General features: G+C 38.8%; 5 protein-coding genes across 14 annotated transcripts in view; 4 read left to right on the top strand and 1 right to left on the bottom strand.

The window, feature by feature from the left end:
• LOC122533151 (homeobox protein homothorax-like) overlaps positions 1-8,605 on the top strand; it is a 90,802-nt gene extending 82,197 nt beyond the window's left edge. The window contains exon 3 of the mRNA XM_043662584.1: positions 8,197-8,605. Within this exon, the coding sequence (XP_043518519.1) occupies positions 8,197-8,422 (226 nt within the window). The 3' untranslated portion in view covers positions 8,423-8,605. The remainder of the gene's footprint in view (positions 1-8,196) is intronic.
• Positions 8,606-19,693: 11,088 nt separating this feature from the next.
• Positions 19,694-37,217, top strand: LOC122533146 (circadian locomoter output cycles protein kaput). 5 transcript variants are annotated; one of them, XM_043662572.1, is made up of 14 exons: positions 19,694-19,705; positions 27,934-27,942; positions 30,859-30,938; positions 32,216-32,260; positions 32,342-32,490; positions 32,602-32,693; positions 32,977-33,181; positions 33,271-33,366; positions 33,441-33,516; positions 33,657-33,895; positions 33,976-34,217; positions 34,296-34,703; positions 35,225-35,398; positions 35,469-37,217. In XM_043662572.1, exons 3-14 carry the CDS (start codon positions 30,898-30,900, stop codon positions 35,880-35,882), a joined length of 2,181 nt encoding a protein of 726 aa, XP_043518507.1. In that variant the 5' UTR covers positions 19,694-19,705; positions 27,934-27,942; positions 30,859-30,897; the 3' UTR covers positions 35,883-37,217. The 5 variants fall into 5 exon arrangements, with proteins under 5 accessions (XP_043518507.1, XP_043518505.1, XP_043518509.1 ...); XM_043662570.1 differs by lacking the exons at positions 19,694-19,705; positions 27,934-27,942 and having other exon boundaries at positions 30,538-30,938; positions 32,204-32,260; XM_043662574.1 differs by lacking the exons at positions 19,694-19,705; positions 27,934-27,942 and having other exon boundaries at positions 30,540-30,938; positions 32,204-32,260; positions 34,545-34,703.
• LOC122533148 (protein henna) lies at positions 35,702-42,323 on the bottom strand. Of its 4 annotated transcripts, none has more exons than XM_043662579.1 (9): positions 42,151-42,323; positions 39,323-39,451; positions 39,088-39,242; positions 38,802-38,984; positions 38,510-38,706; positions 37,983-38,245; positions 37,669-37,898; positions 37,333-37,539; positions 35,702-35,717 (listed from the first exon to the last, which is right to left on the bottom strand). In XM_043662579.1, the coding sequence occupies exons 1-8, from the start codon at positions 42,223-42,225 to the stop codon at positions 37,377-37,379; spliced, it is 1,395 nt and encodes a 464-aa protein (XP_043518514.1). In that variant the 5' UTR covers positions 42,226-42,323; the 3' UTR covers positions 35,702-35,717; positions 37,333-37,376. The 4 variants fall into 4 exon arrangements, with proteins under 4 accessions (XP_043518514.1, XP_043518513.1, XP_043518512.1 ...); XM_043662578.1 differs by lacking the exon at positions 35,702-35,717 and adding an exon at positions 36,563-37,110; XM_043662577.1 differs by lacking the exon at positions 35,702-35,717 and having other exon boundaries at positions 37,241-37,539.
• Positions 42,324-42,937: 614 nt separating this feature from the next.
• Positions 42,938-47,102, top strand: LOC122533150 (mitochondrial basic amino acids transporter-like). 2 transcript variants are annotated; one of them, XM_043662582.1, is made up of 4 exons: positions 42,938-43,468; positions 44,183-44,359; positions 44,946-45,073; positions 45,953-47,102. In XM_043662582.1, exons 3-4 carry the CDS (start codon positions 44,960-44,962, stop codon positions 46,955-46,957), a joined length of 1,119 nt encoding a protein of 372 aa, XP_043518517.1. In that variant the 5' UTR covers positions 42,938-43,468; positions 44,183-44,359; positions 44,946-44,959; the 3' UTR covers positions 46,958-47,102. The 2 variants fall into 2 exon arrangements, with proteins under 2 accessions (XP_043518517.1, XP_043518516.1); XM_043662581.1 differs by having other exon boundaries at positions 42,941-43,468; positions 44,183-44,416.
• Positions 47,103-47,189: 87 nt separating this feature from the next.
• On the top strand, positions 47,190-54,806 carry LOC122533147 (kelch-like protein 10). 2 transcript variants are annotated; one of them, XM_043662575.1, is made up of 9 exons: positions 47,190-47,870; positions 48,266-48,609; positions 49,579-49,894; positions 50,499-50,951; positions 51,811-51,980; positions 52,284-52,453; positions 53,202-53,360; positions 53,450-53,654; positions 53,798-54,806. In XM_043662575.1, the coding sequence occupies exons 2-9, from the start codon at positions 48,383-48,385 to the stop codon at positions 54,066-54,068; spliced, it is 1,971 nt and encodes a 656-aa protein (XP_043518510.1). In that variant the 5' UTR covers positions 47,190-47,870; positions 48,266-48,382; the 3' UTR covers positions 54,069-54,806. The 2 variants fall into 2 exon arrangements, with proteins under 2 accessions (XP_043518510.1, XP_043518511.1); XM_043662576.1 differs by lacking the exon at positions 47,190-47,870 and having other exon boundaries at positions 48,239-48,609.
• Positions 54,807-55,183: the final 377 nt, after the last annotated feature.

Here is a 55,183-nt window from a genome sequence, read left to right as displayed (position 1 = left end):
TGGCGTTCCAGCGGGGATTAGCTTTTTTTTTTTTTATCAAGTTCCCCGTGGTGAAATGTTGGATTAATAAGCAGACCAGGAAAAATTGTTGCAAGTTGTAGATTCGGAAATAAATCTAATAAGTCTTTTGACATCTTTTTACTTAAAAAAAAATATGTACCTTCTTCACTTCGTGATTTGACGAATCACGTACGCAAAACTTGCTGCTGATCTAGCAATCTTGTCAAAGCGACTCCTTCATTTTCCTTTCATGTTCGTACGATACGAATTTCGTGTGGATAAAACATACGAAAACAGCGGGGAACCGCGGTCGAAAAGCGTCACGCGTCATCGTCGATGGTACACACCGATGGAATCCGTTGTCCGCGGATTCGGCGATTAAACAGCGGCCGAGCGAGGCCGTGAAAAGCAGCGTGGACGGATCGATTCCGTTTAGCCGGCCAGAATGGTGGCGGCGAGTTTTTTCAATATCCGTGGGCGTGAGTATCGGCCGCTAAACAGATCATAAAGTATTGATAAAATCGGGGATGGCAGCGGCGGCGGTGGCCGCTCGGATACAAATTTTCGGTGTGGCCGCGCCAGCCAACCTCTAAATTCGACGGCAATCGGGGGAGGAGGAGGAGGACGAGTAGGAGGGGGCGGTACGGCCGCGATTTTGGCCGCAACGCCGCCAGGAAACCCGATTACACGCTGGAAGGATGCTCACGGTCTACAATGCTCATTGAATTTGTCGAACGGGGAATTATGTATCGCGCGGGCGCTGCCCGAAGGGGGAACGGACGAAAGGCGAGAGAACGAAGAGCGAAGAAAGATTCGGGGGTCCCGGGCGCAGCGGCGCGAACCGATCGCTCGAATGCATCACAATGAAATCGCGGTGGCGATCGGAAAAAAGGCGATCGAGAGCGGAGCAGAGAGGAAAGAGCGCGGTGAGAGCGAGTGGAGAGGAAGAAGGTTGGAAGAGGAGGCAGAGAGGCTGGGGTGGAATGGCGCGCGAATCGAGCGTGCATTATATTCGGATAAAATGATTTTATCGATCGTAAATGCAGCGCCGGCTTATGAGCGTTTGGATTTACAACCATGCGGCTCTCGCTCCGTGGTGCGTCCTCCGCGCGCTAGGCTCGCACGCTCTCCTCCAGCTCTCGTCTGGACAAAATTGTCCAGAGAGGCGTGCGTTTCTAATGGCCGCATAAAAATTCGACGCGAAATCGAGCCTGCTTTATGACACTATCGTTCGCAGCGTCTGGTTATTTGCGACTCCGCGATTTTTTCGTCGCCAGCCACGTTTTCTCTTTCCCGAGCCTCGAGACGTGTCCAAATTTCATCGAATTTCACCAACTTCTCGTTGACCTGGCGTTGCAACTTGTACTCTACATTGCATTCGATTTGTCAAGGGAATGCTTCGTTGAACAACTGTTTACTGGATATAGGGCGGTGGAACTCGAGCAGCATATTGAACTTCTTGGAAAATCTTGCATCAAATATAAGTGCTACAGAAATCATACTGATAAATTCTATCGAGGTTGACCGTTTCTTTTTTCTATGGACTAAATGCTATAATTTGTCTCGCCAATTTATTTAATAATAATTTGTACAGAAGAATATTCGACTTTGCGTTTCCACACACAAAAATGTTCAACAATTTCTTTCTAAGTATAATTACGAAAAATTAAAATTCCACACAGCCTATTGCGAAAATATGATAAACTCGCGCGATAATAATTGTACGGAACGAAAGAATTTATTTACTCGACTCGTTCGCCAACAACCAAAAACAGAAGTCCAACAATTTCGTTCGAAGTAGGAAAAAATTGAAATCACCGCAGCCTTCTCTACTCTGCGATCTGTGCAACGTTCGCGAGAAACAACGAGAGAGAAACAAATACGAGGATTTTTATCGAGCGTGACACTCGAAGAAACGATCCTTCGGGATATCAACGGGGGGAGCATTCGCGGAGCTCTGATAGGCGATTCGATTCATTCTCTAATGGGCAATGATCACGGGGACGGCTGTTCGAAGCTCGCTAATGCGAAAGCTCGCCGTTCGCGTCGCATTAGTCCGCGGTTCTCTGTACACCGGCGAAATTGATTACCAATACTAGCGCGCTGGCTTGGCTTGGCTTGGCTGGCCTGACTATCGCGCGCGTTCTCTCGTGTCCGTGCAGTAATGATGTTTTGATGCGAGGACCCCGGTGCACCACCGCGTATCGACTGCAGTTAACTAATGGAAGCTCTCCGATAATTGCGACCGCCGCCGGAGAGTAAATGTTGCCAGCGCGACAGTAATCATCGTTACCACCGCTGTTCTACCACACCGCGAAACGAATTCGAAACGCCGTTGAGAAACTCTCGATAGCACCGGCCGGATTCGTTTGACGAGTCGAAAGCCGAGGGATTTTTCAATCGGACACTATCGATGCCATCATCGACGAGTCTAAAAACGCAAAGTTCCTTTCATTTCCAACGAAGCTTCAACTTGTCAATTACTCTAATAAATTATAGATACGCTTTAACGCTCCATTCAGTTTTTGGGATATTTTTGGCTAAATGTTCTATGCGTGTGCCGACTCGTGTATATATATATGATATTTGTCGAATACGTGAAACTGAAATTAAATTGAACGTTCTTTCTCTTTGACAATTTGAATGTTACTCACGTGAAGAATGTTGCTGTCAAAAAGTTCGCAGAATTGTAAATCCGTGGAATATTTCTACGGGAAATTGCAAACCGATCGTTTCGAATATCGACACAAGAGTTTTACCTCGCGTTTCTAGGAATTTGAATGACTTCCTAATAAAGTAGAATATTCCACGCCGTGGAAAATAAAGTCTATCAAATGTTCCACACTTCGGTTGCAAACGTTTTTCCGCATTCTGATCGTCCGCTGCTAGAAAGTTATTCATCCGAAGGAGAAGGGAAGTTACTTCATTTCCGCAATTCGTTTCGATGACGGTGCTGTTTCTTGCCGAAAGTCGTCGCGCAAATGGTCGACGATTCCGCTCGATACTCGACGACGACGACGACGACGACGCACGACGTTGGATATCCGTGAAACCGTACGAATCGAAAGCACGCCACGCTTATAAGCAAATTCGAGCATTATTCATGTATGCGCTTGGTGCCCACTAAATTTCGTCACGGTGTGCGGAAGGTCATGCGGGAGACACCCTCTCGTAACTTTGGCTTTTATGCGTTTTTCCATCGTAGAACCGTCGTCATATGTTCTTGCCTCTCTTTCTCTCTCTCTCTCTCTCTCTCTCTTTCTCTCTCCCTTATCACGCATAAAAAAGTAACGACGAACTTAAGCTGTTCGGCCATAGTCGAGCATAGACGATTTGTCAATTGGCTTGGAACGATTTGCGGTTATGTACTCGTGACAGCTTGATTAATCTGCATATTATTACACATTGCGTTAGTGATTCATTCGATTTTTTTTTTTTTTTTTTTACGAACATGAAATGAAATACTGTCGGACGAGGACGTACTTTTACAAATGTAATTAAAAAAAATTAATTTTGGACGTTTCAATGTGATCGACACTTTGATGTAAATTCTGCAAAGTTTTGTACCCTCAAACTTTCTCACTGTATAAATATCGCAGTCTACTTGCAAGTGAAACATTTACGTATTCGTTTATTCTTCGATCGAGCATTGGTTAAAAATTTTCTTGTTTACTCTGTTGTTTCGATCCCCCGGAATCTTCCAGATGGATAAATTCTTTCATTCTTTCATTCTTGTCGTTCAATAATTCCGATCTATTTGTGAATTTGAATACTTATCCTAATTTTACATTCACAAAGATTCAATTCTCCTATCAATTTGAATTTCCGCAGAAACTAAAATCATCCCTTAGATAAACTCGATCAAGGAAGGTTCGTTAAACGCATTTATTAAGGCGTCTTTGATGCGTAGAGAGCGAGAGAGAGAGAGAGAGAGAGAGAGAGTGAGAGAGAGAAGACAGTGTGTTCCATGAAAAATTCAAATTCGTATCCGGAAGGATGACGAGGCGGCGAGAGCCCGGCCCGCTTTTCATCCCCTCGCGTGACGGGGTTTGTTTCACGCGGCGAAACCGAGATGCCCCCCTCCGGCTTCATAATCAAAACTGCATTAAAATCCTGAAAGCGGCGACGAGGGCGCGGTGAAAAGTGTTTTGTCATCCCACGGGGGTTGGCGCGACGCAATATGCCTCTCCCTTTTTCGCGTCGCGAGCTCAACGCCGAGCTGTGGATCCGTCGCGTCGTAAACCGATAATTTTACCGGGCCATTACGATCCGTCCGCGATAACGAACCCGTAAAAAGCGCATCTCCTCTCGCGACGCTTTTCCGCGAAAATACTAGCGAAACCGTTTTAATCGCGCTTCCTCTCTCTCTATCTCTCTCTCTCTCTCTCTCTCTCTCTCTCTCTCTCTCTCTCTCTTCGGTGTTATTGTCCTCGCTCGCGATGATAAAAATTTACCATCGATGACGCTCCTCGATGCATCTGCAAGTGATGAAATTCCGACTGTATTTATGTTTCATCGAGGAATTTCTATTCGTCTCTAAAAGTAGATGCTTTCGACTTTTTTTAAATAAAAATTATATCCAGGGATATCCAGTTCTGGAAAGGACGACTCAATTTCAACTCATTTTTTGGCAGGTGGAAGATTGAAGGAGATTCGGATTTATATTCGAGGAATCTGTAAAAGAATCTAAGAGATTAAACAGTTGCAGATAATGACGAAACGACACTGTCAGTGTCGTGTATCTCTCTCGTGAATTGAAAATATTAGAGCCTCCCTCAACTGAAACTTCATCCCATCGGGACTAACAAAACTACCAGAACTGACTAACGAAGAATTAACGGGGAATTCGCGAAACCACCCTCGCGACGAGACGCGGATTGGAGGGACCAGGGATGACAGAGAACCGTTTGCCAGCCGCTACTTCGACTGTAAAATTTCATCCTGTCCGTTCTATGTGCGGCGGGCTTAAGTTTTCCGATGGCGAAGATATTTTTGTCGGTTTCCAACCCCCTTCGCCCATCGACGTACGAAAGAAGGAAAGAGAGAGAGCGAGAGAGAGAGAAGAAAGGTTGGGCAGTTGCCACTGCTTCTCTTCCCTTTCTAACTCTCTCTCTCTCTCTCTCTCTCTCTCTCTCTCGCTTCGTCTCTGTTCTTCCTCCGGTTAGGGGCTGTACGCCATTGTTCGGGCGATATTTCAGCCACGGGGATGGTTGCCAGGAGGGTGACGCGGGGGTTGGCGGCAGCAGTCAGCTGGCTGTGACACGCTGCCTACGCCGCCAAAGGGGAACCAGAGGCGTTTAGGAGTATTTGGGGGCTGGAAAGGGGCCCTCGGTTTATACAAGCAGGGATACTCTTTCATCCAACGATAGCCAAGGCCTTGACTTTGAGGGGAGCCGGTGTTACGATCCTCCCGCGCGTTTACACACCCGCTGGCTCTCCGTTCCAAGTACCACGTATACCATCCTCTATCCACGATCTGTGTCTCGTGTCCACTTGTCGTTTGTTTTAACAGCGTGCCAACCTCCTGATTCTTTTCTCCTTGTCGTTTGAAAGAGTTCAGAAAGAGTTCTGAGTTCGGGATGAAATTATCTTATCTACATTCGCATTCATCGTTTTTTTTTTTTTTTTTTTATTCTAGAATCTTCATTGCATTCTGTTGTCACTCAGTCTAAAATATCGAACTTTGAGTTTCCCAATGATGAATTCCTCGCCAGTTCTGTGGCAAATTGTTACCAGACTTTGTACGAAATTAACCAAATTTATGTTAAAAATGTATCCTTGCTTTCGCCAATTTCGTACATTTCAACGTTCGAATGAACAACTTCGCGTATTTACCATCGACACTCGTCCAACCAGCGACGGTTCTCCGGTTGCTTCTAATCGAACTGGAAGTCTCCGATGGCGCTTCCGCTCGAGTTTTGGACCGGCCACTCGCGACTGGCTCTCGCGCCGCGACGAGCTGGAGTTTAGTAATTATTATTCATAAGATTCCCGAAGCGGGAGAGCCCGGCCAGGCGTGAGACCGAACAAGAAAGATGCGACGCGAAACAAGAGGGGCTGCAGCTGCCACCGCGCGTTCCTCTCCCTCTCTGGCTCATTCCCTGTGTTCACCCATCGAAACCACGGTTTTCCACGACGAGAGAGAGAGAGAGAGAGAGAGAGAGAGGAGGAGGAGGAAGAGGAGGAGAAGGAGGTGGAGAGGGTGGGGTGTGCTCTCGAGTCAGTCGAGCAGAAACCCAATCACTTCCGGCGTCTGCGCCCATTAGGGCGCCGCGACGCTGACGTCGGCTGACGTACGCCCTTTCGCCTGTCTTCCTTTCTCCGCCGCGTCTCCCACTCTCTCCTTCGTTTCCCTCTTCGTGGCCTGCACAACCACCCCTCAGGTTGGACCTCTACCAAACTCGAAATAGACCGCAGATCTATTGTTTGGAAAGCGCTCGCACGGAAGCTCCTTCACCGTGGCTAATGACGTATCGAGGATCCTTGCTCTCTCTCTCTCTTTCTCTCTCTCTCTCTCTTTTCCTTTTTACCACCTCCCTTCGCTTGGCGGTTCCGTCTTCCGCCGACAACACGCCACCCTCTTTTTCTTCGTTGTTAGCCAGAGATAATAGGCGTCGCGAAGCGATGGAGAGGAATGTGCTCCCTTAGGATGTTTCCCGAAAAATTTAAAATGAGGTTGCAAGAGGGCGTTTTACGATGTATTCGATGAACGTAATTGTTGGTTTTGCTCCAACAAAAGAAGGCATTACTATAATTATAAAGAACACCTTTGTTTATGCCACGTTCGAAAATGTCTCGTGTCTATTTTTTTTATTATAACTGTGTTCTCGTATTTTTTGTATTTATCAATCTAACATAGGGGAAAAGTTACGCGTGTTGCGTTATTATATCGAATCAGCTCTAAAAATCAGTTCGAATACCTACAAAAGTAGTTGGGACTCCTTGATCAGTCATCGAATTTATTTGCAAATCCTTCCTACAAAATTTCAAAAATATACTTTCCGCGAACCACATTCTTTAAAAATTTTCTTTTTCGACGAAAGAAGACTTCGAAGTGAAGAAATTATCGTTTCAACACAGAAAAAAAATTTGAACCTTGAAAAATTCTGAAACTTGACTCGCAATTGTGATTTTCAGTTTGCCATAAAAATGTCCGAATACACGAAAGGAGACAGTAATTTTCAAACGAAAGAAGAACAGAGGGTAAGGAAGGTGATCGATGGAACGGGGACAGTACGATTCCGGTTATTGCGGCGCGCACCTGTAGTTCTCTTTCGGGCGTGCATTTCGCTCGGCCACTTCGTCAAATTAACATACACGATTCGGCCGGAAATTACGTCCGACAATTACCGACCTTACGCCGATGAAATATCGACGGTACCCGCCCCGGCCCGGCCAAATTGAGATGAACGATACATCGACGTACGTACGCGCGTTCTGACCGAGCTTTCGACCTTATCACGCCGATCGCCTAATGCCCGCTGCCCATGATCCACTGATCTACATAATGAGTCATGAATACGTCTGGCTACCTGACTGCCGTCGTTATCTCTGATTACCCGAATAGATTTCTTGCCAGCGACGCTGCTATCCCGAGCAGATATCCCCGAGCAGCCTAAAACGACCGATGTTAGACGCCGATTCGCACTCCGCCGCTGTTACGTATTTCGTTCGTGACTACTTTTCTTCGTACTGTTCGCGTTTCACGCGGTAAATAAATGGAGGAATATTTTTAGAAACGAGAAAGTAGGCTTTACTTGCAGCTCTTGTCTAGGATTAACAAACTAGACGCGAAATATCAGTTAGGTAGGCTGGAAGTAGGTTACAAGTTTCGATATATACTGAAATTAAGAATTCTACTTTCTTTTTTTACGGTAAGGACAATTTAAAATGATCACCCTCGCGTGCAATCGTGTCTGTCTCTGTAATATAAAATTTAACAATCAACCACTGATCAAATTCTGATTTTCGTTCAATAATGATGGAATACATATTTGTAGTAAAATTCAACTCCATCTTTATCAGTTCGATTCTTCGATATTTTTATACACTTTAATAATGTAGTTTCATGTAGCTAACTCAGTTTAATACCTGAGTCCACCAAGAAAGATCTTGCCAAGTGATTAAATACATACCAGAATGTATCTTTCTTTAACTGAAATTATACTCTAATTCTAATTGGTACGTTTGTTTCAGGTTTATCAACGCGAGGCGTAGAATTGTCCAGCCGATGATCGACCAGAGCAATCGAGCCGGTAAGACGAGCTGCATTCTGTCAACAAATCCAACACAAACATGTTACAACGACATACAAACATGTTACACCGAAGACGCGTATAATTTCATGTCACCTGAAATGTCGCTGGATATGCATCACGAATACGTTTATCCGGCTTATCACGAGGGTTACACTCCCGGTTAAATTCCTTATCAGTGACGTAGATCGATGTGTTGTAACGAAGGAATCCTGCCCAGAACGATTTGACTGATTCGATAACTCTTACTCGAGCTAAGATCAGATTCATTAGTATTTCATCCGACACGTTGTTTATCAGCAATTTCATTAAAAAACACTGTTTCCTTTCTTTCTTTACATTTTTTTATCTTTACGTCATTTCGATTCAAACGATTATATCTAGCAATATTATATTATTTCTTTTAGAGTATTTTAGATATTAGATATTTTAGAGTATTTTAGATATTAGAGTATATTTTAGAGTATTTTAGATATTAGAGTATATTTTAGAGTATTTTAGATATTAGAGTATATTTTAGAGTATTTTAGATATTAGAGTATATTTTAGAGTATTTTAGATATTAGAGTATATTTTAGAGTATTTTAGATATTAGAGTATATTTTAGAGTATTTTAGATATTAGCTATTTTAGAGTATTTTAAGAAAACAATTTTATGTTTTATACCTTAAACTTGTGTCTTAGTTAATTTAGTTAATTCTAGTTAGTTACGTTTATAATTAGCTATTTCCTATTGATGTATTTCATTCATTTCGTTGAATGATCTAGCAATATTATATTTTTTTCTTTGACACGTTAGATTACTTTAAGGAAATTCCTTTTTTACTTGTAGCTGTAGAAATTTTAATCTAGACAATTCATTACGTTCTTTCTTTATTATAATTAGCTTTTTTCTTGTTATTGATACGTTCGTGCCATGATTATTAAATTTAAGATTTCACTCGAGATACATTTCTCTCTTCTCGATCTATATAAAATCGATTTTGACGTACACGAGACATTCGCGAGAAATCGGATTTGAGAACCGGGCAATCACGTTGCAATTCACTCGCTTCCTTAGCGTAATTCGACGAAGGATTGACCGCGACGTGTTGTCCGTGTGCGGTTTATGTAATTTTCGGTTGATTGGAGAGCAAGTCTCCATGCGCCCCGTGCACGCCTTGATCATTTATCAATAAACGAACAATCACAATCGTATTAACCGGTGGCCCGTTTTGTTTCTTTGCCGGGAGCCAATTATACTTGGTGACTCGATTATCGTCGATCGTAATCGCGCGTTTCGTTCGACCTCTCCATTTTCTGTCTCGTTAACGCCTCTGATATCGTTCTTTGTCATTTCCTTCCCTGCCCCCTTCTTTCGCGCGAACTGAATCAACCGAAACTCTTAATCAGGCGAAAATACAGGTTCCGATACGCGAGTTCTTGTCTCTTGAACTTCACTCTGTCAAACGTTCATTTGACTTTTGCCGCGAGCGCAGCGTCCCCCTGGAGCAGGATTTCACGCGAACTACGGGAAAGCAATTTATTCCAAAGAGATTTGTAATGCTTTTTTTGACATTTTTTGCGCAAGATTTTTGTGAATATGGGGCGTTGAAAATGAGGGAGGAGGGAGGGAAGGTGATTTTAAAGAGAAGTAAAAAAAAAAAATAAAATAAAATAAAATACGTAAAGAAAAATTCAAGTTTTCGTAAGTCTAAAAATTGAAGTTACACCTTTTACATTCTAACTTTTTCCAACATTTTTTTCATAAAGTCTTCCAAATCTACACAAATTCTGTTTCTCGTCTTCCGAAAGACCAAAAAAAAAAAAAAAAAAGAAAAAGAAAAGAGTTAGCCTCGTTGGAGAAAGAGAAACTGCTGAATGGTCGAAAAATCGAAGTTCGAAGCCTAGCCACGATCGAGTGCCAGTACACGAGGTCTTCCTTGATCCTGCCTTTTTTTCTTTTTCTCGTCCTTTCTCTCTCGCTCTCTCTCTCTCTCTCTCTCTCTTTCTCTCTCTGTTCGCTTAGACTTCCATGAAAAAAGCTAGTCACGAAACGATCGCTTAACATTTGAGTAGATTATCTTCAAACTTGAACTCTCTGCATCTTCAACCTCTTGCGCGTCGAGAATTCTTTGCCCCAAATTGCCACATTTTCTCAGTTTCAAGTATATTTAAATGTATGACAAATGATACCTAACAATTTCTATTATATTATATTCAGATTTGTTACTTAACAATTTCTATCCAGTCCAGAGGAAAAAGAAAACGACGAATTATCGTGTCGGTCACTCGTTATGGTCCGCAAACCAGTTGCCAGCGCAAGAGGTCAATACTGCAGTATTCTTTTTTTTTATATTATCCGATTACTTGACCACCGAGAGAGGGACTCCACGCGTTTTTATACATTTTAAATTTTAATTCAGCTGTTAATTTAGTTAACCAATTAATAGCTAATTCAATTTAGCTGTTAATCTAGCTGGATCTCTAAATTTTTATTATTTGGCGCAATAATGTTATCTACATCTTCAACCTTTTGCGCGTCGAGAATTCTTCGCCCCAAATTGCCACATTTTCTCAGTTTCAAGTATATTTAAATGTATGACAAATGATAAGTTTGTTGCTTAACAATTTCTATCCAGTGATATCGTACCGACGAGTCCAGAGGAAAAAGAAAACGACGAATTATCGTGTCGGTCACTCGTTATGGTCCGCAAACCAGTTGCCAGTGCAAGAGGTCAATACTGCAGTATTCTTTTTTTTTTTATATTATTCAATTACTTGACCACGCGTTTTTATACATTTTAAATTTTAATTTAGCTCAGCTGTTGATTTACTTAATCAATTAATAGCTAATTGAATTTAGCTATTAATCTAGCTAGATCACTAAATTTTAATTATTCAGCGCATCAACGTTATACAGTCGAATCGTTTCCTTTGAAATCTCTCCTATCTCGATATTCATTAAAAGTACCTTCCAAAACGATTTTCCAACAGCCAAATCGTTTCCTTTCGCGAATACCCTTCCATTTAGCCTCGAGTGTCTCGAGTTTGTAACACGAGATTTCCACGGTCTTCCGAAACTCGATTGCTGCTGGTCGAAAGCCACCAGCCGGTGAAAGAAACGAGGCTACGCGCTCCGGGTCCATCGCGAGACACGTTTCCCAGACATTGAGGCAAATACTCGCGGGGAGAAACGCGGTTGATGTTCCGTAAAGATCTTGGTACTATTATGTGTGCATATATTATACACGTACTGTGCATACAGAGGGGAAACGTGGTTAGGAGTTATACGATCCCCTGGGAACAGAATATTCCGAGTTGCACGATCGTAAAATTTCTCCACGTTCGTGGTAATCGAACGAATTCATATCGTACGAGTAGACCGACCTGAGACCAATGGGAATACTTGATAGAATTATTTAACCCTTTTGATGTTGGTTCGAATATTTTTCTTTTTTTTTTCTCTCTCTCTCTCTCTTTTTCCCAGTGAATTGGCAAGCACGCTCCGGAAAGAAATTTCTTTTCAAGCTACTTGCTCTGATACTTTGTAAACGTTTCGCGTAATAATGTTACATACGTATATATATATATATAGTGCGTAGCATAGATAATTATAATACAGACATAATTTATAATATCGCATGAGAGATTCAGATTTGTACATAATGCGATACCAGCGATGTGTTAATACGTTTCCTCTTCGTTTCATTCGATTCACTCGCGAGTTGAGTTGAGCTTATAAATTTCGATCAAATCACTAGGGTTAAAAGGTGCGGGTCGGTCGTAGAAATGTGGCAAGCTTCGAGGGACGTACGCTCGATCGAAAAAAAAAAAAAAAAAAAAGAAAAGAAAACTAACTTCGACATAACGAACAACAAGGTGTTTTTTATACTCGTATATATACTGAATGTGGAGTCCACTGATATTTTTTTTTGTTTTTACATCGATGCAATTCTCGCGTGTGCACGCGCGTCTCTCAGGTTCGATCGATCGAACGCGCGTGCATACGCGCCGGCGATTTCGCAAGAAACAAACAAATTTTCCACGGGAGAAAATGAAAAAACGCGGTGGGAGTGAGAAAAGGAGGGAAAACGAACGGCGCGAGAAGAGCGAGAGAACAGCGGAAATAATATATGAAAAACAGAATCGTAGATCGAACGACGAAACGAATACATACACGCATATTACACGTATTATATATATATATATAAATATATACATAAAGAAAAAGAAATAAATTATATCCTTCCGAATAAGGAAGGAAACGAAGCCTTACGATCCGATTTCCGGCGACTCTCGGCCGTTCTTCGCTCATTCTTCCTCTTATTTTTCTTTTTTTTTTTTTTTCTTTTTTTACGTTTTCTCTCCATCTCGCGAAAGGGAAACGCCGAAAATCGACCGCACTGTTAGGCAAATAAACGCTATTTAATTACTAACTCTACGACAAATGTAAATGACAGATATATGTATATACGAGTATATACACACACGCATATATACATATATACATATTATATATATATATATATAAAAAAAAATTATATTTAATTGAAGAACTAACGGAATTTTTTGAGAGAGGAAGAATATGTGGCGCAAGAAATGAGATGATAAATAACGAGGTGGGAAAACGTAGAAGGGAAAAAACGAGGTAGACAGAAAAGAAGAAGAAAAAAAAAGAACGAGTAGTAGACTAAAACTATTTAGCACACGGACGGGGAAATGTGGTTGAAAGATTACACGAGAGAGACGAAAATATTGTTTATGGCTGCTCGCGAGAAGAATTTCACGTCAAAGACACGACTCCTCTTTACGTTGTTTTGCGTTTTTTTTTTTCGATCACATGGTCACTGCGTTTCAAATTTCGCGGTTTCTCTGACATAGGGTACACAGTTCACGCGCGAACTATGTATTTGCATTAATTGATCCCATAACGATGACTATTAGGAACGAGACCACGGATACTTGTGCGTGAAAATTTCAAGGAACTTCGGTTTCAAGCAACTCTAGGTATTTACACTTTTGCACAGGGTAAATATTTTTATGCTTGTTCGTTTCAAAAATCCAATTGAATATTACTTTTGTAAGAGAAAAGTGTGTCTTTTGTCCCTCGATTGTCGAATCCGCGATTGATATCAATACTTATAAGGCTGGCCAGTTCAATCGAGTGTGATCAGATGGTTGCCAGACTTTTTTTACCGACTGTCTGACTCTGCTTTCACTTTCCACTTGCTCCACTGTCCGCCATCGTTCCGATGCCCGTTTGAGAAATTAACTCTTAAACATCAGGCTTTTGAATATTAATTCCAAAACTTTTAAATATCAACTTTCTTCTCGTATGAATTTCCAACACTTGTTAGTAAAAGTTCTTTGTATCTTAACTCTCGCATGTCGGGCCGGTGGCCTGGTCTCGCGTGTCCCAAGCTACTGACTACATGTATGCATACACGTTCCACTGGAACGATGTACGCCTATATGTAGTCGTTGGTAGCTGGTTCAATTTTATTTCTTTCCTTGTATTTTTATTACGATTGTTATAACAACAGGATAGTAGGAAATAAAAACACCTTTTGCTACTTTTATTACCCATAAATAATTTATAAATAATACGTTAGATTGCATTTATGTTTGCTACAAACGAAATTGTGACAATTGCTACATTTAGCGCTATTATTCGTTTGTCATTGCCTGTGCAAACAAAACATCTCGATCGTTTTAAGTTTTAAAAAAATGGAAAACACTAAGAGACTGAAAAATACAAAAAACGAAAAATACTGAACAAACTAGAGGATACAAAGAATGAAAAATATTACGAAACTAAAGAATAATACTAATGAAAAATACTGAAATACAATGCACTTCCGGCCATTCGCTACGACTGCTTCTTCAGAACTGACTCGTACATATATTCGTCACCGATTTGACATCTTTATTGGAAACGTAATTATGATCTCATTTTTTATCGCCAAATCGTAGCCGTACAGGCTAACTTTGTATAACTCGCACACAAAGTAGGACTTCACAAACGGGTCACCGCAGACCCAGCCACCGTTATACGAGGGTTAAGTTGTATCCTCTTCTGTTAAGTAGAATACCGTCTAGAGATACTGGCGGATATTTTGGAAGATCTGTGCGTTATCGCGTTCACACTTTCTTCTACGTTTAAATTTTTCGTAGATGCACAAGTATCCGTAGCCTAACAACGATCGATCGATCGATCGATCGATCTTCCCGGTGTCGCGCGAAGGACCCACCGTCGACAACGAAGTCTTTTGTCGTTCTTACACTCACGTTTTTACACTTTGTCCTTTGCTCCTGCCCCTCCCCCGTCTCCATTTCACGATATTAACTATATAATTAATATTTGTTTTTATTTTTTATATATTATATAGGAGCGTTAATCGATATACACATATGTATCTACCGTACTAGTATTTAATCCCTTCTCCCCTCTTCCTCGACTTTTTAACTTAACGTTGTTTTATTACACGTTCGTTCTTCTTCTTTTTTTTAATCATTTCCTTTCGTCCAATTCTCTTCATTTTTTTTTTTTTTTTTCCTCCGTTTAACGTAGCAATCGGGATGAAAGTAACAATGTAGTGCAATCGACGTCTGTGAAACGTAGCAGCGACAGTATACCGTACTACAAAGAGTATCACGCCACGTGTAGTCGTTTCTACCAGGGACTAGGTTACAAAAACAAAAACGAAAACAAAACAAAAAACTAGAAAAAACGAAAAAGAAAAACGTAGAAAAAAAGCAGCGAAAAACAGTATAAGGGAAACTTTTTCCACCACGATGTGAACACGAAGTATTTATTCTTCTGCTGTGTCTGTCGTTAGTTTCAGTTGACGAGTTTCTCCCCCCCCCCCCCCCCCTCCCCCATTTTTATTCTTTGAAAGATCTTTTTAGGTCGTACGTTACTTTGACATTTTTTTCTATATTTAGTCGATGTTTATTATTATTAGAATTAATATTATTAATACTATTATTTAACTATTATTATTATTATTATTATTATTAATATTATTATTACTATTATTACTACTATTATTATTACTAATATTATTAACCCTCCGTTCGCACCATCGGCGCCATTTTGTCCGTCTGAAGTTCTCCAACGTCCGAAACGCAGGACACTCGCACCGAAATGCAACGGAGGGTCAATACTATTGTCTCACAGCGATTTTACATTTTTTCTTTTTTCTTGTTATTTCTTCTTTCTTTTCTCTTTTTTTTTCTCTTTTTGTTTCTCTCTCTCTCTCTCTCTCTCTCTCTCTATCAAGTTCGGTTAGCAATTTAGAGTGAAACGAAATAAATGAACAAAGACCGTCCAAGGAAAGGCTTTCATCTACTTTCCCGACCAAGCCCAAGTTCGAAGAGCAAGCCGAGATTCTCGTCTGAGATCCCACGGATTGCGAACGAGAAAAACGTTAGCGTTGTTGTTGAGCTCTAGTCACTTATTGAGCCCGGGGTCCTTTGCGCGCTCTCTCCAACTCTCGACGAAGATGCTCTGCTGTCGGGCAATGTTATCGATCATTTCGTTGAGTTACCGAAATTAGCCTGAATCTCTGAATTAAACACAGCACGACACGATACGAATAGGAAGTTTCGAGCGAAAGCAAGAGTCAGTCTTCGAGTATTTTTTGTAACTTCAAGTTTTTCGGTAAATGCACGAATTCGTCAACAATCTCTCGTATCACGTAGGATAACTGTCAACGAGTTATCGATAACTGCTGTCGGCAATCAGTAGCTCGCCAGCATCTCGACACACACGTTACAGACACAAAACGCACGCGGAAAGAGACGAGGATTTCGAAAACAGGTTAATACCGATCGACGAAAGCAACGACGTTTTCTTCCCTTTGATTTGTCGACACTTGCAACTCCCATTACTTTCATTAAGACCGAGATTTGTTCACTGTTTAACGACGACTCGAGAGACGGGATAACTAGCGTTATATATATCCAAACGGACGATAGATGTAACAAAGTAACTCTTAACTGAACAGGATATAAGCGTACTATATATATATATAATAAATATAGGTTATTGAAATTACTATTGAATAAAACAAAAAGGAGTGAAACGAAGAAACAGAGAAAAAATGAAAAAAAAAAAAGACTACCGAAACGAACGATCTAAACGACTAAGCATAAATATAAATGTTCCTGTACAGCATTTAAGAATCAAAGAACACATAATATACGTACGTACAGTGCGCGCAAGAAATGAAATCGACGATCGAGAGCGCATGACGAGCCATGCGGACGAGAAACGAAAAATGAAAGAAATCAATCGAAATATATATATATATATGTAATTCACATACACACATATATATGTAGATGTTTTTTTGTTCTTTTGTTTCTTTCGTTCGTATTCTTTTCATTCGTATTTCGTTTCTTTGCTGGTGTTAGAGGGGAAAGATTCGACACTTGTAAATTACTCGTGTACATAGGGTAGAAAAAGAAAAAAAAAATGGAGGAAAGAAGCGAGTTAGAAAGCACTGAGAATTTTTAGATACGTCTACGAACATTTTTTTTTTTTTTTTCTTTCTAACGATTCCTCAATCGTTTGTCTCAAGATAGTTGTATACATCCGTAGCGAGTGAAGCAACTTTTCCGCGGTATAATCTGCGCGACTTGGCCTCCAGTTGAAATTTAAAGATCGAACTCTTAAGGGGGTATTCTAGTGTGAACTTTTGAAAAAAGTCAATTTTTTTTGCACATTCTTAAAGGACATAGATTCAAAAATAAATCTCTGTAACCTTACACGTGAACTCCTAAAATTGACGAAGTCATGGTTGATTTATTGTTACCGTAATACTAAACTTTAAAGGCATTTTTTCTGGCAACTATGTTTTTCAGAACGGTGTCCGTGATATCTCAAAATCTACTTGACCAATTGACTCTAAATCTTAACTACGCATTTGGTACATGTGTGACTATAGCCCCTACCAGAATCAACCAAAAAATTTTATTTTTTATATTTTTTTTTAGGCTTCCAAAGTTTAACAAAAACATGCAAAAATCGATAATTGAATTTCAAAGCCACTTTTTCAATTACCGACTTTTTTCTTTTGGTACCTGCTCATGGCCAAACTCATACTAATTAAGGAACAATCACGGTTTTTTTATTTCCGACAAGCAGAATGGCCGGAATCATGGACAGCGTTAGACAATCTTTTTTAAAAGCGACTATGTTTGAGAGTGTGCAGTGCCACTAACTTTAGCTTTTTTTGTCCCAAAAAATTTTTGAAACGTCGTTGAAATATGTGCAAATGAACCTTGTCAATTTGTCTGCAAAAAGTGTGATAGTTTCTTTGCAAAAAATTCCCTAACAAAGTTAAAAAAACAGTAGAATACCCCCTTAAGAAATATCATTATACTTTCTTCTGTTTTTTTTTTTTTTTTCTCTCACGTTTTCTTGTTTCGCATGATCGAACGTTCGATAAAGACGAAGTTACTACGAAAGATGATAAAAAATATCGAGATAATAGACGGACGAGTTCCTTCGTGCCCGCATCTAGCATATGTACATAGAGTTTAGAGAAGACAAAGATGAAAATGATAATTTCCAGGTGTACGCGAGTGCACTTTGTACTTTGCGTGTACCAAGCGTAAGAAACTAAGTACAATAATTAAGCAAAATGTCCATTTAAGTGGTCCGGTAGTGCCGTGAGTGAAACGACGACGAGATTTTTCCACTATGTGATCCTATATCGTTAGGTGAGAGATTTCTCCGATCAGAACATATTTCCCTCGCCTCGAGCCAATCGATCTCGCGCGATCGTTAGAATCCTCCGAGTGAACAGTCCGAGGGAGATGTTCGAAATGATAGAATTCGTCCCGATTGCTGCCGATCTTTGCAGAGACTTTTGTTTTTTTTTTTTTTTTTTTTTTTTTTTTTTTTTTTTTTGTTTTTTTTTTTTTTTCATTTTCATTTCGACGCGTCCAGAACGAAGGTTTAAAGGCAACACGTAGATTTAAAAAAAGAAAAGAAAAACGAAAGAGAAAGAGAATTTCTATGCTCCGGAGAGACTCTCCGTCGAGTCGATCAACGAATTTTTTTTTTTTTTTTTGTCAATTTCTTCTTTCTGTTCGACGAGATCGGTCACGCGTAGAATTTTCGTAGAATCGAGACGTAGCGTAGAGTGAGCGATCAAGATCACCGTCTTTCCCTTCGATACCAAACGAACGAGCATTACACACACACACACACACACACAGTCATAGTGAACGCCGGTAAACGAAAGAAGGAACAGAGACGGGAAAGCGGCTGCTATTCTGTTATTTTAAAAGTGAAAAGTGAAAAAAAGAGAAAAAACAGAAAAAAATGAAACCAGAATTAACGATAACAAACAGATGGACATATGTAAGAGAATGTGTAAGAGAATACACAAGAGACAGAGAGAAAGGAAGACGAAAGATGATAAACACGGAGTTCGAGCTTCCCAACTTGAGTCAAGGGTTTATTAGCTACTTGCGGCAAGCATTATCACTCATCGAAGCGATGAGAAAACGAATTATTTGTATAAAAAAAAAAAAAAAAGGAAGAAAGAAAAATACGAAACAAGCCAGAGAGCTGTCGCTCGTCGCCAAAGGCAACAACGTTTGATTATTTTGTATCCGATACGATCGTTCGAGTTTTAGTCGATGGCGACGGCTAGATTCACGATGCATATGTACGCTGCTCGCTTCAACACTGATGAAAACCAATGAGTCCGCTGCTGCTTCGCGTGGCTGACGAGCATCCCTCGGTTCCCGCGTGATTAACGTGAACGCGTGCATACGTTTGACAATTACGTTTCGAACGTTTAGATTCCGATTTCTCATCGGCTGGATCCCTTTTCTCCCTCGTAGCTCTGCGACAGAACTTTCGCGAGATTTAATTTTCCTTAGGGAGGGGGGGGAAAAGAGAGCCGAGAAGAAAATGGCAAATTGCAACTCTGTAGCAACCATCCACCGCGCTATCGCCCCTCCCGCTCGTTCAATTAGCTGCGAAAACAGTATGTCGCTCGCCGTATGTTTGTCCAACTTGTTAGGCTTCTTGCGCGCGATGCATTTTTGAAGGCTGAAGAGAGAGAGAGAGAGAGAGAGAGAGAGAGAGAAGACGTGTCAGTTTGAAAAAAAAAAAAACAAAAAAAAGAAAGATAGAAAAGGAACACCAGGTTTCGCTCTGCAGATGATGGATGAAGAGAAGGAGATTCGTGACGAAAACGCGGCACGGACATTTGTCCGGATATTTTGGCGCGCGCGTTTAATCGGATTGTCCCACCGTCGACTGAGCCGAGACTGTCGACACGAACGTCCGATCGGATTTTGCTCGCATAACCCGTCCACGGCTGATGGAACTCGAATGGCTATCGTTGTCATTATCACGCGTCGGGAAGTGCGTTTCTCGTTGAAAGGAGAGAGAAAGAGAGTGGCTACCAGCTGGAATGAAACGATGAAAAGCAAACGAGAGAGTGACGAGAGAAAATGGAAATGTAATACACTACAGACCGTCCACGCCAGGGACAAGCTTGTCCGCTAATCGACGAGAGAAAAGAGAGAGAGAGAGAGAGACAGAGAGAAAGAGTAAGAATCGAAGAAGAGACGAGAGAGAATTTTCGTTCGAGTTGTGTAACTGAGCGTTAATAAGAAAAGTGGAGAACGGTGGAATAAACACGATGGTGTGGGCTTTAGTTCAGCTTAGGATCAACGCGAAATGGCGTCGCCGCGCGCGTACGCGCTTCTCAGTACATTAGAGTAATTAAATATATAGTAGGGGATACAGAACAGAACGAAATATATATATGAATATATACATAATGATATAATATATTTTTGACTTTTATTCTACAGTAATACCGGTGATACGACGTGTATCACATTTACTTCTAGGTAAAACAACGGACAAGCCTCCCTTGGTCGCAATTTACGCTACACTTGTTTGTCGATCGACGATACGTGCAACATTGAACGAATTGATCGCAACGAATTGATTCGCTGGCAACGAGCATCGAAACGGAAAAATCGAAAGAGAAAGAGAAAAGGGAAAGACTAGAGAGAGAGAGAAGGATGTGAAAATAAACTCGACGGGTGGCGGAGAGAGCGATTGAATCCACGTTTCTCTGCAGAGCGAAGTGTTTCTTTAATGTGACGTCGTTTGCGTCGGCGGGCGTAGTATAAGTGGTGGCCCGTTGTCGATGAAAATTGGCAAAGATTGACGCTACGGGATGGAAAATCGTACGGGAATAAATGAACGAAGGTGTTGAAAACGCGGTTCACGAAGGGTACGAAGGGTGGTGAAGTAAACTGGATTTACGTTACACGCGCATTACACGTAGATCGACAGGTAGATGGACACACAAACACACAGACACATGCGGTATATATTACGCATATATAAATTATATAAATATATATAGATAGATAGATAGATTGATAGATAGATAGATAGATAGATCGATAGATAGATAGATAGATAGAAATATTGATCGAGCCGATGCTCCCACGACACTACGATTTTTCAAGAGAGTTCCTTTCTATTCGAAATATCCCACTGCACACACACACACACACACACACACACACACACACATACACACACAGAGAGAAGAGATGATTTTCCTCCGTATGGCAGAAATCACGGGTAGAAGAGTAGAAACAAGAACGAATCGTTGTAACGCGGTTACGGAGGCGAAACAAAGGGGAAAAAATATATATATATATATATATCTCGCCATCGGAAAGATTAGGTAGAACGCCACGCATATACATACATACATACCTATATATATATATATACGAGCGTAGAGACGTGTGTTTCTTCGATTTCAATAGCGCAGCAGAACGTGGATTGTCTAGTTGAACATGCACACGCACGCACACTTTCATAGGAACACGTAAAACCCACACGCAGGCAACGTAGCGTTTGAAATTTGGACACTTTCTAAATAAACGAGCAGGAGAGCTAGAAAACGAAAATGAAAAGAAAAATAGAAGAAGGAAAGAAAAAGACAGCGCTGGGAGAACGAATACTAGAAATGAGAAGAGATAGAAGTAAAGAAACCGTAACGACGAATAATTAAAACTACTTTTTCTCGAGACTTAAGCTAGAAGAAGACTAAAAGTATAGTATTTTTCGAGTTTAGAGTTATTTAAATGGAAAATCTCGTAGTTAACGTTTAAACATCGTATAGAGGTACACGCGATTCTTCTTAGCCGATAGTTGACAAGGTTTAAAAAAAGAAAAAAAAAAAAATGTTCTAGCAGTTTTCGACTAGTTGCATGATAGTTGTCGTTCCAAGCCTATAAACGCCTAGTGTTGCTTCTGGATAGTGTGTCGTAGATGAGACTTTTTAACCCGCCATGGCCGCCCGCCACCGTTTCTCTTTACGAAGACGGACGAGCAAAACGATGGAAAACGATCAAAGCGAAGAGACGAGATGAGAACGTCTGTGTATAAAGAGAAGAAACTTTCCTCGATGACCGACCGATTCTGTCCAGTTTTCCCTTACTTGTACAACGAACGACCCCCGAAGCATATTCTCCTTCAAGTCAGGGTTTCAGCCCTGCCTGGCGTCATCCACTTTCGTTAGTTAGTTTCTTCCTCGACATATTCCTCCCCCCTGGATTTGCTTTCCGGATCATTCTTAGCTTCCTCGCTTCCTTCCTCTGCCTCCCACAATCTCTCCCTTTCAGTCTCTCCTTTGTCCGATCTCTTAAGGAAACCGCGACGAAAATGACAGAGCAACGCTTAACGTCTAAGTATTAAAGTACTACTAACGAAAAAACCTTAAAAAAAAAAAAAAACAAAAACAAAAGAAAAAAAGAAAAAAAACACGTACTCTTTAAATAACGAGCAAGCAGAAAAAAAAACGTAAAGTAAAAAAATAAACGCTAAATAACTACATACTTAAAGGTAAACAAATTTAGATGACGTAGGATACTAATTAAAAAAAAAAAAAAAAAGAAACCGACTAAACGAAAATAGTTGACAAAGTCGAGGTTAGAGGGAAAAAAAAGAAAGAAACCGATCGCTTCCATTATAGTTTCTTCGACTAGAGGACCCTCTCGCACCGTGAGAATACATCCTCGAACACTTTGCGTCTCCCGGTGCAGCATCTTCTTGCCTCGAGAGCGAAGGCAAAAAAAAACAAACAAAAAAAAAAAAAAAAGGAATCGACGAAACAACTGAAATACTCGACACTTGACTTGGCAGAATGAAATATCACAGAAAGAAAGAAAGAAAGAAAGAAAGAAAGAAAGAGAGAGAGATGCTCCCGTTTGGAGGAATATTTCGAAGCTTCGAGATAACGAAACAAAAAAAAGAAAAGAAAAGAAAAGAAAAAAAAAAAGAAAACAAAAGGAAAAGAAAAGATAACGATAGCCCCATCCCTATTCCCTGTACACCCGCTGAAGTCGATCAAGCACAGAGATCACCCCTTCTCCCACCCACGCTCCCCACCCATGGATCTTCGTTACGACGATGAAACGAGCAAAATCGAATTGAAACTCGTTCGTCGAAAGGTTGAAGTTTTTAACCTCCCCCTTCCCCTGCGCTTGTTCCCTGCTGAAACGACGCTAGAATGAAAAAAGCCGCGTAATTCGTTCGTTTAGTGACGATCCACGAGGGGGAACGGAAATTTCGAGAAACGAGAAAACAAAATGGAAGAGACGAGAGGGAAAAGTCCAATGTTCGAAGAGTTCCTTGGAATATCGTAATCTATCAGTAAATCCGTAGGATATATTAGACGCAACTGACGACGATCGATACTTTCTAACGACGCGCTCGCGTGCGTTTATTTTTTTTTTTTTTTTTTTCTCTTCCCTATATTCGCTTCGCGTGTGTCAGCTTCTAACACTGCTTCTATTGGGCCACTTTTCCGAATTTCTTCGTAGAGGCACGTCTATGTGACACGACACAAATTACATGATTTATATATATACACACACACACACACACACACAGATATACACACGCGCGAATGTATATTACTATAGTACATAATATATTGTCTCAGTGTACGTGATATATTATTACGTATAGTAATATATATATGTTATTACTACGTATTAGTAGACAATGTATCGGTAGATGTTCTTGGTCATTTGTATGTAACAAACAGCGAACGCGCACGCCTGAGCTACGCTACAATTACAGGATTGTCGTTGATATATATTATATCTATAATAGTACGTGTATGTTAATCGCCCAGGTTATACTCTTTAGAGGTAGAGATAGAGCCGCTTAGGGATGTTGTCACTTTTTGCTGATCGCTAGTTCCAATGAAACCCACCCCGCCCCACCGTTCCGCGTCGAGGGCCCCATTTTTATCGTTGCTCGTCTTAAACACGTTCTTCGACATCGATCCTTCAACGATTCGTTGTCTCCCGGATTAACTTGATCGTTCGTAGTGCTCTTTTACCAAGTGCTCTTTCTATTTTTCTATTTTACAACGTTAGTCAGCTGTTTCTTCAGGGTTTCTGAACTTTCTTCAGTTCTGATTCTATTTCTCTTCTCGATGAAAAACGATTGTGAAACAGTGTGAGATAGATCTAAAGGTACTACGAAGTTCATCGTACGCTATACACTAGATTTCTTTTGCCATCGATTCATAGCGATAGTGATAGTTCCATATATATATATATATATATATACATACAATCTAGCAACTAAGATGACGCATTGTTCTCTGAGAAAAAGCAAAGTTATAGGACGCTTACATTGCAGCGTAAATCTGAATACACGTATATAGGTTCCTAGCTGGTAAAGTTCCTCGAACGAAATTCCACCAATAGCCTTGCTTCTGTTTTTTCGTCTAGAAACGAAACCACGCTTCGTTTCAAACTCGGTTCGGATTGTCTCGCAATCAGACGACGTTACGTTGCAACTAGAGAAAGTGCGAGAAGGAACGTTTTTAACTCGACAACGATGACATCGATCCTGGGTTGCTCGAATTCGCATCACGAGAAGGCAGAAAGCTTTCTTTTTTTTTTTTTTTTTTTTTTTTTTTCTTTCCTCTGCTATATATATATATTGATCCTAGTGTCGGCCGATTGGACGTTAGTATACTATGATTTCTCGCTGTTTCTATATAGCGAGACTGTAGACGATATAATTAATACGCCTCAGAGAGAAAACAGAGTTAATTCGATGTTACACGTTGGGAAGAATGGCTTGATTTCCTACGTCCTTGATCCCCTCGAACCCCTGTCACATCCCGCAGACGTAATAAACTGAGAAACACGGTCGCCCCACCCCCCCTTGACTACAAGTTTTCTAAAAAACAAAAGAAGAAAAAAAAAAAAGAGAAACAAAGTTTGAAAAAATCGAAACGAACAAAAAAAAAGAGAGAACAAATTGTTTTTCGTAAGCAGTGGAGAACGGAGAAGAAACGAAACAGAGAAAAAAAAAAAGAAAGGAAAGGAAGTGAAGCAAATAACTGCGAACGAAGTCAAAATTCCGAAAAACTGACCTATTGGGCATCCGCGACGCGATTCCATCGTAACCTTGAGCAACGCGAAAGGAAGAGGAAAAAGGAAAATGAGAAACAAAAAGAAACGAAGATTATTAGGTAATACGATATAATTATAAATATATACATTTAAGGTAATGAATTTATAAAGGTATTTACAGTTTACGAACGAACGAACGAGTATAAGAGAATAAGAAAGAAAGGAAGGAAGAAAGAAAGAAAAAAAAAAAGAAAAGAGGGAAAAGAGAATCCTCTGTGGCAGCATGATGAAAAACGGGAAAATTAATACAAAAAACACACACACACACACACACACACACACACACACGCGAATAAAACGAGAAAAACGGAAAAAAAATTTACTAGTTCGAACAAACTTGAAAACTAACCGGTACGTTGGAGACGAAACCGAAGAGTTCCCGTTGAACGTTTCCAGAGTAGGTACATGCGTGATGATTGTCCATCGAGAACCCTCCGGAACTAAGCGTTTTCCGACAGTGATGTAACTATTAACATGTAACCCCTTAACGTTATATTTTTCCGGTGGTAGCTTGAGAATTCGTGCCGAACGATTTATCACGACGCTTCGAGAGATTGAGAGGAAAAAAAAAATGAAATTCGCAGAGGTGAAAAAGAATAGTCCCTTGTTCCTGGAGAACTTTGCCTACGAGAGTGCAAGAGGAGAGAAGACAGATAAACGTGATAAACGATTTTAGCACGAACTCGAGGGCTGCACTAACCACCGGCAGTTTGTGATATATTTAGTAAAACAAATTTAAAAAAAAAAAAGATGGTTGTTATTCAAATTGAAAAAAGAAAAAAAAAAAGAGTGAAGAGAATGAGAGAGAGAGAGAGAGAGAGAGAGAGTGAGAGAGAGAAAGAGAGACGAAAGAAGCGCCTAGCGGTTTTACATCCACGTCAAATGCATCAAAATGGATTTAGTTAAACGACTGCGTCGTACTGCTGAGAGGAGCAACGAGCGAGATGTTGTTCCACTGCTGAAGAATGAATCTTCTCTAGGGCATTCCGTGACCAGCGAACCGGGGCCAGAACGATCGTTCGACCATCCGACGTTGGCGAAATCGTCGATTCGCGAACTGCTCGTTCTCGTCCTGGTTCCAACGTGCGATTCGCGAAACGAGACAAAAGACGAGAAAAGAAAAAAAAAAAGAAAAAGTTGAAAAAAAAGCGATCGTTTGTGATCGTGTCGAAACTGAGCCGCGATAATATTACACGTAATAATTTTATACATTAACCGGTGACATACACACACACACTTGACCTCTGTGTCCACTTCTCGTCGCGAGAGACGAGACTTTTTCTCTCCCCTTTGCCCTCTCAGCAGCACCGTCGTTGGTTCACAAACTAATTGTAAATTTTAGATACTACCGCGCGTAAAATAAATAGGAGAAAGGAAGAGATGGGAGAGAAAAATACGAGAGTGAAATTTGCGCGAGAGCGAGAGAGCGAACGAACGAACGAACGAACGAACGAACGAGCGAGAGAGAGAGAGAGAGAGAAAGAGAGCGAAAAATTTAAAAAAAAAGGCGATAGATAAGAAAGAAGCGAGGCGTTACTATAGTGGAGGAGAGGAGGAATAAGAAGTGTAACAAAACAGCAAAAAAAAAAAAATAATAATAATAATAATACGATAATACACATAACAACACACACTATATATTGTAATATTATTTTTCGAACATAGTAATGTAATGTAGATTATAATATATGTATTATATATTATATATATTATATATATAATATGATATTGTAATTGATCATTTCGTATAGCGCCTACGGCTGGACGAAGTGTTTCGAGGTTTAAGAGAAATACAAGAGATGATAAATGAAACTGAAGAAAAAGAAAAAAGGGAGAAAAACTTAAAAAAAAAAAAGGGAGAAAAAAAAAGGAAAAAAACAATTAATTAAGGTGGGCCAGAAGCGTCAGCGAGGCGAGTGGCGCAGAGTCACGGCACGCAACATATTTTTACCAAGATTTTTCAGATATTCAGTCCTCCCCCTTCCCCCTCCCCCGACCGCCCATCCGCCCATCGATTCCTCCATGTAAACGAGAACTTTAAAAATAAGAGAAAAGAATGAAAAAAAAGAAGAAGAATAAGAAGAAAAATGGTCACGTGCTCACGCGCCACTATTTGCCTCCGCGCCATTTTCTTAGCGTGCGGCCATAAATCGGTCATCGAACGGTCAAATCGATCTCGTTGTGTTCAAGAATGCTGCTGTGTCTTCGTACAAAAAAAAAAAAAAAACAGAAAAATGTGAGAAACACGAGGGTGAGAAGCATCTCGTAGAAGAGACAGGCAGATCGAATGCGTCGTTGTAACGAGTGAGTTATAAAAAAAAAAAATTAGTAGCGAGAGAGAGAGAGAGAGAGAGAGAAGATGTAAAATGATGATCGCGCGACGAACGCGATGTTTCGTACGAATTTTTTTCAACAAGTTCGATTTTTCTAAAAGCTAGAGATCCTCCGTACGCTGTCCTATGTCACTGGAACTCTGAACAGTCGTCGTTGATAGACTAGAGAGAGAAACAAAATAACAAAGATAAAAGGGTGTTTGTAGAACGAAGAACGAAACGGAGAGAGAGAGAGAGAGAGAGAGAGAGAGAGGGAGAGAGTGAGAAAAAATGACGAAGAGAAAAGGAAATAATCGTTGTTCCAGATAATTAATTTTTTTTCGAACGTTTGACGACCGAGCTGTGGCAGAATTTTCAATTGGTCGAGTCGAGAAATGAAACGAAGACGCGACAAGGCAGTATAATGATATTAACCGATCGCTGAGGATAAATAACTGACGCCACGAATATTGACGCCGCCCGTCCTCTTCGAATTTCATTCCCCGACCTCGACACCTGCGTATCCTAATTTTTTCAATGTCCACGAGAGGACGAAGAGTCAAGCAGATGCGTGTACAGTGGGGGTGATTGGTTATTATAATATGAATAAAAAAGAAAAAAGAGAAAAGGAAAGTCAGTAATCCCTAATTCCAATTCCCTTTGAACTTTTCCACTTTTTGAGAGTGCGCGAGAGAGAGAGAATGAAAGAGACAAAAGAGAAAGCGAGAATGAAAAATCACCCTCGATCGCTCCCGATATCCTTTTTCCTCCAATATTTAATGTCCATTCGAACACATTTTTAGGAGCTCCTCGTATGTCGGCCCGAAATGGAAATGAGACGACAGAACAACTAAGAAAAGAAAATGGGAAAAAACAAGGAAAACAAAGTTAAAAGAATTTTAAAAAGTGAGAGAGGGAGAGAGAGAAAGAGAGAGAGAATATGAAGAAAAACTCAAAAATAAACGATGCGTTTTTTCTAATCGAACCGTTTCGAATCCGACGATTTTTGTAATACGTGAACGTTGCCATAATGCTAAGTTGTTTCAATCGAACATTTATATATATACATATTATACATACGTATATACATATTATTATTGGCCATTAAATACAATCGAGCGAGCGAACGAGCAAAAAAGAGAGCGAAAGGGGGAGAGAGAGAGAGAGAGAGAGAGAGAAATTGGAAAGGAAGAAAGAAAGAAAGAAAGAGAGAGAGTGAAAGAAGAATAATCGAGAATTTCGTCATGTCGAACAACACACAGTTTCTGCAATCTATAAATTACTAACAATTCCCAATTTCATTGGTCATTCATTTTACATTTTTTCTTCTTTTTTCTTTTTCTTTTCTTGCGACAACAACAGTTACATTTTTGTTACGATAGTTTGTTGTAACGAATACACTGGCGTGTTGAACTTGTGGGTGAGGAGCCAAGAACCGCGAGAGACTGGATGATTATCTATTTTCTGCGAGGCACAATCTGCTCGTGACAGGATTTCTTTAAATTTACTTCTTTACGTATGAATCACGTTGTTTCGTCCACAAGTAAATGATACAACAACAAAAGAAAGGAAGTAAAAGAAGCTGTTATTCTGACGTTCTCTTCGGTGATTAGCTTTCCAATGTTTTAATCGACGAGAGTGAAAAGTAGAAAGAAAACGGAAGAAAGGAGAAAGTGAAACGTCCGCGTGCGAAGTTATTGAAATCGATCGAACGGTTCAAGTCCTCGATGATTAGAAGTTCACGAAGAGACGAATACGAGCAGCTTGTGTTAATAAAGAGAAACAGAGATTTAAACAGAGAGAGAGAGAGAGAGAGAGAGAGAGAGAGAGAGANGAGAGAGAGAGAGAGAGAGAGAGAGAGAGAGAGAGAGAGAGGACTGTACGGACTAAAGAGGAAAAGAAATTAACATTGTGATGTTTACTGATCAAATATGTCAAAAGAGAAAAAAATGAAAAAAAAAAATGAAAAATGAGGAGGCCCACTGGTTGAGGCCCGACATTTCTGAGTACACTATAAATAATAAACATTATGTAAAATTTACACAAGATTTGTTTTTTCCTTTTCCCCGTATGTAACATATATTTGTTTGGATGGACGCTGAACGTAATGATTTTGTATGGGATCGTTCCCCTAACGTACATAAGTACACGCCATACCACCAATGTCTGTATCTACTCTTCGATGTCGTATTCGTAGAGGTTAATTCATCGATTGATCAAGATTTTATCAATTTCTATTGGAGCTGTAAATTTAAAAACACGTCGAAAAGATCATCATATAATTTTAGAATTTCTCTTTTACTTTGTATCTCGTTCGAGTTTTGCAGTATATTTTATGCTTCCAGCAAAGAAAGCGTAGGTCTACGTAGGTAGTACATATTATTCGTGAGATAGCAGCGCTAATCGCATTTCCTGGCAAATTCTAACGAACTGCATATGTTGCTGAATGTGATTGGCGCAACGTTCGAAATAGCGCAGCACGCTCTGGCCAATCAAAAATCAGCTATGATTTTACTCTCGGACAAAAAGCTATCAGTCTCGATACCGCTCGCCTCGTGTGCGAGACTCGTGGTAACAGTAATGATGGAATCGAATGCATTGCAAATCTGAACTTTGAACTTCTGTTCATACTTTGAAAAAAAATATTTCGAATTTATCCTACAATGTAATTTCAAACAACAATTGTAAGAAAGACATCTAAGTGAGAACGATTGAATCTTAACTAGATAAGCAACACCAACGTAACGAGCTCGAATACTACTTACTGTTACTTTTTCGCGAGTAAATTTTCCAGATCAGATATTCGTTCGTGTTGCAATAATTCTAGCATCTTCCAAACGCAATTACGAAATGAAACTTTCGAGCATCGAAGTCGACTCGAGCCCATCACTAGACAGCAATGCATTTGATAAGACGCGACTGCGCACAGCCGGAAAACGCTCGGCGTTCATTATTACGTTCTCGAACAATTTGCTTGAAGTTAGCCGCGATTCCACTCACCTATCAGCGCTCTTGGTTCGTTTAACGCTCTCTTGTATTTGCACACTGTACTTCTCACGGTGTTTGAGTATCCTAAAAGAAACTTGAAAATAAAATGGACAATTCTGTATTAGTTACAGAGAACGATAATTGTGATTATTACTTTATCGTTGTCGTACATTTTTGGCATGGATCAAACTTAAGAGGTAAGATTTATTAAAATACCTTCATCTCTTGATCGATACGATCGATCAGTTTTCTTCTACAAAACTACATTCTCATTTTCTTCAGTTTTTCTTTTTTTTTTTTTTCTTATCAATAATCAGTCAAACAAACTCCATTGCTCCGCGTTACTTTACAAACTGGGATAGGACATTAGGAAACGAATGGAATTCGACACATTCACACTTCGAACACGAGCATGCGTTCTACCGTGCGAGTTCGCAATCGCGAGAATTGAACTCGTGCAACTTCAGACAAGTGCAACGAGAGGCCTTCCATTGCGAGGTGATACGCAAGCGTCGCACGCACATACACACGCACATACACACACACACACACACGTACGTACGTGCAAGCACTGTGGAGCCGTACCGAGCGATCATTAGAGGCTTGTTGTTAGTCTCCACGGATTTTACCGACGCGCGAACCAATTTTACGGCCGGTTGTTTCGTCAGCCCGTGTTGTTTGAAAGATGCGTCGGTGCTTGCCGGGGAATTGGCACCCGGGGCTAGTGAATTACGCGCGGTCGACGAACACCTGCCAGCAAGAGAGATCTCGAGGGGACGAGAATCGCGCGATCTGAGGCTGCTCGATCACGCGAGAACACGCATACGTGACAGCGCGCACGAAGGCGAATTTACATGGCGAGTTATTCGCGAGGGCGATCCTCTAGACAATCAGAGTGAGTGACACTAGCAACTATTACAACGTCGTGTCAACGAAAAAAAAAGTGGGAAATGCACGTATGTCTGGCAAAACGCGTCCCTCTGGAACACAGTTCAATCACGTCTCCTCCTCGATCTCCTGCTCTTCGTGTTCTTCTCTGGTTAAATTTCGTTGTCACTGCTATGTCTCAGGCGTAAAAGCAGAGCGAGCGTTTGATCGCGACTGTGTTCCCAAACACGATCTGTTGTTCTTACCACTGTTACTGCGGCGTGATCAACACCGCGCACGACACGCGACGACGATTACGTCGCGATTTATGCAATCGATAAAGTTGGACGTTTGATCATCGAGTGGCGCGTAACCTGTTCTGACCAATGCACTCGTGCATCGCAAACTTGAATTCATCTCTTTCACTTTCTTTCGGCTCGTTTTCCGGCATACGCGTATGTTTCGCTAAATATACGGATTGGCATCGATTTCTATAGCTAATCAATTTTTATTGATTTATGATAATACGTACCTACTTGTATAAAACTTGTAGTAACTTGAAACTTTATTTCATAAAATAATTGATTCACCAAATTCTAATTTCTTTTTAGTTATGATTATAGTTGTGATTTTCAGTTCTTCTTATTTATACAAAATTATTATTATTAATAATATTAATGTTATAAAAAATATTAAAATATTATAAAATGTTATAAAAAAAATTATAATTTATAAAAAAAATTAATATGAATCAAAAGTAATATTATTTAATAAAAAATGGTTAATATTAATAATTATATATAATAAATTATTATGATATTATATAATTTATTATTATTATTAAATTATTAAAAATTATTATAAAATATTAAAATTCACATAGAAATAAAAAGTATTTCGATATATATATATATATAATCTGGTGGAATAACAATATTGATTGCCGAACCTGTTACACAATAACCAGCCCGTGATATTGATTTTATTGTAACGCACGTGTAGCTTGCGACGAGGGAGAAAGTCCAGACTAAATGCGTTTCAAATTAAACTCTTTTCCCACAGCACTAAGACAGCTAATAATTTAATTTTAATTTTAAATTTAATTTAAAAAAATTTAAATTTAACTTTACGTTCACTCGCTGTTCCATGTCGTTCCACGAGTCGACGAAATATATAACGAAATATAAGCCTTACGAAATATTTGCAACTCGTGTAACGAACTTGAAAAATCGCCGATCTGATAACTGATAGATGACTTGATTTTATAATTTCTTTTCTTAATGAACTTGTGAGTTTCCTGTCCAGTGACACGATGGACGATGACATCGACGAGAAGGACGACACGAAGAGGTAAGCGTTCAATTAAAAGAAAAATGTGAAAATCTCGCAACATGCGAAACTAATTGGAAAATGTTTTATTCTCGCCCCCAGGAAATCGCGAAATCTGAGCGAGAAGAAACGAAGGGATCAATTCAACATGCTCGTGAACGAACTTGGCAGCATGGTCAGCTCGAACACGAGGAAAATGGACAAATCGACAGTACTGAAGTCCACCATTTTGTTTTTGAAAAATCACAACGGTATATTGCAACGATAATTTCTGCCTTACGTTGTATCTCTTGCCTGACCGCGCAATTATACCCAAATGAATGTTACTGAATAATTTTACTCTGAATTTGAAAATTTCATAGAGATAGCTGTGAGATCGAGGGTGCACGAAATTCAAGAAGATTGGAAACCGTCGTTCCTATCGAACGAAGAGTTCACGCATCTGATATTGGAGGTACGGATTGTCTCGTGCAACCGGGCAAACATGTTCTCTCTCTAGTCTTGCGCTTAAGTATCAGTTTCAAACGATGTCGCTGTCGGCTGTAAATTTGTATATTCGTTGTGATCAGAGAATTGGTCAAAGTCCGAGACAATCGTCAGTAGTATATAAAATTCGCGAAAGAGGTGAATCATCCTGAAGGAATTGTTGAGAGCACCGCGATCGATATCGCATGAACAACTTCAATGTCACGTTGATTGAAATTTTTACTGATGAAAACACAAACGACATTTCTTAGGCTCTGGACGGTTTTATAATGGTATTTTCTTCAAGCGGGCGCATTTATTATGTGTCTGAAAGCGTCACGTCCCTTCTCGGCTACCTTCCAAACGAACTGGAGAACACGACCATCTACGATATCACTTATCAAGAGGATCAGTCTCCCCTCTACAATGTACTACTGAATCCTGCCATCACGAAAGATCAACGAAACATCAAACAGGGTATCGTTTTCGTTTCCCGAAAGGAAATCCATTTTTCCGAAGAAAGGAAATATACCGTATATAACGTGTGTATAATGTTATTTTCGCAGAGGAGAAAATATCCTTTTCGTGTCATATTAAAAGGGGAGGCCTGAACGTTCAGGAAAATCCAGTGTACGAGCTCGTGCAGTTTGTCGGATATTTTCGTATGTAATTGATTACATACGTTTCGTCGTATGTAATATGTATAATACTATGCTCACCTATGTTGTACTTGCAGGTTCCGGCGTCGACACGGACGTAGACAACCTGCTTCCGAACACGAAGTTTGGGAACATCACTGGAATGGACACGAAGTAATTTCTTTTGCTTCTTTGCTTTCCGATATTGCGTTAAGTTTAACGCGGTTAAAAATTAAAGTTTTCACGTATTCATCCTCAGCGTCGGGCAGAAGGACAACCATCGATCGCAATTAACTCGTTTCTGTTCTCTTCAGATTGGTTTTCGTGGGTACGGGGCGCCTACAAACGCCGCAGTTGATCCGCGAGTTGTCGGTGCTGGACAACACGAAGTCGGAATTTACCTCGAGGCACAGCCTCGAGTGGAAATTCTTGTTCCTGGACCATCGGGCGCCGCCTATTATCGGATACCTGCCGTTCGAGGTGTTGGGCACGTCCGGGTACGATTACTATCACGTGGACGATTTAGACAAGGTGGTCACATGTCACGAATCACGTACGTCTCGTCTCCAGAAAATTATTATCGGGGTGGAACGACGATGAATCTGAAAAGATCACGAGGAATTTTGTTTACAGTGATGCAGAAAGGCGAAGGAACGTCCTGTTACTACAGATTCCTCACGAAGGGCCAGCAATGGATATGGTTGCAGACTAGATTCTACATCACGTACAACCAGTGGAACTCGAAGCCAGAATTCATCGTCTGCACGCACTACGTTGTCAGTTACATCGACGTGATCAAAGAACTGCGAAAGGAGTCGGAGAGTTTCAATAAGGAGCAGAGTCAGGATGTTCTGATGCCGGTGAAACAACAGCAGGTAAAAATTTGTTTAATAAAAAGTTTTGTTTCAATTTTGTAAAATTATGCGAAGTACGATCCAAGATCGGTCTTTTTACAGGTGACCACATCGTGTCCGGTTCCTTCGACGCAGTGGCCAACAAAATCGTCGAAAACGTCGAAGTCGATACCGTCGAACACACGGCCGCGGCATCATGTGGAGAGTTCCGACAGTTCCTCGATGTCAGCATCCATGCAAAGTTCGCCGCATTCGCAGATAACGCACGTTTCACGATCGAAAGGCGCTTCGGCGAACAACTCCGTGGCATCGAAAACTCAAATATCTCAAATCGATAACAGACAACAGCAGCAACAGCAGCAGCAACCATCTTTGTTGGAGGTTGACCAGAGTTGCATCAACTACATAGAACAAACACCATACGCGACGGTTAATTTGCAGCCTGTGGTTAGCACAGGTTTCGCTGCTCCTACCGCGCCAATTATTTCCACGTTACCAACGCACGAGGTAATGCAACAATTATAAAACGTGGAACTGTTCCAAATTTTAAAAAAGACTCTTAGATTCATATGGAAACTCTGGAAGATAGACGTCGAGTTTCTGATTTGTTGTTTACCGCTTACTGCAGAAATCAACTGCACTCTTTTATTAAGAATTTCATTTAAAATAGGTCTTCTAGATATCTTGGGTATTTTCTCTTTAGATGCAAAGGTTTAGATACAATTAGGTTTACAAAGAAATCGAACATCTTGATCTCTTTAACGCGTAGTATAAAATGTAAAGCAGTGGATTCTTTTTCACAAATACGACGTAATATTGTTTCCCTTATTTATTTACATTTTCATTATTGTATTTATTGTTTGTTGCTTTGTTTTATAGTTGTCATTCTTTTTAAGGTACCGTTTCCTTCCTTAATGGATTTGTCGCACTGAACAAATAAACAAAAATAAAATTCGTAGCAAATGTATTTTATCAGCATGTCGTATTGAAACGCTTCTAAGGACACGGTCGAACATGTGTGTTTTTAGATGTTGCATCAGCAAGGGATCGTGATGACACCGACGCAGAATCAAATTCAAGACGAGCTGCAACGAAAGCACGAAGAACTGCAACAACTGATAGTGCATCAGCAGGAAGAGCTGCGAAGAGTGTCCGAGCAACTGTTCATCGCTAGATATGGGATTCTATCGCCGTTGCTTAATGTAAGCTAGCTTTCACAAATACTTGTTCAAAATTGCCAACAAAACGTTAACAATGAAGGTACTCTTTCAGACGAGCATGCCGTACAACGCCACGAATGCGTGTCAGCAGATAAACAGATGCAACACGAACAATTCCAACGTTCAATTGCCAACGTCCAGCAGCGTTCAAGGAGTGAACGTTCTTCCCTTGCCAATTACGGTCCCGGTGCCACTAGTGCCTACGGAATTGTTCTCTCATCCACTGACGGTGAGTCCAGTTCCAACGATGTCAGCCACAGCGCAAGGGAACGTAGGCACGATGATGCAAACGCAGCAGCAGCTGCAACATGAGCAACAACAGCCTCAACAGCAAGGGCCAGCGCAGCAAAACGGCAGTACGCCGGATCTCGTGCCTTTTCAAATGTGTCCGCATCAAGCTGACATGTTGTACAACGAGATGGAACCAGCCTCGACCAGTCAACAACCGAGACCGTCGCAAAATTGAAGAAATTTCATCGTCTCATTCTCTGGCCACGGCGTTGGCGTTTGAAGCCGAAGAGAAATCTGGACCTGTCGTTTTGTTAATCCATTCGTGTCTCGCGTCGAAAGATTCAGCACGCGAGAAATTTCATATTTTTATACAAACGCGAGTTGTACAAGGGATATTGAGCGAGCGGGATCTAACACAAATTGGACGGATCGTGAGAGTCTGTTACTTCTGTTTCTTGAGACATGTCGTTTTTATACTGGGGGGGGGGGGGGGGAACTAAAGAATTCAAAAGCTTTTGTACTTCTTAATCGTTATGACACATTCTGGAGATATTGAAAATTGTCTCGTTTCAAATCCGTGCAATTTGTGTCAGAAATAAAGTATCACATGTCAAAAGATCACCGCGAACCGCCTTCGTTATTTATTTGCGATCGATACTTTCATTTTTCTACGTACGAATTGACTCTCCGGAACTTTGATATTTAAATCTTTAAAGGGCCAACGTATATACATAATGTGTAAAAATTCTGTACAAAGTAGCAACGTACACGTAAACTGGCTGTTCGAGCTGAACGTAATAAGGGGATAGTTGCTTGATTGATTGATTTAAAAAAGTACAAAACACACGTAAAGTCGAAAGCTCTGTGTTCCAGATACGCATGTACCTCGGACGAGAAAGTTTGAGAATTATTTTCTTTATTCGCTGGACCACTAATAGTTAGAAGAGCCGGATTTTTCGAAAACAGGGTATATTTACGTGCGTATGTGTACAGGGTGTCTACGTTATTAATTTTTAGTAGTTTTTCTTCTTCGTAAATGACCGATTTGCGAGAGAGATTGTGCTATAGAACCACCCTGTATATATATAATATATATAATATATATAGTTGAAAGACGAAGAAAAAGTAATATATTTTGTTGTAAATGTCTCACGATAATAGACTATTTGTAAATGTACGTGTCTGTAGAGAAACGACGTGTATTATCCTCCTGAGTGTGGCATCAAAATCGATATATTTTATGATCGTTGTTAGATGGATTATACATATTATATATTATATACGTATACTGCGAGAAGAAACAGAATTCATATACCATCCGATGAATTATCCAGATCGCGATGAACATGTCTAACAGGCTATTTACGTATATAAGACAATAACTGTTCCCACATGTAACGATGGTAAACGATGGTATAAAAATTTGAGAACTACGTACATATCCAACGTGCAAATAAAGGTTCCTAAAAGCAAAAGAAAAGCAGCGAAATTGTCACGGACAAATGTTGTTCGTCCTGGAATCGATCATTTTTTTTATTTCAGATTAAAAACGAATTTTCTTGAAATTCGGGACCGGGTTGAATCTAAAAACTATTTCTCTCCCTTCCTTCCCTTTTATTCCGTCCCATTTTACAAACAATCTTCACCCATCATTAAATATTACATCGCTATTTAAAATACTGTACCTTGATGCGATCGCGAGTAATCGATGAAATTGCGAATGAGAATCCTACTGCTTCAGTTTTCTTAAAGCGTCCATCAGAATTTGCACCTCTTGGTTCACGTTATACACAAGATCCTCGATCTGGTGCTTGCTGTCGATTATGTTAATGCTCTGAGTGTACGGGTCGTACCTCACGCCGAACTTTCTCGGTATACTCTCGGCGAATTTGCTGCAAGCAAATTGCGAACGAAAATTACACAATGAAAATTATCGATGAATCTCGGCATAAATCTACAATTATCTCAATCACGAACGACTAGACGGGCTGAAAGATTCTAATGATGCAAGATCCGCTTACATCATTTTCTGCTTGGCGTCTTCGAAGTCCTCGGCGACGAAATAAACAGGCTGATACTCGGTTATCGGATATTTTTGCAACGCTGTCTTCGCTGGCTCGAAAGCTCGTAATTCCGGCTTGCCGCTCAAGCAGTACTCGAGCTCGCCGAAAGACGAAAGCAGCCCGGCACCGTACGCCTTCAACTCGCCATTTTGTCGACACAGGCCGAACTCGACCGTGAACCAGAAGCACTGCGGCAAATATATTTTCAATTGTACGATGTAATTCGATGTAACCTCGTGGATAACACAGTGAAAAATGATGGATATATATACCGTGGCTAATTTCTCAATGTATTCGTCAGGGGCACCGAGAGACGCCATGCCGACGACTTGGCAAAACTGGGCGAACGACGGATCGGCAAATAAAGGGACATGGCCGAGTACTTCGTGGCAAATGTCAGGTTCAGGCGTGTACAATGGTTTGCTGCTGTGCCTGATGTACTGCGTGCAGTGAAACACTCTGAAAGCCAGGCCGGCTAGGAAGTCACGCGAAGATAAGAGACCGGCCACGGGTCGAAGAGTGAATCCAGTGCAATCTGCGCAGATATGCGTGTGTATAAAATATCGAACCGATCAAGATCGAAATAATTGGAAAAGTTTAAGAAACTTTCGAAGAGGAGAAAAACTTCTTTTTGGTGGCAGGAATGATCTTGGACCCCGAGGAGTTCACTGAGGTTATCGAACACTTGTTTTCAACGGTTTTTCTATGTTTCTGTATCCAAGTATACGAAATTTCATTGTCATTACGTAAACGTATCAGGTTCCACGGAACTCGAAATAAAGACCAATAATAATATAACCTTTCAAGAAGTTTGATATGTCTTCCAGCTGTGGGATGTTGTCCTCCCTGTAGCCGCAGTTTTCAATGAGCAAAGGGAACACGTGATTATGCTCCTTGCAAGCGTACTTCGGATAAAGCTTCATCAAGTTTTTAAAAATCACGCCCCATGTCTCGATTTCTTCTTTGGTGTACTCCACCCTTGGTATTGGTTGACCACTAAAGGTAGCACAACAGCATAAATTATTGTTACGAGAATTACCTCTGATAAAATATCAACAGATTCTGAATTATCCCAAAACGCTGGGACTCACTGTTTGTAATTGTAGGCCAAATCGGCAAAATATTTGCGCCTCTGCCGGTAAACAGGATCGGTAAATCCAGGATGATCGCTGTCCAATTCAGCGCCGTAAGAGAGGATCTGATTGGCAAACTTGTCTAAATCTCTGATTCTCCTTGGGAACCATGGCACAGTCCCCATGTTGTCTTTGTGGTTCCTGCGAGCATGAGTAACGATGAAGATCACACGTGATAACGTGTTAATTCTAAAATATCTAAACTCGCTATTTACTATTATTCACCACATTATTAAACACTCACCTGGTAATGATCGAGAAATAGCTGGATTGTTCTCGTAGATTTTCGATCACCGTGCCAAGATCTCCGCCGGAGGCGCATTCCACCATAAACTCGTACACGTTCGCTTGACGAAGTGAGCTTCTGGACTCTATATACAACAGATTAACTTCGTGTTCCTGCAAATGTAAAATTGTTTTTTGAAACAGTTGAAGCTATCACGAAGGAACGATTTCCTAGCCTCGGTGAGGCCACTTACAGCGAAAAGTTTCAGATATCTGCTCAATGCTCCAACGGAGTCCTCTTCTTTCGGTGAGAAGATCAAACAAGTATTCTTCGCCGAGTCATTGCCTTCTTTGATGTAATTCCCCCCGTACATCAGCCTCGGCTTATGAAAATAGTGGAAATTGAAAATTGAAATTTAATCGTAAATCTTCTTGCGAGAAACTATACCATACGTCGAAATTCTTATACGTGAAATATGAAAAAAAAGAGGTATATTAAATCTCTTGCGCTGGAATGACGTCGCCATGCACGTCGAGAATTTTTTGTTCCAAAACTGCAATATTTTCTCAGTTTTAAGTATTTAATATTAAAAATAAATATAAAATATAAATAAATATAAATATAAATATAAAATATAAAATATAAATAAATATAAATATAAAATATAAAATATAAATAAATATAAATATAAAATATAAAATATAAATAAATATAAATATAAAATATAAAATATAAATAAATATAAATATAAAATATAAAATATAAATAAATATAAATATNAAAATATAAAATATAAATAAATATAAATATAAAATATAAAATATAAATAAATATAAATATAAAATATAAAATATAAAATATAAATAAATATAAATATAAAATATAAAATATTTTCTCAGTTTGAAGAATATTATATTTAATATATATATAATTATATTAAATATTTAAGTAAAACAAAATAGGCAAAAGAAATAATAAATTTATTACTTCTTAATAATTTCTATCCAGTGATACCAACGAGTTCAAAGAGAAAGCGACAAATTGTTGTACACGGTTTGGTCACTCGTTACGGCCCGCCATCAGCTGCCAGCGCAAGTGGTTAAAAAAAAAAAGGTGCACTACAACTGTGTTAGTTACCAAATTTGGTATCGGAAGTGTTTTTTAAGTTGAACAACACAAATTCTGAAGTTTCGAGAAAATAAAAACAGTTTGATTTGTAAGAGACGCAAATAATACCTTTTTTTTTTTTTTTTTTGTACGATTATAAGAAGAATAAATCTTTACGCAAGAAGTTCTTACATCTTCCTTAAACTGATCCTGCTTGCCAAACAGAAGCAACGTCTTGTCCGTGTGAACCATGCTACTGACTCAGTGCAGGTTTACAGAAACTATGCCTCATTAACTCGACAGATGTCTATTTTATACATCCATCGACGATCATCCCCTCCCTTTTATTTTTTTTTTCCCCCGATTTTTCAGAATGTTCTTCGACCATCGAATGTTTTTCACGATAAAGAAATAAACTTTGTGATTCACCGATAACTCGTTCTCTCGTTGTGGCTTGTTGAAGTCTGACACACTGTCGGGAATGAAGAAAATTCAAGGCCACTGCCGAAATTTTACGAAAATCGACCGAAAAATAACGTGGCGATATACTTCGCGTAACTTTTCATAGGTTTGCATCATGCTAATCATGGATATCAAGGCCGATTTCACTGGATATCCTATGTTTCTTTTTCTTAGTACGATGACGCGACAAACAAGGAAATTATTTCTGGTAATTCCACATATCAACAGTATCTCGATCGATCGATCGTCGACAAATTTTTTAAAAGTTTTCCTTATCATCGTCACGCATGTTATATTCATTTATATTAAAATATGCAATTAGAGATAATACGCACGTTAGGTAATTGCACGTCTTGTAATGATGTATAAATTGGAATGAAACCTGCGACAGTCACATAATACGATTATCTTTACATATATTTATGTAAACTAACACTGTTGCGTAACATTGCAATCGTTATACTGCATGGCTAATTTTTAATTTTTTTTTTTTTCACACGGGATCAATTTGCATTATATGGTGATCCTTACGCTAATGAAGAAAAATTATTCGATCAATTATCCTGAGGAATGTAGAATGCGTTTATTCATTCATTATGAATGCAATTGCTTCGATGCTTCTACGGCGTGTTATAACAGCAAATAACATTTTTACGACGTTAGATAACGTAGTAATTAGATATTGATAGACTTGAGGGATATATAGGTGGAATCGAATTCTGATAGAAATTTATTTTTTTCTTAAGGATAATTATCGACACAAGCAGTGAAATGATAAAGATACAAAACAGGACAACGAATAATAAAAGTTCAGCCAGTTTGGATTTAAGAAACTATATTTACCACTGTGTTTCTCTTTCTCTTTCCTGGGCAAACTGGTTTTCTGAATTTACTACGAACCGTGAAACGCATTTTAAATGAGAACTGGTCTTGTGTTATTCACTGGATGCTCGATTTGAAATTTTGCGGGCCGAAAAATACTTGATTTTGTTGCGAACGAGTTTATCAAAAAACAATGAATTATTTTTAAAAGTTAGGTCAACAAACTATTTCAAAAGTAGATTGATAAATTATTTTAGAGATTATTAAAATCATCATGTGTTGATAAATTATCATCACGTCTAAAATATGTCTAATCGCAGTTAATGTAACCTATAATAAATATTTGATATCCCGTAGAAATTTCTTTTCTAACCTTGCTGCGTTCTATCGATCATTTCTGAAAGACCATTCAATTACTAAAATTAAGAAAGTCAGTGCGTTTTTTTCTTTTTTTTTTTTTTTACGTCAAACATTTTTTTAAAAACATTACAAATCTTGTTCGCTTGCTAAACGACGAACGTAAGATTGGAATGTGAAAAATTTGAGAACCGCAGCAAATATTGACGATAAAACTGACAATGCGCAGAGCGAAACTATGACTCATTGTTATCGGTGCTTTTCCATATGTTGAAACTTATGGGATTTTCAATTCTTTCGTCGATGTTATTTTTCTCTAAAATTTCCTCTTACCTTATCAGCGGGCAAATCATTGCACGTGCCATTCGGAGACGTCGACTGCGATTTCGATACAATTTTCGCGTACATTTCACGATCGTTGTAAACAAAATTGAATGAAAACTGTTTCACGAGACAACTGTCTTGATAGAACTGGTTCTTCTCTCGTCAGGCTGGTTGGTTTTAATAAGATGCCGCCACACACAGGTTTGAAACCAATATCTTTAACGAGAGCGGAGGAATAAATAAATACCAGCCACAGGAAAAATCGAACGATCGAACGATTTATCTTCTGCAGAATAAATGTTGAATAATTAACCTGAATCAAATTTACTGTGCGTTTGCTATAAAACGATTTTCACATTGCGTCACATTTTTATGGCATTGGAGAATGGTATTCGTATTCGACTAAAAATTAAGTCCTCGTTGCGATATTAACGTAAAGTAAAATACATACACATATATAATAACTGCTATGTGGATGTTTTCGATTCGACATAAAAATAATTCGAAACGATCAGCAAACAGATCTGTTGCACAGATTACATCCACACGGTCATACACGAACACAAGCATACTTGAATCGTCGGTTCCCGTTAACCTCAAAATATGAAAGTCGTGATCGTCTGGCCGAGGAAACCAGCAACTGTAAAATTGTCGAAACAAATCTTTTCGTGGGAAAATAATGTGAACTTTTCATTCGTTTCGATAAAAAGGTAAACACTTGACAATTTGTAAGTAATCTATAATTAAAAATTTGTAGATACGTATTAACTGTAAAAGTATGAAGAGAAACATTTTCTTTCCGAAGCAAGTAGGTGATTGCTCTTAAAAACATCCGCCGCTGATAACATCGTCCGTTTCCTAATAGAAAAAAAAAAAGAAAAAAAGAATTAATAATGAAATCGTGGCCGAGTAATCGTTTATCAAACATGAACGCCCGACGAGCGCCTAAATAATTTAATTGGACGTCAGAAAAACGGCTTATTATCAGCGATTGACCCCCGACGAAAAGTCGCGTGGGGATGCGTGAATGTCACTGACATTGGTGCCGTAATACATTCAAGATGCTGATACATTGCTACGGCAATGAAGCTGATGATAATTCGTGTACGATGTTTGCTCGAAGAGAGCCAGTGTGAAATTGTATTTGGTCACATGAGCATGGAAGATACTCTCTTGTTTCCTCTCTCTATGTAAGTCAAGTCCAAAGATCTACATTATCTAGTTAGAGGAAGCAAACTTTTGAGAAGATCGAGTGAAATTAGAGAATCGAAAGAGGATCAAAACGTTAGTTTGGTTTCCTAGAGATGTAGCGATGCCTCACTACTCGGTAAGTAGTACCTTTTTTTTATTTTTTTTTTTTGTTATTTGCTTATTATAATATATAAAAATATATATTATATATATAGTAATTTCTATTATATAGTAATAATAATTTTATATATAGTAATTTTTATTATATAGTTATAATAATTTTTATTATATAGTAATAATAATTTTATTATATAGTTATAATTACATATACAGGGTGTTTCGTAACTTGTGGAACCCACTTCGGGAATTGATTGTACGCCTAAAAATAATGAAAAAAAGTCATATAAATATATGTCTTATCTGTCTTCGTTTATGAGATATAATGAATTNAATGATAGAGAGAGTAACCAGATGAATGACAAGACGCGTGCAGGCTTGTCTTCAAATGCAAGCTGGTCATTTCGAGCATCTAAAAATAATTAAAACAGAGAATTCATTATATCTCATAAACGAAGACAGATAAGACATACATTTATATGGCTTTTTTTCATTATTTTTAGGCGTACAATCAGCTCCCGAAGTGAGTCCCACAAGTTACGAAACACCCTGTATAGTAATTTTTTTACCTAATTACAATATATACTATATACAAATATATACAAATTATGGAGAACTTGATTTTTCCCGAGGTAAACTACATAAAAAAAATTGCTCGTTACGATTCAAAGAAAATTGCCCTTTGCTCGGACTTAGTTTCGAGGGAATTTTAATTGATGTTCACTCGTTGCAGGCACGAGTACGACAGGGCTGCGATCGATCTTACATGGATTCCATTTCTCCTGTTGCGAAAGCGAATCGATCTGCGACTTGCACATACGTCCACGCATCCTTGACAAACGTGACAGAGAGGTTCTACGAAAATAATAACGTGCAGAATTCACGGTCACCGTACGGGTGGAAAAAACGGGTGGGAATAAGCGACAGACGAAGATGGCCCTCGACTTTTTCGCCGGATGTGTCGGAGGTAGTTTCAGCTCGTGCTTACCTCTCAATCGTCTAAATCTCGGAGACGCAACTTCCAATGTGAAGTCAGCAACGAGATAAAAAAAGAAAGATTCCCCCGTGTTTTCCTTCCGAGCTTCGAGGAATCTTTCAAACGAGGAAAGTTCGATTGGCAGAAGAGCGACGCAAGTTAAACGTGGGTTAAACGTCGAAGATTTCCTCTCGTCTCGAAATAATCAGCGCTCGCGAAGAAAAATAACGAAGGGATCTACTTTCGTTCCTCTACAGTTTATTTTAACCAGTCGTGACTGTTATCGTCGCGTATATTTTCATTGATAGTTTGCGTTGAATGATATCTCCGTGAAAAGGAATTGTAACCGTTATTGTTGTTATGCCGTTTCATCGTCAGATAGATAGAGAAGTCGTGACTAATTAAAAAAAAAGAATCGATTGATTATTGACAAGGGACGTAAAGCATAAAGCGACTGTAAAGAAGGACGTTGCGAGAGGAATAAACTAAAATTCTATATAAACCAAATGATTTGTTCTAGGATTTGCCGGTGTTATGGTGGGATATCCTCTGGACACCATCAAAGTCCACATGCAAACGCAAGATTACCGCAAGCCAAAGTACAGGGGCAACTGGGATTGCTTTCGGACGATACTCGCAAAAGAATCGGTATTCGATAGATAATAGATACGATACCTTGATCGTTATTAACCACCACTTACGTTGGCAAACTGATTGCGGACCATAACGAGTGACCAAACCGTACAATAATTCGTCGCTTTCTTTTTTTAAAATTAATTTCAAATATTTATTCTTTTAAATGTAACATACCTGAAACTGAGAAAATGTTTTATATTTATATTTACTTATATTTTATATTTATTTTTAATATCAAATACTTTAATATACTTAAAACTAAATATTTAATATATTTAATATACTTAAAACTAAATATTTAATATACTTAATATACTTAAAACTAAATATTTAATATACTTAATATACTTAAAACTAAATATTTAATATACTTAATATACTTAATATTTAATATACTTAATATTTAATATACTTAATATACTTAATATTTAATATACTTAATATACTTAAAACTAAATATTTAATATACTTAATATACTTAAAACTAAATATTTAATATACTTAATATACTTAAAACTAAATATTTAATATACTTAATATACTTAAAACTAAATATTTAATATACTTAATATACTTAAAACTAAATATACTTAATATACTTAAAACTAGATATACTTAATATACTTAATATACTTAAAACTAGATATACTTAATATACTTAATATACTTAAAACTAAATATACTTAATATACTTAATATACTTAAAACTAAATATACTTAATATATTTAATATACTTTAATATACTTTAGTGTACTTAAAACTGAGAAAAATATTGCGATTTTGGAAAATTTTCGACGTGCGTGGCGACATCATTCCAGCGCAAGAGGTTTAACGACCGTCGAGATGATGATACCTTGTCAAATTTCAATTAATACGAACGATCCTTCCAGGTAGCAGGCCTTTACCGGGGCATATCGTCGCCGTTGGCTGGCGTGACGTTGGTGAACGCCGTGATATTCGGCGTGTACGGCGAGACCCGTAGGCACATACCGGATCCCAACTCGTTGTCCTCGTGCTTCGTCTCCGGCGCGTTGGCGGGTCTCGCTCAAAGTCCAATCTGCAGCCCGATCGAACTGGCGAAAACGCGGATGCAACTACGAGCATCCAGCAACAGGGCGCAATTCTCCGGGCCGATGGACTGTCTCAGATACACGTACGAACACGAAGGGTACCGCGGCGTGTTCAGAGGTTTGAACGTCACGTTACTCCGGGAAGTACCAAGCTTCGGTACCTACTTCCTCACGTACGAGATTTTAACCAGAACGCCCGACAACGCTCCCGTCTCGACGCCGTACATGCTGCTGGCCGGTGGGCTAGCCGGTACCGCTTCCTGGACCGTGTCATACCCGCTGGACCTGGTCAAGTCCCGAATTCAAGCGGACGGGCATCGTTACGCCGGGCTGGTCGACTGTTTTAGGCAAACGGTGACGAAGGAAGGATACTCGTGCTTGTACAGAGGTCTCAGCTCGACCGTCATCAGGGCCTTTCCAACCAACGCCGTCACCCTCACCGTGGTCACCTGGACCTTCAGATTATTCGGACAGGACAACGATTCCGTCGCGACGACCAATCATTCTCAACGGGAGATACTTGTGAAAACGATGGAGCCCGTCGGTGTATTTTGGGGTACGCGCGAGCCTTTCTTGGAGAATTGGAACAACTTCTTGACCGGCATGCCTGGAAGAATGGCGATTCATGGGTTGCCGTGTTCCACGCTGTCGCTGACGTCGATCGACGAGTTGAAGCTCGAGGAGGAGATGAAGCACGGAAGAGAGGAGGGTGAGAAGAGAAGGATGTCCAGGGAGGATGTCGAGAATTTGGAGGAACTCTGTGAAAAGAAAGTGGAGAGGACTGTTGTTAAAACAGTGAACACGGTTTCGATGGCTCTCGCTTGAGGAAATCTCCGGTAGCAGCCTCGCGAGCAGAACTGTAATGAAAGTTACGTTTGTTATCAGAGAGACTGTCACAGCGTTTCTTATATTTTACGAAAGTTTCTTTTGTAGAACTGTATATAAAAATAGATTTTATGGTATCGTATTATTCGTACGTACATTTTTCTTTTTTTTTCTTTTTTTGTGTGTCTCTTCTTCGAATCAAGAGATTAACCTTAATAAATTTTCGACTAACGACTAAATTCTCGATATAAAGTCTCCGTCTCTCGTACATTTCGTCAAATACGAGTACGTGAGATCGAGAAGTCCTTTCCAGTCCTCGTCCTCGATGCTCGCAAGTGACTTTTCTCGATTCGAATCGCGTGAAATCGCGTTAAATAGCGGCGACATCGGTCAAGATGCGCTGGCATAACCTCCGCGCTGTGTAAACTATCATGAATCTTGCCATCGAAGTGCTCATTTGTCAGAAGACAGTCCTAGACTGAACGGCGGACATGTAAGACCTATGTCACAGCCAGAGGCGACATTTACTCTCTTTTAGAATCACACAAAATAGTTTGTATCTATCAGCCACCCATCTCTCCTCCGCTCCGCTTCTTCTGCTTCCGTCGTATATAATTCCCGGTCTTCAAGTCCGTCCGTCCACGTGTTGAAATCTGTTTTTTTTTCTCTCTCTCTCTTTCTTGAAATTGCAACGCGTACAAGTCCCCTCTTTCAACTTTAACTGGCATATCGGATCCGTAACCCAGACTGTAGAAGACCGATTATCAATCAATGATACCCACGGGAACGACTGATTGTCAAGGGTCAAACGTCGTGAAAATTCAACACCATCGAAAAAATTGATCGAAAGCGATTGACGAGCGATTGGGAAACACTAACCTCTCGGACGACTTGAAAATTGACGGAGTCGCAGGTATTCTCGCAGGCACGATTCTCCACCGACTTTCGAAACGACACGCTTATTTCATTTTCGCTTCTTAATTGATTATTTAACACTAGAACTACCGATGGCTGAAACATAAAATTTCCGTTCAGAGAGACATCAGAGTCAAAAGAATAAGGGAACTTTATAATAATACAAATGTGTATAAACTTTCATTTATATATTTTATAAAAAATTATTTAAATCCTCAAAAGTACAGTGTTATTGCGTCTATAAAATATCTAATAAAAATTATATTAAATTGACCACTCTGGTAGTTCTAGTGTTGAAAGAGCTATTTTGAAAAGAAACGCGAGAGAAAAGAAAATAAATAAATAAAAGATACGATTAGAAGATCACCAGCTAAACAAAGGAGATATGATTAGAAAATTTTCAAGCCGAGTCAGACGACCACCGACGGGACTGGACAACGCGTTTCTCCACATCTGCCGCCGCGAATCCTCGGAGAGCAGGCTCGTGCCCCGGTTTCGAGGAGATTTGATATGGATGTAGACTCAAACGACAACAGCAAAGACACAGACCTGTGCGAAACGAACGCTCAACGATTGATCGCCGAGAGCGGTGCCCGATGTATGAGCACGCAAGCGATGCAATCGCTCTATGACTTCCGCCAGAACAACCTTCTTTGCGACGCGGTCCTGAGACTCGAGGATGGAGGCGTTTTCCCCATTCACCGCGCCATTTTGTCGGCTTGCAGCCCCTACTTTAGGTCTGTATAACTTAGGCCTACTATATTAATATTAATATATAATTTAATTTAATAATATTAATATTATATTATAATATATAATTAATATGTAATTTAATAATACTAATATATAATTAATATATAATTTAATTTAATAATATTAATATTATATTATAATATATAATTAATATGTAATTTAAATAATACTGATATATAATTAATATATAATTTAATTTAATAATATTAATATTAATATTATATTATATATAATTAATATGTAATTTAACAATATTAATATTATACGTTATATTTTAATATTAATATTATATATTATGTATATTATAATATATACATTATATTAATATATAATTAATATGTAATTTAATAATACTAATATATAATTAATATATAATTTAATTTAATAATATTAATTTAATTTATAATATTTACTTTAGGTCTGTATAATTTAGGCCTATATAACTTAGGCCTACTATATTAATATTAATATATAATTTAATTTAATAATATTAATATTATATTATAACATATAATTAATATGTAATTTAATAATATTAATATTAATATTATATTATATATTATATACTAATTATATATTAATATTAATATATTATATATTAATATTAATATTATTTTAATTATATACTAATATATAATTAATATAATTTAATTTAATAATATTAATATTAATATTATATTATATATTATGTATATTATAATATATATATTATATTAATATATAATTAATATGTAATTTAATAATATTAATATTAATATTATATTATATATTATATATATTATATTAATATATAATTAATGTATAACTTAATTTAATAATATTAAGATACAATTTAATTTAATCTATACCTTGCCCCTACTCTGATTAATTATCTTCGACAAATATGATTGCCTATGTTTTGATATTACATTATTATAGCATAATAACATATTACGCTATTCTGTCGTTGACAGAACATTATTCACAACGACGTTGCACTCGCGCGAGAAAACGGACGTGCTTTTGCCCGGTGTCAGTAGCAACATGATGAATCTGCTCCTCGAGTACGCTTACCTACGTTCCATCAACGTGAACAACGAAAACGTCTGCCAGCTGCTGGTCACCGCCGATTACCTGAACATCCTCGGCGTGCTGGACTTCTGCTGCGAGTATCTGAAGCAGAATCTGGCACCGGGGAATTGCATCAGCATCATGAGGTTCGCCAGGGAACACTTTTGCAAAGGATTGGAGAACGACGCGTATCGTTACGTCATGAGACATTTTGTACAGGTCATTACGCTTGCGTTGCTTTCTCCGTACGTTGCCTTTTTTTCTTTCTCCCTTTCCCTTAATTTGTATTAATAAATTCACAATTCATATAATGCATTATATTAATATATATATCGTATTATATAAATAAATTTTTTTCTTTCGAAATGATATACCTGATTTCGAGAAGATCGCAAGTATCTATAAATTTTTTCAACAAACAGAACGTTAATTTGCGTTGCAATATAATCACGGGCCAAGAATTGGATCCTATTTTGATAAAGCTATTTCACTCACAGTCCGATCACTATCTTTCTCTCATTCGCAATCTCTCCAACCTTTATTTATTACCTTGTGTTGTTTTAATCTATTCTATTTTGTCCTTTCCATTTTATTTTATCCATTCTATTTTACCTATCCTGTTCTACCTATTTTTATTCCTTTCTTTTCTTTCCTTGTTTTTCTCTTCATTTTCCCTCGACGCTTGCCACGTCTTCCAATCTGACATTCTTTTCTGTCCTTCTACACTCCCTCCGTTGTTCGAAATTTCCAAACTTGTCTCACCGCGCAACATCACTTCCCTCATTCATTCTAAATCGCAAAACGATGGAATTCGACGTAGTAGGTAGCTCAACGAAGCGAGGAGATCCTCGACTTGCCGATCGAAGAGCTAACCACGCTGATCGGTGCCGACGAGCTGAACGTGAAGAGCGAGGACACGGTCTGGGATCTGGTATTGAAATGGATCAACTACGATCCACAATCGCGGAAGGACTACATCGTCGATCTGATGAAGAACATTCGCCTCGGCCTGCTCGACACGCAGTTCTTCCTCGAGAATGTCAAGGATCATCCGTACGTCACTGGCAACGACGCTTGCCGGCCGATCATCATCGAGACACTGAAATTCTTGTACGATCTGGAGATCATCACGCAAAAGGACGGGGAAGTACCGACGCCGAAAATAGCGCGGCCGAGGGTCCCCCACGAGATACTGTTCGCGATAGGTGGTTGGAGTGGTAGAAGTCCGACGAATTTCATAGAAACCTACGACACTCGAGCTGATCGGTGGGTCAAGGTAAGTCGGTTTGATCGATAGATCGCAAGGGGGCAGGACAGTTTGAAGGGGGCCAAAAAATAGTAAAGGGGGGCCAAAGGCTAGTAAAAAAAGAGCTATATTTGATTGACATGAGATTAACTTAACTTTTCAACAGGCTTTTACATAACTTTTTTTTACATTGCCTATCGGTTTACTATTCCAGCCAAACAGGATTAGTTGCAACAAAAATGCAAGAAACGTTCAAAAGTAAACAATATTCTCTAGGAATTGACGATCCAACATTTTCATTTTTGTGAAAATTATGAAAATGGCAGCTACTTGTTTTTGATGTATCGAATTTATGCAAAAAATTTCTACGTCTTTTTGTTTATATTTTTCGAAATCGTTAAAAATTAAAAAAATATACGATCGTCAGTCCTTAGTAAATGTTACACTAAAGATACGTTCCAAGTTTCACGGTAATCGGTTGGTTAGATAACGAGATATATCTTGCACACCGTTTCTAAAAACCTAGTTTCGTGAAAAACGCGTTTAAAGTTTCAGAACGTCATCTTTCATATGTATCCTTTACTTAAATATCGCGGCTCACAGTTCTTACAATTCACAACTAAATTGAATCCAAGTCCCATTTTATAATACTGCTCAAAGTTGTAAACAGTGATACAAATTCAATTATTTATTATTATACCCCAAGATAAGTCGTTTTAAAGGCTAGGGCCTTTGGTATCTTATTTCTAAGACCTCAAGCTACCATTTAAAACAAGAAGAAAAAAAATTCGATATTTTGAAAATTTCAAACTGTCCTGACCGCTTAAGAGAACAGGGAATAGGATTATCGCGATCGATCGTACAATCGACGATTTGGAAAAACACAAAGGTGGAGGAGGTGGATCCGATCGGGCCACGTGCGTATCACGGGACAGCGGTGGTCGGCTTCAACATTTACGTGATCGGCGGTTTCGACGGCGCGGACTATTTCAACAGCTGTCGTTGCTTCAACGCTGTTACCAAAACGTGGAGGGAAATCGCGCCGATGAACGCCCGTAGGTCAGAAACAAATCAAACAAAGATTTCGTCACAATTAAATCGTTTTTTTAAACTAAAATCCAAGTAATAATATAAATAAATTATATATAAATATTATTTATCAAAATATATCTTTTTCAGACATATTACTTTTATTCTAAAAAGAGTAACATATTTTTATAAATTAATTATTAATTTATAAATATATATATTAAATAATTATATATAATTATATATTATTAAATAATTTATTTATATATATATGTATACGCGATACAAATGTTATAAATTTCTCTCGATCGAACTATGCGGTGGAAATCTCAGGTGTTACGTTAGCGTGGCAGTGCTCAACGATCTGATCTACGCGATGGGAGGATACGACGGATATTATCGGCAGAGCACCGCGGAGCGTTACAACTACAAGACGAACCAATGGTCCCTGATAGCGCCCATGAATTGTCAAAGATCGGACGCCAGTGCAACTACTTTGAATGGTAAATCAAAAAGTTTTCATTTTAACCTCTTGCGCTGGAATGACGTGCCACACGCTTTTTGTCCCAAAATTCTAATATCTCCTCAATATTGTAACATCTTCGTTTTAAGTATATATTTAAGTAAAACAAAATAGGCAAAACAAATAATAAATTGATTACGTCTCAATAATTTCTATCCAGTGATATCGTACCGACGAGTTTCAAAAAGAAAGCGACAAATTACTGTATACGGTTCGGTCACTCGTTATGGTCCGCAATCAGTTGCCAGCGCAAATGGTTAAGGATACTTATATAAGTAATGTCGTTTTTTGACACTGTAGAAAATTTTATTTTATTTAAAAGTTAATCTGTAATATAATTTAACAATAAACACACTAAATATCAATGCATTTAACTAGAATATAGGTTATGTTAGACATAACATAGATTATGTTATATGTATATATTATATATTATAGCATAACATGTAATAAGTAAAATTATACATTTAAGTAAAACAAAATAGGCTACTTAAATATTTATATTTATATTTTACTTAAATATATATTTAAGTAAAACAAATTTACTACTTCTCAATAATTTCGACGACGAAAAAAAAAGCGACGAATTACTGTACACGGTTCGGTCACTCGTTATGGTCCGCAATCAGTTAACCAGCGCAAGCGGTTAATCTGTTATAATTTAATCTTCGTTCGTCATAGATAATTGATCATTTTCGTGAAATCGACAATTTGTTTCTACAACGTAGACAAAATTTACATCACGGGCGGATTCAATGGCCACGAGTGTTTAAATTCAGCCGAGGTGTACGATCCAGAAACCAATCAGTGGACCATGATTGCTCCGATGAGATCGCGTAGAAGCGGAGTGTCTTGCATAGCTTATCACGGCAACGTATACGTTATCGGTAATTGGAATTTCCCTTTCTTGCTTACTTTTCTTTTTTGTTGTTTTTTTTTTTTTATCGATCTATCGCCAATGAACGAATCTTTCCAGGAGGTTTCAACGGGATATCAAGGATGTGCAGCAGTGAGAAGTACAATCCTACGACGGATATTTGGAGCTCGATTCCCGATATGTACAACTCGCGCAGCAACTTCGCGATCGAGGTGATCGACGACATGATTTTCGCCATCGGCGGATTCAACGGCGTTACCACGATCTATCACGTCGAGTGTTACGACGAAAAAACGAACGAGTGGTAAATTTAAAAGATTTTCAGTCGTCTGACAATATAATTGATATCAAAAAGATTTTGAACATGACGAGATTCTTTCTTGATCGTACCAACACTTTTGAAACGTTGAAGTTCAGAATTTTTGCCTCTTCTGGCATCCTTTGCAGGTACGAAGCGACAGACATGAACGTGTACCGTTCGGCGCTGTCAGCCTGCGTGATTATGGGCTTGCCAAATATAAACGATTACATCCACAAACACCGTGAACGTTTGATGGAAGAGAAACGACAGAAACTGTTGGCACTGGAAGTGCACCGCAGTCAACATCAGCAAGACCAAATGCTGCAGAACAGCGAGAATTCCTTGAGCAACGAAATACCCGTACCACCTCCAATGCCTCCAAATAACAATTCCAGCAACGAACATCGACGAAATTGACAACAACCACGAATAACGAAACATTTACAATGGGGTTACGGCCAATCGGATGGACGATAGTCCACGTGACAGAACGACGAATATTCAGAACGATTGATTAGCCGAAAAAACAATAACGATAAATTGGAGGCAGTTCGTATTAATAGGAACATTTTACTGGTTTTATATTTTTCGGTTTATCGAGAACGCTTGATGAAAGAGGATGAAACAATTCATACAAATTTCGAACGACGAAGTAAACGAGGGTAAGGATAAGAAAATCTCATTGGGAAGGCAAGATATCATTCACGATGAAGAGGGATGGGTTTTTTTTTTTTTTTTGAAACTGAATTTTGGTTTTTGAAACGGCAACTTGAGAAAAAAAACGGAATATTTTCAGATTCGTATTTTTTCTGAATATATTGGACACGTTGGAGATGTGTGTTCTTTTTATTTTTATACACGAGACATGTTTTTATTACCTGTATTTGTGATGCGATTTTTTTACGACGTTTTATTGGATGATTTTATACGTATAGAACGAATTTTGAAAGGCAATTGTGTTATAAAGATGAGGAACGATCTGTGACATCTTTACACGTTAATTAACGTTGACGAAAGATATTTACAAAAGCTGTTGAAATGGAACTTTACAACGATCAATAAAAAGACATTAACAAATTACGTGGTTTTTCACTTTTCGTCGATGGTTTTATTTAATAAAAAGTTGATCGAAAATTAATGAATCATCAACAGTGAATCTCGACGTTTTAATAAATTATCTTCAAACGATTATTTTATACTCGAAATTGATACTTTCAACTGGGTTCGGGTATAATTTTCATCCAAATTTCAAGCGTAATTTGAAAGAAATTAAATACTTGAATTTTAAATATGTAGCGACCGATATATCTCCAAAATCTACAGTAACGCCATCTATACAATCATCCTGTCGAAAAGTACGATTCCTGTAAATCGACATTATAAATTGTAAATTGATAGTTTATTTATTACTATGGAAATGTTATTGCCATGATTACTTGTTTATAGAGATATATATATAGATCCCATTTTAGAATTAGTGATTCATTCCATAACTAACATTTGTTGAAAACATTTATCTATTTTTACTGTAA

Source organism: Frieseomelitta varia, unplaced genomic scaffold (genome assembly GCF_011392965.1).
Source record: "Frieseomelitta varia isolate USP_RPSP 00005682 unplaced genomic scaffold, Fvar_1.2 scaffold_499, whole genome shotgun sequence".
In the NCBI taxonomy this organism is placed as follows: Eukaryota; Metazoa; Arthropoda; class Insecta; order Hymenoptera; family Apidae; genus Frieseomelitta; species Frieseomelitta varia.
Note: the sequence above shows the minus strand (reverse complement) of the source record. Positions and strands in the feature narration are given on the sequence as shown.

Coding starts and splice junctions, on each gene's coding strand:
- LOC122533146 (XM_043662570.1), top strand. CDS start 30,898: ATGGCGAGTTATTCGCGAGGGCGATCCTCTAGACAATCAGA. Junction 30,939..32,203: donor CGATCCTCTAGACAATCAGA/GTGAGTGACACT, acceptor TGAACTTGTGAG/TTTCCTGTCCAGTGACACGA. Junction 32,261..32,341: donor GAGAAGGACGACACGAAGAG/GTAAGCGTTCAA, acceptor TCTCGCCCCCAG/GAAATCGCGAAATCTGAGCG.
- LOC122533148 (XM_043662579.1), bottom strand. CDS start 42,225: ATGTACGCGAAAATTGTATCGAAATCGCAGTCGACGTCTCCGAATGGC. Junction 39,243..39,322: donor GATATCTGAAACTTTTCGCT/GTAAGTGGCCTC, acceptor TTACATTTGCAG/GAACACGAAGTTAATCTGTT. Junction 37,899..37,982: donor ACATTGAGAAATTAGCCACG/GTATATATATCC, acceptor TATTTGCCGCAG/TGCTTCTGGTTCACGGTCGA.
- LOC122533150 (XM_043662581.1), top strand. CDS start 44,383: ATGGCCCTCGACTTTTTCGCCGGATGTGTCGGAG. Junction 44,417..44,945: donor TTTCGCCGGATGTGTCGGAG/GTAGTTTCAGCT, acceptor GATTTGTTCTAG/GATTTGCCGGTGTTATGGTG. Junction 45,074..45,952: donor CGATACTCGCAAAAGAATCG/GTATTCGATAGA, acceptor CGATCCTTCCAG/GTAGCAGGCCTTTACCGGGG.
- LOC122533147 (XM_043662575.1), top strand. CDS start 48,383: ATGGATGTAGACTCAAACGACAACAGCAAAGACACAGACCTGTGCGAA. Junction 50,952..51,810: donor GAGCTGATCGGTGGGTCAAG/GTAAGTCGGTTT, acceptor AAAAACACAAAG/GTGGAGGAGGTGGATCCGAT. Junction 53,361..53,449: donor CGGCAACGTATACGTTATCG/GTAATTGGAATT, acceptor GAATCTTTCCAG/GAGGTTTCAACGGGATATCA.